We start from the raw sequence: 70,965 nt of genomic DNA, 5'->3' as shown, positions 1-70,965 counted from the left end.
TTACCTGCAGCTGAGCAAGCACACATTTGTCACACAGCAGGGAGGCCTCTCGCAAGGAAAAGCTCCAAATCTGTGCATAATTAAAATAGTCTGTCTTGAAAAGGTCTTGGCAAAAAAAAGAGGTTCCCAGGCTGAACACTGCATTTTGGGTTCTGTATGAAAGTAATTTACAACAGAGTTAGAAACCCAGAAGGAGCTTAGCCAAACTTGCATTTCCTCAGGGAAATAACCTCACCAGCACTGTAAATCCCTGCAGGATTCGGGAGGTGCTTTCAGAGGTCACAGCTGCACACATTGTTCTCATAAACTCTGGTCTGGGAGTCAGGAATGCCTGACGTGGTTTAGAGTCTTGATCCATTTCATTCATCTGATACTGTTAAAATAAAGATGCATTTCCCCATCATTTTCATTCCCCCACTCACTTTCACCAAAGATACTGTGGCCTCAGCTAATACACAAGTTTAAGTGTAAAAGGAAAAAAGGAAAAAAGGAAAAAAAAATAACATCCTGAACACATTAAAACAAAGGCAAGGAGGCTGGATTTTGTATTTAATTTAAAACCCTGAAGTAGTTTTACAGATTAAGTGAAAGAGACAAAATTCCTCAGTAAAGGTAACATCCCTTAACATGGCTTAGCATGTAACTGGCTCAATACAGCAGTGCAAGGTAATTATGAGCATTAATTGTTTCTTTTTGTGACCCATTTCACCAGTTAGATAGAGGCTTTATCTTGGCCAGCACTGCATTGACTCACTTATTTAGGAATTGGACTAAACTGAACACTAGAATTGAACACTGACCTTCTTGCTGGCCTTCAATCCTCCCTCCATTCAGCCTCCCTTGCATGGGGGTAAATGTAAGAATTTAGCTGAGCACTGTTAGGGAAAACTGAAAAGGGGGAAATCATGTGTAAGGAAACTTTGCTCACACAATCTGTGTAACATAAATTTTAGCTTGAGCCTCCATTTCTGCATTTTACTGGGAGATCACTGGCGATGAAGTATAAAGCCACGCGTGCTCAGCAGACACTGGAGGCCCAAAAGAGAGATGGTTTTGGTAGTGAGTGGGCTGCAGGGGTGGCTCCTCTGAGGTGAGACCGGGGGATGCCCCCGTGCCACACAGCTCCAGGATGGAGCAGCTGTGGGGAAAAGCTGAGCTCTGTGACAGCGTGTGAGGGAGAGGGTAAAAAACACTGCAGAGCAGCTGTGAGAGACAGGAGTGGGACAAATGTGAGAAAAACAGAGAGCCAGGGCAGCACAGGAGGAGGGGCAGGAGCTGATGTGGCTGCTGGAACTCAGATTCCCCTGGGGCAGCTCAGCCCCCCAGGCCCCTGCAGCTCCAGGAAGAGCCCGGGCAGGAGCAGGGAAATGTGTCCTGAAGGAAATCACAGCCCCTGGAAGGGTTCTGGCCCCTGGGAACTCACAGTGGAGCTGTGGAAAGGAGTGGCACCTCAGGGAAAGGATTCCCATGGGAGCAGTTCTTGGTGGCATTGGGGAAGGTGTTTTGTCCTCCTCTGCTATTAGCTGGCAATAAATTAAATTAATCTTCCGCATGTTTTGCCCATGATAGTAACTGGTGAGTAATCTCCTTGTCCTTATCTTGACCTGTGAGCTTCTAATCTCATTTTCCCCTGTCTGAAGGAGGAGGGGGAGTGAGAGGGCGGCTTGCTGAGCACCTGGCAGCCGGCCAAGGTCACCTCACCACAGCAGCCCTGGAAAGGCAGCCAGGAATGGAGCAGAGACAGATCCCTCTGAGACATTTGTGTGGCTGCAGCCTTTGGATAAGAAAGTTTGCAGCTGGCTACACATGGGCATTAAGGGCATCAAGGAATGTGTGTTCTGTCTGGCTGGTACTGCATGCTGTCACCTGCCAGCCTCAGTTTCAGGAAATTCTCATTTTACAGGGACATTTTCTTTCTTTCTTTCTCTTTCTTTCTTTCTCTTTCTTTCTTTCTTTCTTTCTTTCTTTCTTTCTTTCTTTCTTTCTTTCTTTCTTTCTTTCTTTCTTTCTTTCTTTCTCCCTCCCTCCCTCCCTCCCTCCCTCCCTCCCTCCCTCCCTCCCTCCCTCCCTCCCTCCCTCCCTCCCTCCCTCCCTCCCTCCCTCCCTCCCTCCCTCCCTCCCTTCCTTCCTTCCTTCCTTCCTTCCTTCCTTCCTTCCTTCCTTCCTTCCTTCCTTCCTTCCTTCCTTCCTTCCTTCCTTCCTTCCTTCCTTCCTTCCTTCCTTCCTTCCTTCCTTCCTTCCTTCCTTCCTTCCTTCCTTCCTTCCTTCCTTCCTTCCTTCCTTCCTTCCTTCCTTCCTTCCTTCCTTCCTTCCTTCCTTCCTTCCTTCCTTCCTTCCTTCCTTCCCTCCTTCCTTCCCTCCTTCCTTCCCTCCTTCCTTCCCTCCTTCCCTCCTTCCCTCCTTCCCTCCCTCCCCAATGATCTCAAGCTCCATGAAGGCCACTCAAGCTCCACAGGGTCTCCTTTGTCTCCACAAATGGACGCTGGTCCCCTCTCTCCAACAGAAGTTTGCAAGACCTGTCCACAGCCAAAGCTTTCTGTGCAGAGGAAAAGGCTCGGGAGAGATGGCAAAGGCTGCTTGGCACACTGTCAGCACGTGGGCTGAGACCAAAGCTTTTCTCTGCATAGGTGAAGGTGCTGGTGGAGTTTATGATGGGAAAATTGGATGATCTTCAGGGAGGAGAAGGGCGGTCTGGAGGAACCACCAGCACCCCCAGGCACATCCACTGATATGAGGAAGGGTGGATGGTTGTCATAGCCATGGAGCTGGGAAATCTCAACATCAAGAAGACAGCTGGGGAGGGGCTTGGGTGAGTTTTACTTTATGAGTTCTTGTATTCCAAGAAGTCACACGGCTCCATATGCTTTTGTCATCTTGACCTGTGTTTGGAAGAGCCAAGTGTGCCTGCAGGCCAAGCAGACAAAGACCAAAAGACAAGAACCTGTCTGGATGCATCCCTCTCTCTGCCAGAAATCCTCAGAGGAGATGGGGGAGACACTGCAGTGGAGTCCAAGGAACAGATGTATGTCAGCCTCACAAACACTGGGACAATGGTGGGGAATTTCTGAGGAGATCAAGCCATTGCTGTGCCTCCTCCTGACAGCCTGTGTCTTGAGCCTTTGGGGCTCCTTCCTCACCCCTCAGTGATGAATCCTGACACAAACCTCACAGGTTGTTTCTCGAATGCTGTAGGCATGTGCTTAATCCAAGTACAAAATACCTACAAATTAAAGGTAGGGAGGAGTGGCTGTCAGCTGGAGAGGGCTTTTGCTCAGATCCTTCTTTGTCACAGCTTCCTCCAGTCTATGTGGGGGGTGTCCTAGCTGATGCAAAGCAACATCTTCTCTGCAGAGCTAAGGTGGCAGCTTGGCAGTCAGCTGCTGCTAGAACCCACGTTCATGGAGGAGAGAGTAACCCAAGTTCTTGTTAATAATCCCTTGGATCGGCTAAGAGTGAGTTGATAATGAATGAATGAATGAATGAATGAATGAATGAATGAATGAATGAATGAATGAATGATTGGTGTTTGTAAAGAAATAGAAATAGAAATAGAAATAGAAATAGAAATAGAAATAGAAATAGAAATAGAAATATACGTAGGATTTACTTCAGAACAGTTTGGTTGCAGTGGAAAGCAGGTGTTTAGCCATTCCAGTTATTATGCTCTATAGTTGTATAGCAATGTGACAATATAATAAAATTACATAATGAAGTGCAAGAAAGAAAGAAAGAAATAAACATTATGAGAAACAGAAAAGATGAAGGCGGAAAAAGGTATCACCTCTCCTAGATCTTGTGATGGGACTTGACTGTTGCAGCTTAGACTTTTGTTGGTCAAAGTGATGGTCATCATCTGTTGGGGATGGGGGAAGAAGCCTGTGAAACACAAAGTGCAATGGGTGTAGAAAGAGGTCAGGCTCAGTGGGAATGCCCAGGTACCTTCCAGGAGAACTGGGAGTTGTGTAAAGGAGGGCACTTAGCAAGATAAGAAGCCTTGCAGGATTTGCCTCTCATCAGCCTGAAAGGTTTGTCCCCAAAGCCACGCAAGGAGTTGATTCTCCTTTGGAGGACCAACTGACCAAGTGGAAATTGGCCAATTCCCAGCTGACAATTCCTTTGGGGATGTCCCCAAGGAGCAACACTTCCAACATTTCTTGGGTTGCCAGAAAAAGGGTTTTTCCCCCTCAAAACCACCCCTGGAGAGCCCTGAAGGTGTACTCATAGCCTATGCACACCAGGCAGGGCAGGGTCAGCTTGAGCACCATGGATCTCTTGAAGGACACAAAATCTGGGACGTTCACCAGCAGGAAGAAGCTCAGATGGTAATAAATGCAGTAACTGTGGGGACAACGGGATGTAAGCATGGCCAGGGGACACCAGATGAGGGTCTCACCCCCCGAAAAAGCCCCACCACACCCACCTGAGGAAGGAGATCACCAGGGAACTCTTGGACTTGAGGCAGGAGCGCGAGCTGAAGCATTTCATGCTGCTGAGGTGCTCACATGGAGGGTCCACCACACAGTATCTCCATGTTGCCTTTTTGGGGCAGTTTCTGGCCCAAGGAGTTGGTTTTCTTGCCAGCCATGACAAGCTTGAGGAGGACGTTGCAGTCCTTGGTGAACATCTTGGTGCCAGGGTTTTTGAGCTGGAATGCCTGTGCCACTGGCTCCCACATCTTGGTGGCCCAGAGCTGTGAACACCCTATGTCTGGAGATGTGAGGTTTAGCTATGTTTTCGGAGGAATGGTTTATTATATTATGATAGATATTATATTAAAATACTACCTTAAAACTATACTAAAATAATAGAGAGAAAAAGATCATCGGGAGGCTAGAAAGAACAAGAATAGAATGAGTAACAAAACCTTGTGACTCTCAGAGTCCAATGCAGCTGCAAAGGTTCTGAGTCACTGATCATGAGTAGATAGTCCAGTCTCTCACAGTTACCACTCCAGGCTGTCTCTTGCCTCCAGAATTTCTGCTTTCAGCACCTTCAGACTTACCTCCAAACACCCATAAGAATCAAAACAACACACATCAAAATCTGTTCTTCCCCTTTTGAGCTGGCTTAGTGTTGAGGACTCCCCATGTGTGGAGACACGAGGCTTGACTCCATTTTCTCAGAAGGCTGATTTATTATCTTATGATATATACTATATTAAAATACTACATAAAAACTATACTAAAGAACAGAGATAAAAGAATGATCAGAAGGCTACAAAGAACAAGAATAGAATAGAATAGAATAGAATAGAATAGAATAGAATAGAATAGAATAGAATAGAATAGAATAGAATAGAATAGAATAGAATACATAACAAAAATCCTGTGACTGCTCACAGCCTTGGCACAGGTGGCTGTGATTGGTCACTGATTGAAAACAATCCACATGGACCAATGGAAGATGCACCTGTGGCATTCCACAGCAGCAGAGAGTTATTGCTTACATTTCTTTCCTGAGGCTCTCAGCTCCTCGGGATGGGAAAAATCCTAGCAGAGGATTTTCCATAAAATATCATGGCTACAAGCCGCTGCTGTGCAGTGAGGGTGCCTCTGCTCTGGGCTTCTTGCAGGCTGACCCCCAGCAAGGTCCTGCCATGGCCCCATCTGACAAGAGAAGACAACCTGGCTGCTCACTTCCCGGGTGAGTTTGGGAAGCAAAGGCAAACCTCCTGCTCTGTCCAGGCTGTGCTCACTTGCACCCCGAGTGTGGCTGTGCAGCTGTGGCACCCTGAGGGGGGACATCCCCTGGATGGGTGAGGGCACCTGCTGGGCAGTGGCCTCTGCAGGGGTAAGGGAGTCTGTGCTGCTGCCCATAGCTTGGAAAAGGGCAGCGCCAGGGCTGGGGAGAATGTCTTAGCACCATGCCAGCTCCCAGGAGCCCGGTCAAGTTGTATAATGAAGATAATTCCACAATGACTTACATTTCAGCTATAAAATTATAACCAGGATTAATTAAAACTGTAAGGCCTCCAGGCCAGCTGTTAGCCACTACAACGCGTGGATAATCCAGAGGTGGAGTAAATAATGACAGTGACAGAGAGGAAAAAAAGAAAGCAGCAGGGAATGATCCGCTTGCTTTTACAGTTAACCTGGTGCAGCCTCCTAAGCACAATAGATTTTTCATGTTCTGTCACGTATACATAGCCAGCCCTTTTAGCCCTTCTCCAGGAACTTGAGTTGAGCCTGGGGACTGAGCTCAAGTCTCCAGGCAGAGCAGGAAGCTGGCTCAGGGCTGTGGTGCTCCACATCTGCAGGACCTTTTCTTCTAATCACAACTTTCCTTTTGCAATGTCTGAGGCAAAACACGCTCCACACTGAGCTACGTGAGCTTTTCCAAAAGTTTCAAAGGTTTGCTCTGTGCCTAAGGTACTTGTGCAAGGCTCTTACTGTCCTCAGGCATGCACAGCAAGTGGAAGCTCAGAATGGGTTTTGAAAGTGGAAAAAATTAAGCATGCAGGTGTCCAGCACAATGTGCCAGTCACCATTCCTGCAGGGAGCTGCTGCAGATAAAGCCCTTCTCCATGCTCACCTTGCTCACAACAGTAGGATTTTGCACCTGAACTTCTCATAAAACAGATCAAATGGACACAGGCCCTTTTTGGTCTGTGCAATGAACACAATACTGGCTTGCAGGACACCTAACATCTGCTGCACACCCCTCAATCTGCTTCACAAGGTGTCGGCTCCAATGTTCCACACCTGAAATGTTTCTACACTTAATGCACACAGCATGGGGAACAAACAAGAGGAGCTCCATGGTTTGGCCCAGTCCCAGAGATCTGGCATTGCTGGTATATGTGAAACCTTTTTGGATGAGCCCTGGTGAAGGCTCTTCAGGAAGGGAGGCAGGGCAGGAGAGGTGGAGGGATGGCACTGTGTGTAATGGAAGATTCAGAATGTATGGGGTTCACAACTGGCAGTGGTACAGCTGAGAGTCTCTGGGTGAGAATTAAGGGGCAAACAGGTAATGTGGATGCCATTGTGGGCGCCTACCCAGAACAATGACACCCATGAATTATCGTGAGATAATAAGTGCAGGAAACCTAAGGGGAATAGGTTGAGAAGCATGAAGGGAAAAAGAGAACTTTGAGGGGAGAAAATAGCAGGAAAAGTGAGGGGGAAAGTGTGAGAAACGTGAGGGGAAAAGGCAGAGCATCATGAGTGAATAAAGGGGAGGAACCACAGAGTAAAAGTAAATATATTCCCCTGTAACATTCTGAAAAAAGGTGGTTTGGAGAGGGGGTTGTCCAAATTTGAACAATTTCTGTCACTTAAGGCAAAGAGTTTGCATTAACAAGAAAGGTCAGAAAACAAGCTTATATTTGTTACAAAAATTTCCATTTCCTGCACTATTTTCTTAAAATAGGCACATCTTGATTGTAGAGGTTCCACCATGGGCTTCCACCATCTACTGATAAAATTAATTCTGTGGACAAACCTAAGCCCTGAAGAAAAGAATAGACCAGAAAAAAAAAAGAAAAGCTTAAATACATGATATATGCAAAATGAGAGAAGCAATTAACAATGAAACTTCTTTATTGCAGAAGTTCAGTACAAACTTTTGTAATCTTAGACTAACTAATCCTGGGTTTTGAATAAATAAGCTACTGTTCAATATTAACATAAATAATAGAGAGACTAATCTTCAGTTTGAAATAAAAAAGTTGGAGTTCACAGATGTTACCTGGCTAAAGCACATGACTGCTAAAGCAGGACTCCACTTGCTGCTTATCAAATTCAGCTACTCATTCCTGAATATGGGACAGCTTTTTGTGGAGATACTGCCACCTACTCTTCACTTCAGAGTAGCTGGAGCTACTCTATCAAGGAGAAATAAAAATTAGGGCATGCAAACCTTTCTGCAGAGTTTAGAATTTCATGTGTTTTCCTTTAAAATAGCCTTGAGCCAGACTCAGCAGTTACCACACCTTGCAGAGGGGTGTCACACATACCTGTTGTAGCTGCTGATAATCCACTAGGAGTCAATGAAGCAACATTTTCATGAAAAAAACCTCCCACGAACACAACATGAAGAACATTTTACTTCCACAAGAAATGTTAACTCATGTAAAACATTAAAAATACACTCAGTTTAACTCCAAAGATTTTCTTGTCTGTGAGCCACCGCTTTTCTGGGAGGTTTGCAAAAATCCCCAACTCCCAGCATCACTCAGGATCTGAAATTAAGCCTCTCAATAGGCAACAGAAGGAGCACATGCTCTAAGACTCTGCTTGGGACATCTCTCACCTTGCTGCATGTTCACAGACAGGGTTTTCATGCAGGGTTTTACAAAAATCAGACCCAGCCCAAGCAGCGTCTCAGCATACATGACAATTCCACAAAGCTTCCCTTTGTCTCACTGAGCAGTACCAGGGAATTTAAAATACTCCTGCTCACAAATACATTTGCAACCTGGCCAAAACAGAAACTAACACCATCCAAAAAGCCTCAGTGTGCACACAGAATTAAAGATGTGGAATGCTCATGTCCAAACTAGAGAAGCCCAGGCTGGACAGGCAGAGTATCAGGTTTTTAACAACCCTCTCTGCTAAAATCATGGTGAGGATCAGCCACCTAGAAGATGAGTAGGTGGTGGCTGTAGGTTGAGTTCTGTGCTTAAAACACTGAGAGGGAGAGTGTCAGGAGACCTTTTGGGGTTACAGCTGCTGGTTTCTGGTACTTCCAGTCTCCTCCTCTCTCTGTGTGTCAGCACTCCTCAGCTCGCCAGGATGCTGAGGCAGTCAGCAAAGCCTGGGCCAGTCTGGCTCTTCTGGGTGTGTGATAGTGACTCCACCTCAGACACTGATCCTAGCCAATCTTTTAACTCCACCTCAATGGAATTTCATAGATTAAGGCACTGAAGATTCTGCATGTGCTGGTAATGTGGGCTTGGGGAAGAGATCAGAGAGAGATGGAACACAACCTTCAAAGTTTTATCTTTCTTTACCTGATAAGCTTTGGAATCTGCAGTGAGAGACTTCTGTTGTTCACTAAACCATCCACAATTCTTTTTGATCTAGTCTACCAGGACAATTAAATTCCAGTATTCTTCATATTCTACACTGAAGTAATCCTTGTAGTGCTGGTGTTGCTCCAAGGAGACTACGGCTGCATATTACAATCTCTATCTATGTAGGGACTACTTAATTAATTACATTTACTTTTGAAAATCCATCTGCAATACACTTTTGGCAGGGGCTGCATTTACGGAGTTCTGAGCTACGTTTATGTCAAACAGCAAAGCAGAGTTAACGACAAAATTTCTTTCTTCTAGTGAACAGCAGTTACATCGCTGGCCATTCCATTGAGGCACTTGCAATACAGCCCTAAAAACAAATTCGAAAGAAGTCTGAAACCACAAGAAAAACCCAAGCCACCACGTCAGCTCTCAAGGAGAGCAAAACTCATTAATGCTTCAAGTCATTGATGTGTAAAGATCTTTTCTCATTCCCTTCAAGAACTACAGGAGATGTTTCCTCATTCCCTTCAAGAACTACATCTGCCCCTTGCTGATGTCACTGTTCTGACAGAAGGTGGGAGCAATTTCCAGTTTTTCACTACACACACACACAGAGAATTCTCCCTCATCTCGTGCACTGCAAATGCAACAAGGGGATGCAGCAGCACTGCTGCAGCTCACCCTGTGCAGCTGCACTGCAGAAAGGGAGGACACATCCAGGCCTTACCCACCTTGTTGTTCATCTCTGCTCTGAGCCTTGGAGGCACAACAAAGCCTTCTCAAACTCATCCTTTCAACACAGGAAAGATGGGAGCTAATGTCTTTACAAACAACTTGATGGGGTGAAGGCCTTGAAGAGAAATGAGTGTTTATGTCTTTGAAATGGGTCTTAAATTGACCGCAGTTTGAACTCCTGAACTTTAGGGTAATAGAACAAATGGGTCCACTCAGAGTGTATTGCAGAGGCCAGACAGCCTGAACTTCTGAACTTTGGAGGAAATTGACAGGATTAAGAGGTGCTGCAGAGGTGAGAGGGTGGTAGGGCACCACGACCTTACTGAAGAGTGTCCTGGGAATGACAGCTCAGGGGCACAGGCACGTCCTTCTCCCAGCCCAGGGTGCAATGTGTGCCTTTGGCTTTCTTCTTCTGGGCAACATGGAGAAAAAGACAATAGCTCCACATGGTGTTCCACAGAGTAGTAGCACAGGACCCTGTTACAAGAGAGCCAGAAATAGAAACTCTCTGAACCAAGGCAAAACAGGGGTTATATAGGGAAGGTAAAGGGGTGGGACAAAACTGGTAACCAACAGGGTAAGGGCTCAAGGGTGGAGCTCAGGGCGGCCCACAAAGGGAAGGACCAATGAGTAATTGGGGATCAACACAAAATTGCAAAGATCTCTTGGCGCGGTATTTGCTCACCGTAACTACAAAGTCGGTGGCTCAGGGGTTGGCCCTCCAGGGGAGCACAGAAAGCTTTTTCCTGGCTGGATCTCAGATCCCCACAAATCCCCCTCCCCTTACCCAAGAAACCTTGTGAGTAACTTCTTAAAACAGCTGAACATACATAAGAAAATAAAAACAATTAAAAGGACCCAAATATCGCCGTCAGGGTGTGGGGGTCGGTGCTGGGGACAGCACTCCTGGGATGCCATGAGAAGATTCCTACGTCTAACAAACTCAGGGTGAGAGAGTGGCCCACTTTCCCATTAGCTCTCACTCCCACAAGCAAATGAGCAGGTGTCAGTCATCCCCACTTTCTGGAAAGTTCTGTGCCCTCAGCTTTGTTATTGGTCTCCCCAGTTCTTGTCACGCCCCTCCTGCTCCTCATTGGTTTGTTCTATATTCCGCCATCCCAACTCCTCCCCTGTCCTACCTTCCATTGGCTGAGTTGTACCCTGACCCCTCCCATCCCTCCCCAGTTTATATACCTCGTATCCACCCGCTACACGCGGGTTTTTGCCACAGCTCTCAGGCTTGCCTGTCAGCTGCTGCGTGATCAGCTCCTAGGGAATCAGTCCCTGATTCCCTCATCAGCAGTTGTTACTGTGATAGTAAAAGGTTTTAAAATCATAGAAAATTTGAGGAGTTAGAAAGAAAGCTACGCTTTGTAGGCCCTGGGAAAAAGTTAAAAGTAGGCCCTGGGAAACATTAGACCTTGTGTTTGCCAGATAGTGTGAAATTGCACCTGCGTAACCAGTATATGGTAAATGATATAATTATTAGATATGATGATTGCTTAGATATAATTATTGTTTAATTGTAAGAAGAATCATGAGAAACTATATTCAAGGGTTTGCGAGGATCATGAGAAACCTATGCTTGGATGAAATCAATGTATACAATAGAACACTGTAAGCTTAATAATTAATATGTAAGTTACATAACAATAGAATATAAAAACACGTTCATCCTGAACCCTTGGTGGAGTCAGATTTGGGTCTGTACCCCTGACACCCAGAGATCTTCAATAAAAGCACTTGCATATAATCATTCTGTGATTATGTGTTCCTGAACGCTAACAACCCTACTTCTTTCCCACCTCCTCCTTCCATCGCCTGATCCTTCCTACCCCTCTCCAGGACGTCTGTATCCTCGGATTCTCCTGCAATAAACTCTGGTGAACTGTCATACAGCCAGCGCTCCTGTTTCTCATTGGTGAGGACAATTTATTACGACATCTGGGCACGGGTGGATGTTGGCTGTGGGAACTGGACGCAGCATCCGGGGAAACCCGTTTGGATTTTTGGAGACCCCATCAGGACTGGCCCGGGTAGCTCGCACCGGGGACTGTGTACAAATCACAAATGGGGCAGGACTGCTAGGAACGTGCCTTGAGCTGTTCATTTTCTAGCATCAGTCTCATTACATGTTTATGACAATGGGAAGATGCCATCAGCTCACATCCCAGGCAGCAGACCAGGAACTTAATGTTACAACTTACCTTAAAAGTTTTTTGACCAATCACACAAAGCAAAAGCATATTGATAGTAGTTCCATCCAATCACTATAAGCACATGTACCTTTGGTTAAAACAACGCTTGCTTATTTGGAATACAACACCTGTTTGTAAGCCTTAAAACACAATGCACAGAGCTCCATTATTAAGCTTAGAACTTCCTAATATGTCACTAGATATACTTTTCTGCAGCTTAGGGAGTTATTGTAGCCGAGTGTTAATACACAGGCCATTGTTCTATTTGTCCTTAGTTTTCCACTTCTTACATAATTTTTCTGCTGACCTATCTTATGGCTGCTGCTTAGCTCTAATCACAGTTCTGCTGTCTCTGAGGCCTGCCTTTTGCACCTTTCCCAAAACCCTCTGATTTTATGGATTCCCACACTCCAGCAGCAAAGAAGCCCACAAGTCCCTCCAAGACAAATCAAAATATGACAGCACCTCCACGGAAAATACAGCTGCTTTCTAGGAACTGCACAAAAAAATGTCTCCAAGTTTACTTCCCTTAAAAGCCTGGGTAAATCCAGGCTCATAATCATGATACGCAAGAATTTACCGCCAGAGTGAACACATCGAGCTCCAACAGACAGGGATGTGAGGACACAAACTGCACACACATCCCTCGCACCTGCACTTGGAACCATCCTCCCGCTGAGCTGAAGGACAAGGAGCCACCAGAACACCCCGGGCACTCCAGCCTCACTGTAAGGCATCCAGCAGCCTTGAAGGTGCAAAGTGAGGAGAGGTCGGAGCTCTTATTGTCTGCAGGGAACCCGGAGGAGCTCCCACATGGCACAGCCCCTCTGCAGGCACAGATCCTTACTTTTTATGAGTAAAAAGTTACCCATTTTTTTTTAAGGTTGCAGAGTTAAAACAAGCTGGACCAGTTGCTGTTGAATTGAAGGTTACCTTCATGTTGCAGTCACCTGTTGTTGAGAGTTCTTCTTCAATTACCTGTTAATGGTTGCAAATCAGTAATTGTCCCCCCTGATGCCTGCCAGGGAGTGACACCAGACCTCACAGGTAGCAGGGGAAGGGGAGTGACATCAGAGCTGGTATGCAGCTGAGAATGCATTTCACCAGATTTTGCAGTTTTCCAGGAAAAAAAACCCTAAAAACAACGAGCCAACATGGAATTAAGAGACTAAGTGATGTCTAAAGTTGAGGAACTTAATCCTGTATCTGCTAAGATCCGTTTTACTTCTCACCCTAATCTGAAGAGATGTTAATTAGAGAGAGGACCTGGAATGTTGGACGGAAAAAGCGGAATCTCCTAATCTCCCTTGAGGATGGAAGCCCCAGCTCTGCCTGCAGACCAGCGGACACAGCTGCATCATCCTCCTCCTCCTCCTCCTGCTCCTGCTCCTGCTCCTGCTCCTCCTCCTCCTCCTCCTCCTCCTCCTCCTCCTCCTGCTCCTCCTCCTCCTCCTCCTGCTCCTCCTCCTACTCCTCCTCTTGGGCGACCTGTCGTTTCTGCCCAACCTGGCCCGGCCCCGGAGCGGCTCGGCCAAGGTGGTGAGGGGCTGGAGGCATGGGGTGGTCCAGGAATGGGCAGACATCCCAGGAGAGGGGAGAGAGACGTGGGAGAGGGAGGAGTGATCGGGAGAAGGGCAGATCCTTGGAGGCGAATAAAAGCACTGGCTACAGCCCGGGAAAGGGGGGAGCCTGGGACAAGGAGTAGCTCGGTGTTATAACTAAAAATAAAAATTGACCCAACTGTAATAAAAATAAAACAAAAAAAAAATATTTGCGACCGTATTACAGTCCTGACAGCCATCAATAAAAAATGACAGCACAGACCCTGGGGATACAGGCTGGGTGGACACAGATCCAGCCTCCATCACACCGAATCCCCCTTTGTCCACACTTTCTGCTCTGCAGGGACAGTTCTTATACTCTTTTTCTTGCCTGTGGCAGAATCTCTTTGTCTCCTTTCAAAGTTCATCATATTCATGTTGGTTTCTTTCTTCACTCAAAGCTGCACGAAACCTCGAAACCTCGTCTGGGAAGAGACAAATGTTCCTCCTCCGATTCCCAGAATCCTGTATTCAGGTGGAATGTGTTGATTGCCCTGGTTATCTCAGATGTGTATCCTCATGGGCCGTCATCACTGGGTGTCCTCGGGCACATGCCACCATGAATGACCATCTCCTGTGCAGCCGAGTTTCCTTTGTATGTTAATGCTGAGTTCCACCCTTGTCAGACAGCCGAGGTGTCACTCTCAGATTAAACCCTGGTCCCCCCTTTAATAGCATGTTTGATACATATATCTGTAATCCATTGGCACAAATTTCTATCATATTCCTAACACCTGGGACCAGAGAGAACCCGAGAGAGGGGGTGGAGCCCAGGAGACAAGGGAGAATTTATAAATGAGAAACTTGATTAGGCCAATATCCAAGCAGCAATCAATTTATTAATTAATATGGTAAAGTATGAGCAATACAGCACTGAGTACAGTGGGGGAAATTTTCCCTCCAACTGCACCTCGATAGTTGGGGCTTACAGGTATTTAGAGGGGTACTCATAAGCTTTCTCAGCAGTTTCTATTCCCAATTTTTACATCCCAATTCTATACACTATTGTGATTTAGTTTTTCTCAGGATGTATCCCAGAAAGGAGTATCCCCAGATGGTGGAGTCCGGCTTCCGAAAGAAGAAAGAAGTCTCCCAGCTGGTGAGGTCCAGATTCCAGATGTGGGTCCACCGTTTAATTGCAAGGACTATAAATCTCATACCAGTGATGTCCAGCTTCCCTTGGTCTAAACTATCAATCCTGGAGTTGATGTTCATCTTCCTTTCTCAAGCTGCTTTTCAATGTTTTGTTAAGGCATCGAGATAAGCATGTTTCCTTTTGATATATTCTAAAGCTATAGTTCCAAAGATCCTTACTACAAGCAATATTCTAAAATTATACTTCAGGAGGTTATTATTGCAAAACTCTTTATAGCTAGAAGCAGCAAGTTCCTGTCAAACACCAACATCCTTAAAGCTTTAGTTCGAAAGCTCCTAAGTCAACTTAAGATTTATAAAGGTTAATTGCGAACAAAGGATAGGTTCAAAGGCCTTCTTCCATGTTTTACTCCCTCAGTTATTTACTAGAATTGTCTTTCTAATTGTCCAGCGGTTAGTTTCCACACATATCACAATCACAGATGCACACGTTGCCTGTATGTACCTGACACGAAACTCAGCTTTGCATTTCACACCTGACAGCGGGGGGAAAATCCCGAGTAGAGTGGAGAGGGCCTGGGAAATGGGGGAAGGACATGGGAGAGGAGAGCCCGGGAGCCCGGGAGCGGCGGCTCCTGCAGGCAGATCAGGAACCAGCAGAGCCTGGTGATGGCACCGCTCGGGTTCGCCGCCGGATCCGCGGCAGCTCGGAGCTTCAGTCCCTCCCTGCACCCAAGGGTCACCCGCCCCAGGGGCACCAGAGCATCGCCTCTGCCTTGACAACCCCCAAGGAGCAGTGCCGGGCAGGGACTGCAGGTGCCCATTTTGTGGCAGAGGAAAAAGAGCAAGGAATCTTCCACGGGGAGAGTCTAGGGAATTAGGAGCAAGGTGTCACCGTCAAGTGTGTTTAGATGCAGTCACAAGGATACTATTGCACTTGGCTCAAAACATGGAAAAGAAGAGGGCAGACACAAATTAGAAGCTGGTTGCAATATGCAGGAATCAGTTATCGGAATGAAATGCTACAGAAGGGCTGGAATGCTTAATGGACAACTAATTACCGCTTGCCAAGTAACCTGGAGTTGTTAAGGGCAGCATAGTTATCTCCCAAAAATGACTCAGGAGCGATGATTAAGAAAATTCTGAAGAAAGGCTTACAGAGCTACATTTTAGTGCAGTTGGTGAGGGTTTGATAAATTAAATCTGCTCTAATATCTTGATATTCCTAAAGGTTTGTGTTGTTTTTTTGCACGCATGCATGCAAAATTTGAGAAGTTAAGGTAAAGTGTTTTTATAAGAGATATGGAAGAGACAGGTCTTCAGTCAGCAAGAGGCAGCTGAGCCATGGTTACTCAGAAGAAGAACAGCCCTGCAATAGAGGAGTGAGCTTGGCTGATATTCAGTAGAACCACCTTAGGCAGGATCAGTAACACGATTTTGAAGAGAGAAAGGTCTAATCCTTTGGTGCAGTACTGTATGGACTTTGGGATCACTACACTGTTCCAAATAGGATCCCTTTTCAGCAGAAGAGGCTTGTCTCTGCCTCTGCCAGAGACACTGGGATGGACAGAGTGAGCAAGGCTTGGTTATTTGCACAGAGGGGCTGCAACAAAACAAGAAGCCAAAAGAAACAAGCTCATAGCCTGATTCCAGAACCGCCTTTGTCGCTGCTGGCAAGACAAGAAGGTGCTTAGGACCTTGAAGGCCTCTTAGCCCTTTGCAGGACCAGCCCAAAATGTCAAGATCTTCAGAAGAAAGATGTGGTGGGTTTGGAGTTTTTTTGCTCACTGGGTGGGAATTGCTTCAGTTGCTGTTTTGAAGGGCTTGCCTGAGTTTTCATAATAAAATACAGGAAAAAAAAAAAAAAAAACAAAAACAAACCAAAAAGCTGTGCTTTTGCTGAATGAAGCCGTGTTGTATCCGTCTTTCAGAAAGGAAGAAAGAAAACACAAATTGCCTACTGAAATTATTCTGCTCTCTTCCAAATCAGTTCACTCCTCAAGCCCTGAATATTTCTGCAGAACACTCTGCATTTCACACCTTTGCTGTGGCTCAGGGCAGAACTGCAGGCCTGCAGGCGCTTCCTGGCAGAGCTGTGGGAGGCACTGGCTCCTGCAGATGTGAGCTGCCAAGCTGTCAGTGCCTCAGGCTGGCCTGGCTTGCCCTGGAAGAAGTGCCGTGCCTGAAGGACGCTGCCCTGTGCTCCAGCCTGCCCAGCAGCCCGGCTCCCTGCGCCGCTGCCCAGAGTGCTGCACACACTGCTGCCCTTTGCCAGGAGTCACAGGGCAGCCGGCAGAAGAGTAGGAATCCTCAGCCAGGCCAGCGGCCCTGGGCTGCCCCTGGCCTTCCTCTGCTCCTGGGCATGAAGTAAAAAAGGCAGGAGATCTTTCTCCTTTTTAATGCCTTTACTAAAAAAATAAAAATCAGCTCAGGTTGGGCAGAAACGACAGATCGCCCGCGCTGCCGCAGCTCCCAGGCGTGGCACAGAGGAGGAGGAGGAGGATGCAGCTGTGTCTGCTGGTCTGCAGGCAGAGCTGGGGCTTCCATCCTAACAGGAGATTCCAGTTTTTCCATCTAACATTCCAGGTCCTCTTTCTAGTTAATATCTCTTCAGGTTAAGGTGAGAAGTAAAAAGGATTTTAGCAGATACTGGATTAAGTTCCTCACCTTTAGACATTACTTAGGACTCTTCATTCCTTGTTGGCTCATTGTTTTTAGGGGTTTTTTTCCTGGAAAACTGCAAAATCTGGTGAAATGCATTCTAATCTGCGTACCAGCTCTGATGTCCCTCCCTTCCCCTGCTACCTGCAGGGTCTGGTGTCATTCCCTGACAAGCATCAAGGGGGACAGTGGCTGATCAGCAACCATTAACAGGCAATCGAACTAAAACTCTCAACAATAGGTGACTGCAACATGAAGCTATTAACAACAAAGAGTCAAACCTTCAACTTAACAGCAACTGGTCCAACTCGTTTTAACTCTGCAACCTTAAAAAAATGGATAATTTTTTACTCATAACAGTCCCCCCTCTTTTTCTTTGATCAGGCTTAAGCTTAAGCTTGCCTCAGCTTGCAATTTTTGGGTCAGTATCGTAGAATTTCTTATATTTTTTGTATTGATTATAAATTTCCTGGGTACTTTGGTGATCATATTTATTCAACTTCATTACTTTTTTTTGGTTTTTTCAGGTTTATTTCTTTAGAGATCCTTAGGTTACTCTATACAGCAGATGTCACTATTTTAATTAAACAGGGAAATAAGAACAAACTAACAAGTGTACACACAGTGAAGCAGGCTATAGTTTTCCAACCTCTTTTGAAAGTCCATAGGTTATCCCATGAACTGGAACCAAGTGCAGGAGTCCTTTCTTGATTTCTTACATATGCTAGTTTTCTTATTTCATTTAAGATGTTTCTAATGACTGCTACAACTAATTTGATTTGAAAAATTACTGGTTTCGTTTGGGTGAGTTGGTCATTAATATAATTAAGAGTTAATGTGGTCTGATTGGATATTATCTCTAATATTGCTTGTAGCTTCGTAATTTTGTTTAATACATACCGCTTCTTCTGTTTGGTTGTTCTTAAATCATCATATACAGGAACTCTTAAACTTGATCTAGATTCCTTGGGTAATATAAGGAAAGCTTGTTCTATAATTCTAATGATGCAACTGCCAGAGCAGTCTCTTGGCAATTTAGTGGATGCTGTAGTACCATGGATCCAAAACAGGTGTTTAGGGGTCTCCCGAAATGTATGATTAGTTTTTGTTGTGCCCTCCCAATATTTAAAAATTTCTTTCATTCTCCAAAAGAGGTTTATCTCTTTTTTATCACACTTATAAAGTCTATATGTTTTATTGTAAATGCACTTGTTTTCTTTTACTTTAACAGACCAAATTCTATTTGGATCTCTTGGGATCTACCGGGTAGCAGAGTCTTTTACTGCTAAATACCTTTTACAAGCCATTCTTCCTACTGGCGTACTGTACCCCTTCCTTTTCTTTAACATACATTCTTCTCTTGATAGATTTTTACTTCGGGGTATTGCTAAATGGTCTTGTTCTCTTCTTGCTTTTACTATTTCTTTTCCTCTGACCAGATTTACCAGGCTTGCTTCAATAGCATCACGTTCAAAGTACCACCAGGCCTCTTCTACAGGGTGCTCTCCCAGGAGTGGCTGCCTGAAGGTGGTGGTGTTCTGGGCCATCCAATATATTTTCTCATTCTCTTGATAAAGGATCAATTGGGAGAGCTTAACACAGTTCAAATTGGTGTGGACTCTCAACAAGGAACTTCTTTCTCATAGAGAGGTTGGTAGCACTCATTGCACAGCTGTCCTGGGCTCTCCAGAGCACCACCAGCAATCAGAGCCATCACTACTACCCTTCCCAAGAGTCTGGTATGGGTCATCTTGCACAGCCTGCCCACCCAGCCTTGCCTCTTGGGAACTTTACTTAAGAAGAAGTTTCCAAGCTCTTTAGAGTCTTTTTTATTTGCTTCCTTGGTTAAACCTCTCGTGATCTGTCCTTACTAATTTGGTCTCTTGTTACCATGATATTTTATGGAAAATCCTCTGCTAGGATTTTTCCCCTCCTGAGGAGCTGGGAGCCCCAGGAAAGAAATGTAAGCAATAACTATCTGCTACTGTGGAATGCCACAGGTGCATCTTCCATTGGTCCATGTGGATTGTTTTCACTTGATGACCAATCACAGCTACCTGTGACGAGGCTGTGAGCAGTCACAGGATTTTTGTTATGTATTCTATTCTATTCTTGTTCTTGGTAGCCTTGTGATTCTTTTCTCTCTGTTCTTTTAGTATAGTTTTAATGTAGTATTTTAGTATAATATATAAGATAGTAAATCAGCCTTCTGAAATGGAGTCAAGCTTCATGTCTCCACACACAGAGTGTTCGCCACAAGAGTCTCTCTTAGGGGAGCACTCTGGAGCAGATCAACCTGGAGTCTTTGGTACTAAGCTGGGAGGACTTAATCAGAATTACTTATTAACAATTTTTAACTTTTACAAATTTCTTAGAACACTTTAAGACATGCTATGATTCCAAACTCCTTTCTTATGCAGTTCATCAGTCTTTTTGTCTCTTCCTTTTGAGTGTCAACTTTAAGTCTTTTGGTCCTTTTATAATGGTATACTCAGCTGAATTAACTCCTGATGTGGTTGAATCCTGTCCTGAGTTAGGGGGTGAGAGTGGTGTGGAATCTGGTCCAATACCAGAGGGAGACACTGACCAATCTTGTCCAATGCTCGGGGGTGAGACTGGTCCTTTAATTCTCGTGATGTGGGTCCAACCCTTTTCTCTGGTCCGCACAGCAGAATTAGCGATGAGGAGTACCTGAAAGGGGCCTTCAGATTTAGGCATTAATGGTCCACTATTCCAGGATTTTATCAAAACCCAATCTCCTGGGTTAATGTTACGTGCTTTTCTGTCAAGGGGGGAGGTTTGGGGGAGGTATCCTCTTTTTCTAATTCTTTCCAGGGTTCTTCCAATGAGTTCTAAATATTTTCTGGTAGCTTCTTCTCCTTCCAAATAGTCTCTTGTGTTATAGGGTTTTAACAAGAATGGCAGTCCAAACATCATTTCATAGGGTGAAATCCCTATATCAGACCGGGGTCTTGTTCTGATGTGCAAAAGCGCTAGGGGCAAACACTTTAGCCAATTCATTTTTGTTTCTTTGATCAATTAAGTCAATACATTTTTGAGAGTTTTGTTCATCTGTTCTACCCTCACAGAACTCTGGGGGTGCCACGGAGTATGTAATCTCCATTTTATTCCTAAAGCTTCAATTATATTGTGCAATGCTTGGGCCACAAAATGTGGACCTTGGTCTGAGTCTATGGTATTCACCATTCTGTATCTGCGGATATGCTTTGGAAAGGTCTTAATTTCCTCCTTCCAGATGTTATTTTTCTCATGACCTTCTGGTTTACTTTTTGGCAAATTAAACACCCTTTTGTGATTGCTTTTACTAGGTCATATACAGCTATGCACAGGTTATTTCTTAGGAAGTGATCACATAGTCCTTGGACTCCCCAGTGGGTTAATTTCTGTAGTTCTGTTAGCACTGTCCGTGCAAGTGCTTTGTTTAAAAACACTTGTCCGTCTGATGTTAACCACTTCCCTTGTTGCCCTTGGTGCAACTTTAAATCTTTTATAGCCTTTAATTCTTTTTCATTAAATATGGGTTCTTCTCTTCTTTCCCCCCTCCTCAGGTGTGGTTTCTGCTTTAAAAACTTTTACTGGATCCCCTAAAGCTGCTTCCTTTGCTCTCTTGATCAGCTAGCAAAGGTTTCACACCTTTAGGTTGAACAGTTGGGGGGGGTCCAGTTTCTCCACAGTAATAGCAGTGCCTTTTGCTCAAAGGGACTCGAGGCCTCTCCATTCCTCCTGTCCCTGACAGTACTGGCGTATCCTTGCCTGCTGCTGGTGGTGGACCTCCCACTCTTTTGTTACCTTGGATTGTGGGATAGAGTTGCTTGCCCCCACACTTTCTCTGGCTATAGCAACTATGATCCTAGCTTTGGCCCTTGCTTTTTCTTCTTCCCTCCTCAAATACACTTCAATGCTTCCCTCAATAACTCATAAATGTCTTTCTCTTGCCAACCTTCAATCTTTTCCAGTTTTCTCTGTATACCAGGCCAGGATTTAGTAACAAATTGGACTTTTAGTAGCACTTCACCATCTTTGGTGTCTGGGTCTATTCTGGAGTACAATTGGAAGTTCTGATTAAGCCAAGTAGCAGGAGTTTCATCCTTCTCTTGTGCACCCTCAAATGCCAATTTTGTATTAGTTCCTTTGGGAACTGATTCTCTGATCCCCCGAATTATCGAAGACCTGTGGCTTTCCTCCCTTCCTCCTGGTTAGGGTTCCAACTGGGATCCACTAGTGGCAATTTGTCTTCACCTGATGGCACTTGGGGCCCTGGACGGTTATCTTTTTCCCAAATTCTTATGCTTGCAGCCCTAATCATTCGGGACTCTTCTGGGGAAAATAATATATTTAGAATGGAATTCATCTCCCCCCAAGTGTAGATATTTGGACCTAAGAATTGATCCACTTGGTTGGCAATGCCCACAGGGTCTTCAACTAGATTCCCTAGCTCCTTCTTGAATCCTCTCACCTCAGAAGAAGAGAGAGGAGCATTCACAAAACCAACACCTCCCACTACTCCTCCCATAGGAACTTCTCTAAGGGGAAAAAGTGTCTCTACTGTGGAGGTCCTGAATTGGGTACCACAGCATGGCCCATCATCAGACACAAGATTATTCATTTGAGGGGTATTAGCATTAGCTTGGACTTGCTGTAGGCTAACTGCTGTACCTGGTGATAAGGGGTTACTAGATAAGGAGGCATTTATATCCCAGTTGGGAGGAGGTGGAGGGACAGCAGTAGGAGGGGGAGAAGAGCTTGGGTGCGTGTTAAGTGGAGCTGGAGAAGGGGTGGAGCGTGCAGCAGCTGAAGTAGGCACTAGTGGTGGTGCAGAAGCAGCTAAAGGACTCTCGAAGTGGGTGGTGAGGGAATGGCCCCCATGGCAGCTGGGAGAAGGGCTGGATCTGCTATTTGAGGTGCTCGAAGGAGAGGGTTATAAGGTGGAGGAGCATCAGGAGGCAAGTAGTCCAAGGGGTCCCACTTTTACTAATCTCTTTAACTCCAGCATCCGCTCTTTCATTCCCCTCTTTCTTCTTCTGCACCTTACAAATCCGCACTCCTTCATCCTCGATAGCACTCTTCAACCAACAAGCTACATATAACAATTGCTCGGGATCAGTATCCACTTGAGCTGTCAGATAGTGACTCAGTTTTTGGCACATCCGCTTGTCTTTTGTCCCACACCACGGCCATCCTCATTGGACATCAAATTCTGGCCACACTTCTGAACAGTAGTGGATCATCTTAACTTTATCTAATCCTTCTGTGGCCTCTATAGAGTCCCATCTCTCTAATAGTTCACCTAGGGGACTATGGGGGAGTATATTCTTCTGTCTCTGGCCACTTTACTTACTATTACACCCTCCCATTCTTTCAGGCTTCAAAAAAAATCACGAAGATGCCTGTACTGTAAAGGAAATATATCCTATTTAAGAAGTCCTGGCCCCCTCCACCAAAACTCCAATTTGCCTGACTCCTTTTTGTCTGGGCTTTGTTGAGACCTCGGCCTCCTTTGCCAAGACTCAACAAAAAAAAAACCCTTGAGACCCTGGCCTCTGAGGCTGAGTTTGCCTGACCACTCTTATCAGGACTTTGTTTGCCTGCAGGATTTTTGGACTTGCCCGAATCCTTCTCAGGACTTGTGAGCTTGCCTAACCTGTCTTGTCAGGACTTAAAAACTAAAGTATGGCCTGATTTTTAGTTTGCCTGACTTTCCCCGTCAGGACTTACATATCAGGGCTTGGAAAAAATCAAGATAGGCTTTTCAGGTTAGGGTGAGAAGTAAAAAGGTTCTCAGCAGATACTGGATTAAGTTCCTCACCTTTAGACATTACTTAGGACTCTTAATTCCATGTTGGCTCATTGTTTTTAGGGTTTTTTTTCCTGGAAAACTGCAAAATCTGGTGAAATGCATTCTCATCTGCATACTAGCTCTGATGTCACTCCCTTCCCCTGCTGCCTGCAGGGTCTGGTGTCACTCCCTGGCAAGCAGCAGGGGGGGACAGTGGCTGATCAGCAACCATTAACAGGCAATTGAAGAAAAACTCTCAAAAATAGGTGACTGCAACATGAAGCTATTAACAACAGTCAAACCTTAAACTTAACAGCAACTGGTCCAACCTGTTTTAACTCTGCAACCTTAAAAAAAAATGGATAACTTTTTGCTCATAACACTCCGGGCTCTGCCAGGCCTCTGCTGGGGCTGCACCCCGGCCAAGGCCGGGCCCGCTCTCACCTCACAGGCGCTGCCAGCTCTGCACCAGAGGAGACCTTTCCGAGCCCCCGCTCTGATCCTTCTGCTTTCTCACTTGAGCAAGGCTCTCCTTCCGCCAAAGAGATTGCACTTAGGGATACAAATCCAAGTGGCAGGAACCCAAATGTTCTCAAGTCACAGCTGCAGGCCTGAATCTGCACAGGATGTCTTGGCTGCCCCACTCCTTTGGTTTTTCCTGCAAATGCCATTGCCCTTTCTACCTGCACTAGAAATACCACAGCTGGGCAAAAACAGGCCAGTGGGTCATATTGCAAAGGCAGTGTGGTCTGGAGAGGATGAATGAAGAAGAACCTTCCCCACTTACAAACCATACCAAAGAAGCCATAAGTGTGTCTTAGCAGCAATTAAAAACAACTGGCAATTCAGAAGGAAATGTTGAGTTTTCTGAAGGGGTCAGAAGGAGGGGAATCTTGCAAATGAGTTAATGTTGCAGAAACTTTATTTAATAAAAATCCTACTCTATAAAGCTATAGTGCAAAACTACTCATCCTACTGTAGAGTCCTGCTCTACAATCCAATAGAGTAGGATTGTTATTAAATAAAGTTGGTTATCGAAATAACATCTTGATTGTTACATTCTTGTCTCTTCCTGCTTCTTCTTCTTCTTCTTCGCCAAGTTGAAGAGTGCTGCCAGGGTGGACACTGGCTTTGCTGATGTTACAAATGGATGCTGTCCACAGGAGAAAAAAACAAAACAACAAAGAACAGTGAATGATGACTCTTTCCAAGCTCAGTGCTTCACAGGCTCAATAAGGATTCTTCTAGTTCCTAGAAAAACCCAGAAAGCAGAGCACGGGACCATCTGCTCTCCAGTTGTCATGTGCAGGACCTTGCCATCCCAGGAAAACGTGGCCCAGAATCCCACTCATCTGTTTATTGTGTTTTCTTCATCTTGTTGAGATTTTTGCCTTGCCAGTGCTCTAGAAATGTCCCTGGGGTTTCTTCCTTTCAGGAAACTCCAAAGCCTCACATAGGTCCCTCTCTTTGAAAGACAGGCACTGTGCTAATTTCAGATCTTCACTGTTCAGTTAGGGAGACAGAGCAGTGTCTACCTTTCTATGCCCTGCCCTGTGCTGGATGGCACCTTCCATCCCATCAGGGACAGCCCAGTGGCACTGGCTGCTGCACTTCCCTCTCTGCCACACAACCTGGCAGTAACCCTGGGGCAGTTCCTGTCTGCTTGAGCGTGCCAGGCAGCAGATGGGGCTGGGACAAGTCCCTCTCAGCTCTCCCTGTTTGCGTGCCAGAAACCACGAAGGGTGGGGTGGGGGCACAAACCAGGGCCCCTCAGAGGCTGACAGTGAGCCCCCCACAGCCCCTTCTGCCCACAGCCAAATCTCTGGCCACTCAGCCAGCCTGGCTTCCTTGGGTTCCTGCACCACCTTTGCATGTCTCTGTACCCTGCATTGCTCTACTTCAATTCTTTTGCCTTTAGATAAAATGGAGCACACCACCAAATTACAAAACAGGGCAACAGAAAACAGTCAGAGGACAGAGCACCTCTCCTCTCAGGAAATGTGGAGAGAGGTGGAGTTATTCAGTTGTGTAAACAACAGGCCCAAGGAGATTTTATAGTAATTTTCCAAAATTCAGTGTGGCTTTGAAGAAAGTGGGGGACACCTTTTTTAACAGGGCCAGTAAAAATAGAATGTGGGCAAATATTTCTAAACACAAAGGGGATGCAATCAGAGCAGGTCTTAGGTAGAACTTGTTCACTTGGAGCATGGTGCAACACTGGCACCGGTTACCCCAAGAGCTTGCAGTTGCCCCGTCCTTACAACCATTCCAGGTCAGGTGGAAAATGGCTCTGAGCAATCTGATCTCTTTAAAGATGTCCCTGCTCATTGCAGGACACTTGCACCAGATGACCTTTACAGGGCCCTGCCAGCCCAGCCCAGTCTAGGACTCCTCACCATTTTCATTTGAAGAGCACCAAGAGTGGAGGTGAGGAGGAAGGGGGCTCATCTGATGCCTTGGACTTCCGTGGAGGAGGAGCCCATCCCTCGCACCCTGTTTCACCTGCAGCCCCTTTGCATTTTACCTGCAGGAGATCCTTGGCAGACCAGCGACACATCACATCTGGCTGCAGGCAGCAGCTCAGGAAGTCACACAGGCAAGGCGAGAATCGGTTTGGCTGCCGCAGTTGTGGTCCCCCTCCTCTGGCTGTCAGGAGTTCAGCCTGCAGAAAAAGGAAACAGGAGGCTCCATCTGCTTCTTTCCCATCTGTAACTGCTCTCCCTGAGCCCATTGTTTAAGCTCCACTCGGCAGTGGCAGTTTCTGCCCAGGCAGAGACCCAGAGATGCCTTTCCGTCACCAACAAAAAACCCAAACCCTGATGCAGCCACAGCTTTTCCAACATTCAGCAGATCTTGCCTTGGCAGCTGATTTCATTGACTGACCTACTCAGTGGGAACTACATCAGCAAAGCATGTTTCCTTCCCTGAGGAGTCACACAAGCTTAACAGGCTTTTTGGAAGATGTACTTTGCTATAGTAACTCTAGTATTTCCAAGGATTAGTATGTGAAAGGCATCACTGCAGTTTTTCTTGGTCTTTTAAGCACAGCTGTCATAAAATAAAACTCATTAAGCTTCTTGTCCTCTTCTAGAAAACAGTGGTAAGTGGAAGGAAAGCAAGGAAGTCGATCAGGTATTCCTCAGGTAAGGAAACAAACATTTGGAATCTCATACTCAACACAGACCCTTTAAGATGCCTGCACAAATATATTGAGATGAAAATGCCTGTTTGGGCACACAGGACCCACCTGCAGCTCTGTCTCTCAGCTGCAAGTTTCATCTTCTTTATGTGGCAAAAGGAAACCTTTTCATGGTCAAATCAGAAGAAAAAGTGCCATCCCTGTGGTCACCCTCTGCTCATTTGGATACTCAAGTCATTACATTAATGGTGTGCCCATCGCAGAAAGTGTTGGGTAAGAAATGGGAGGTTTGGCAGGATCTCCATGACACCAGGCTGCAGACTGGTCTCCATAAGAATGCCCAACAATACTAACAGCTCTGTGCTGATGGCACTGAAGTAGCTGGTGACCAAAGAGACTTTGCTATTATCCCCTTCAACCCAGAGGAAAATTTCCAAGCCTAAACCAGCAAACACACTCCCCTTGAGTACAACTAATTATGGCAACTTTCTTGGCTTTTCCCACACCACCAAAGGTCACAAAGGGGGTTTATCCTGTCTGTGCTCAGCCACTGGACACGGTGGGGAGCTGGAGTCCTCACTGCCATTAGAACTGTGCAACCCAGGGACGGCCCTGCTCCTGTGCTGCAGAAACACAGCACCGGTGCCGACTGCCCACGGTGGATCCCAGCCCAGGCACCTGGCTGCAAGCTCACCAACTTGTTAAAGCACCAAGAAACAGCCAAGGGTTCATACAATTCCAACTGTAGTCAGAGCAAAACACATCCTAAACTTCTCCAGGCCACCCACAATGTACAGACGATTTGAAAGCCTGAAACTTTTGAAGACCCACAGGATTTGGAAAAGATGCTACAGAATGGAGGAAAATTGATGTACTGTGTTTAAAAAATGAAAAAGCAAGCAGAACTGCTTGGGCATTGCTTTGGTGGTTGTTTCTTTTTAGCTTTTTCTTTTTCTTCTTTTTCTTTTTCTATAAATTGAAACTGGGAAGACTCAACCTCCATTTTGAAGGATATTTATCACACATCCAACCGTTCCACTGAAAAATTCTTGTCCTTCAGAGACAGAGCATCAACAGGGTTCAAAAAGCAAATCAGAAATGTCAGGCATGCCTGGAAGCCTAAATGGCAGGTTCCTGAACTGGTTAGGTGTCTGAACTGGATAGGTTTCTGAACTGCCACTTCCCTTCTGATGCAACCAAATCTACAGCAGATGCTGATGTGCTGCAGGGACATTTTTAGGAGGGGATCTTGGTGGAAGTGGTGCCAGCAGATGGCAATGGGATTTTGTCCAATGGCACACAGAACACGGGACAGGTGAGAAAGACAGAGGGATCAGTGAGTATTTGCTCCTTACTGTGCCAGGAGTTTCATTCCAATAAGGAACTTCTCGTTCCACCATTTCAATGCCCACGATTCCGAAAGACCATATGTCCACTTTGGGGCCATATGGTTGACCTGTCACCACTTCAGGCGCCATCCACCCCGAAGTGCAGGCCATGGAGCTTTGTCTATTCTGCTCAGGGGTGAGCTCAGCAAAGAGGCCAAAGTCAGCTGTGGAGAAAACAACAAACCATCAAAGCCAGCTCTAATTAGGAAAGCAAGGAAAAGAATTCCCCACTCTCAGTCTAAGAATGTGCTGTTGAATCTCCCGGAGAACTGTCCACGCTCAGTTTCCTTGGGGCTTTAGCCAAGGAAGTATGGAATTGGCCACTTCCAAAAAACCCCACGTTTTTTAACGCTGCTCACAGCAGTGGCCTTTATTCCCCTGAAGCTTGAGACTGTAGTTCCCTCCCTCTGGAGGGGACACAGACAAACCAATGCCACTGTTTACTTCTTTTGGTTCCTTGTCATGCCTCTGTGCACATTGCAGCTGTGCCGTCAGCTCACACAGGGTCCCTGCACTGCCACCAGCACCATTTTTGGGGAGCTGGCAGTCACTCCAAGCAGCCCCACACCCACATCCCTGGAATGCTGCACCTGACCAAGAATATACTGACCCAGCTTGACAGAGCCATCGGTTCCAAGAAGGATGTTGCGACTCTTCACATCTAGATGGATCACATGGTTCGAGTGAAGAAAATCCAGTCCTCGCAGGCACTGAGAGAGAAAACAGAAACAGGAGGGCAAAACTAAGTGATATGATTTCATCACACAAGAAAAGAAACAGCTCTAAAAGATTCCCTTTCCCCAGGGGAATGGGGAGTAATGGCAGAACACAGTGCCACTGAGAGGAAGGGCTTGCTGCTGCAACACTTGCAGAGCAGGACCTTTCTAAGGTCCTTTCATGTCAGCTTTTGAAAGAGCAACAGCACCTGTCCCCTGCAAACCAGCCAGGATGATTGCTGATGCAGTGGATGTGCTATCTCCATGCAGAAGGCAAATGAGGCTTTTTGCCAAGAAATAAAAAGTCCCTGGGGTGTGAAGTGGATCACTTTTGGGTGGGAGGCTGCATGACAAAGGTTTTATTGCTAGCCTCAGCACAGGCTTGGAAGTATCACATCAGTCACCTTCCTGAAGCAAACACTGTTTTGTGTGACTACTATCCTTTTCAGTTGAGGACTGTGAGAAATGAACTTTTTTTCTTTGCTGTTATTTTCAAATCCTGCCACCAGCACCTTTGCTTTTAGAGGCAAGGAATGCAGTGAAGACAGGCTTGAGATAAATGTTTAGAGAGGCAAGGTGGAGAACAGCAAATACAAACACAAGAGGCAGAGCTAGAACACAAAAGCAGAAGATAAGAGCAGAGGAACTGAATACAGTGAGTGCAGGGGCACTGGCAGGCATTTCACTTGAGATGCTTCTACTTGCCCACAGCACAGCAGCAACACGCAAACAAAGCTTGGCACATAAAACCTCTCCTGTTCTGAGCCCCTGTTTCCCAGACAATCCTGCCCAAGCCCTCGGCAGCACAGATGGGATTGCTGACCTCCCGACTGATGGCTGCTGTCTCATCTTCAGACAGGTAGCACTTGCTGATGACATCTCTCAGAGTGCCTCCATCCATGTATTCCATAACCAGGCAGAGGTGTTCACCCAGAAGGTAGCTGAAAGAAGGAAACAAGAGCATGGAGATAAACATGCACGGGTAGGTTATTTTCTTGATTAATTCTTGTTTCCAGGTCCCTTTGTGACTAAGCAATAGACATTCCCTCTCGGCTCTGCATTGTTTCCAATCTGTGCAGTCTCAAGAAGAAAAGCATAGCTATGAAAAAGGAGATGTCTTAAATGGCCAGCAAGTAAAAAATGCAGTTTAGGCTTCATGGCATGCAAAGCAATGGAAAAGAGAGAACTGATTCCAAGGGAAATCCATGTTAGTTTTTCTGGACATAGAAACACACTTGAAAAAAATCAAGCCCCAAAACACAGTGGTGGCTGTGAACTTACAGGCTATTGATTTAGTAAGACATAACTGATCCAGGTTTCTGAATAATTTTCAAACTACGTGTGCCAGGCAAGAATCATGCAGACAAGATGCACTCTCTTCCCATCCACTGGAGATGAGCAGAGCAATAATAATTAACCAATAATTTCAGTTCTATTTTCTGCCAGTGACCAAAGAAGGATTTTACCTTGCATGTTTGCTATATGAAAACCAACATTCACAAAAACTCACCTGTCTAAATAGTTGATCAGGTTGGGATTCCTATTCATCTTCATGATCCTGAGTTCATTGACTTTTAATTCCTTCTTTCTCAGTCCCTGAAGATTTATTTTCTTTATGGCCACCTAAAATGAAAGTCAATAACTTGAGAAGTTGGTGGCATGAGACCACAACACACATGGAGCCAGTGATTTGCAATTACACAGCCGAGCTGTGCCAAACTGCCTTGTGATTAGGCACTGCAGTAATTAGGAACTGACATTCCAACAGCCCCTTTCTCTGCTCCCTTGGGGGCCAGTTACAGGACATGTGGGGCCACTGACGTTTTGTCTTGTCAACTTGATAACAGGGGTGTCTCAATTATAAGCCACAAACCTCTGACCACACCCTCTGCTGCTTTGTATGGGATTCAGAAGAAGTAATCCAGGCCTTAATACTTTGTGGATACATCTTGGGCTATGGGCAGGGCTTAGGGCTTTTAGGGACGCCTTGCAGATCTCTCCCTACGTGCAGTTCCCAAGTGCAGCACTGCAGGTGGCTAAGGAACTACCAGGAACTTTCAGATCTATTTGCTGGCAGCCAGAAATGAGAATTCAGGACTCTGAAGCTGTAGCCCCAAAGGGCAGTGAGGTGCTCTAAGGCACCACCTTTGTTTTAGCCATGGAGGGCGAGTGAGCGCGTCCTTCTCTGAAAGGAACCGCTGCCCTCCGTGCCTTCCTTCTGGCAGCTGAGAAAGACAAAGCCCCAAATGTATTTTGCAGGCTGGCACCGGTCTGTGCTTCTTGTGCCTTTTCAGCACAGCTCTACCCAAAGCTCCAGCCACAGCTCACAGCAGAGGGGAAAGGCCTTGAGTGCAGCAGAGTCTACAGGGGCTGTTGACATTTACCTCTCCCCCTGTGGCATTGTTGAGTGCTCTGCAAACATCTCCAAAAGTCCTAGAAACAAAACAGCAAGAAAGAAAGGAGAAGCCATTTAGATCTTGGAGTGAAAGGCAGCTCACGCAGATCTCAGCTGTAAGTGCCTGAGACCTGCAGGATGCAGGAGGCCTCTGCCAGAAGGCAGATGATGCATTTTCCTCTCAAGTGCACGGGCACTGCGCCTGTTCCTGAAGCTCTGGACTTTACTGCCTCAGCTCAAAACAAGAGCTTTTTCTTTCATCTCAGGTTTCAGTTTCTAAACTGTTCAGTCTTTATCCTGACCACAGAGTATTTCCTTCAGCAAACTCTTGAAAAGAAATGTTCCTGACAACTGTTATCTGACAGCTGTCAGGGAGGAGGTTGCTCTTTCAGGCAAGCAAGTTTCTTCCTCTTTTATTAGTGTGGCTGTATGATTTAGAGATAGAAAAAAATGCTTAGGAAATTAACACAGAACTGTCCCATACTTGAGAGATGAGATCTTCCAGGTCCTGTTCCTTAATGCAGGCAAGACCTCAGCAACATGGAGGCATCTCTGACAAAGCCTTCTGAGCACACTCACAAATTCTGAGCAGCACTGAGAGATGGGACAATCTATCCCCAGTGTCTGAACATGGCTTGTTCAGCTGGTCTGACTTCAAACTGGATAGATATTCCACCAGAAAAACACCTGGCCCGTGGCTGTGTAGAAGTAACTGTTGTTGGACTCACCCCCTGCCAATATTTCCCAGTTCTGTGTATTTCGTTGTGGGATTTTCCATGGTCACCATTTTCCCTGAGGGAAACAAAATGCAAGATGCTCACTTTAAAGCAGAGATCACAGCTTTCAGGAGATACAAAAGGCAGCCCCACTGTCTGGAGCTCTGAGCCCTTTGTGGTCGGCTGGGTAATAACAACAACAACCAGGCAGACAGCTCTGCAGCACAGGTGGCCAGCACAGAGACTGATTTCTTAGAGCCGTTCCTGTGGGGAAATGTCCCTAAATGTCCCTGTGACACCAAAATCAGGAGAAACGTTTGGTAGGGCTATGCTAACACCTGCACACAATACACTGGCCCTCAGACAAGAAAGACACCAGACGTACTCAGTAGCTTCAGGGAGTCATCCTCACTCTCCTGTTGCTGAGCAGCAGCTCGGTCAACACGGGAGATGAGCAAACTCCCCCGCCTCCTCTTCTCAGGTCGGGGAGCAAAGGCTCCTTTAGGCAATGATGCTGATGCAGCAGGTTTGGTGACAGAGCCTTTGTAGATCTGGGACAAGAAATGAGTTTATGTCAGAAAGGTGGCTGGCAGAGATTGCCCTGAGATCCCTTTTTGAAATGCAAGCCCTTAGGAAGGTGCTGTCAGCCACATGCAGGGCTCTTAAAATGAATTACTTGGATGTCCACTTTTCAAATTGGGTGGGTCAAAACCAAAGGCCAGTTCTACTTGAGTTCGTGGCCAGATTCATGTTTGGTTTTCATGGATTTTCTGAAGGATGACTGCCACAATGACCATTCTACTTCCTCTCAAGGATTTCTTTCCCCCTCCAAGGGCTGCAGACACACTTGCAGCTCCTTGTTCAAGTATTCTGCCTCCTCCCACTGTGTCCTCTTTTCCTGCACTATCTTCAGGTCATGCTCAACCTGTAGCATTTCTGATGGGGATAGTACCTGTGCCTTACGCCAACGTTGGGGCTCCTCATTGCCAGACATTTGCTGGAAATCTTCAGAGGCTGCCAGGTGAGATGTCAACACTTGCACCTCAAGTCAAAGAGAACAAAGCAGTCAGAGACTACAGCTTGTCCCTGTCAGCCAGAAGTCACCGACTGCGAGCAAAGGGAAAGAACAGAGTTACAAGGGATACAGCCAGCTTGTTTTAGTCCTCCATCTGGCTCACCATGTTCCACTCTAAAAACACCTCAAGAAAAAAGGAGAGCAGGAACATGCCAGCAGGAATCAATTTGGATGACTGCTGGCCAGAAGGCCAAAGGACAAGTCCCACTGCCCAGGGCAGCAGCTGAGATTCAGCACAGCAGGAAATGTCCTTCAGAGTGACTGTGATCCACACTAGAGCAGGATGGCACTCAGAGGCACGGCCCCACTCCCTGCTGCTCTGCAGTGGAAAGGCAAGAAGGGCAGAAAGCACCAGTTTGGTGACTGCAGTGGCTGTCCCTCCTTCACTCACTTGCTTTTGTAGAGCCTGAGGGAGGGGATTAAGTTTCTCTCGGATGATCTTCATTTCTTCCTTCTGATTCATCTCCCTTGCCTTCCACTTAGCCTGAGCTTTCTGCAAGTCTGCATCCATCTGCTCCTTCATTTTTTCTAAAAAGCAAGAGAGAGGAAGTTTTGTAAGTGGAGTGGCTGCCACTCTTTCACCCACCTGATTTTGTTGATCGCCTCTGTGCTGAGGGAGAGTCATCTCCTCTTCAATTCTTGTTATGTCTTCCTCGTTCTTTCTCTTCACTTCCATAGTGTCACTCTGAGCTTCAGGCAGCACTGCTTGCTGTTCTGCTTTGATGTCCTGTACACACAAATGGAGAGCAAGTGACTGGGAGCTGCCATCAGGCTCAGCTTTTTCCTCTTGCAGCCTCAAAATCACATCTATTCAGCCACTTCTTTCTGCTTCCCTACCCACATCTGCATCCAATATAACCCTCCGGTCCAGGTGCTGATCTCTGCAGATTCCAAGACACTGCTTTTACTGTCTGTGGGACTCCTGCCCACACTTTTGGAGAATGTGGAGCGTGTAGGTCCTTATGGAATGTGATCGGACCCAGAGAATTGCACTGGGAACTACACTCTTTGTGCATCTGTGCTTGGGCAAGTTCTTCCCTTGGACTGGACCACAGTGAATGTGCTAATGTGGCTGTAACCAGAAATGCAGCCCAGCCCCTCCCAGCTCCTCTGATCTCTGAGGACCAGCTGGAATGCAAGGGCATTGATTTCCTGTTCAGTTCCCAAACACAACAAAACTGGATTGCCTGGGTTGCAAAAAGACAGAGGTAATGTTAACGTGAACGTGAAGTACAAGGCCCTATTGACTGGTCAGGCACAGGAAAATTTACTTCTACAGCAAGGCTTGTGACCCAAACTAAGTATTCGCATGCAAAAATACAGCATCTTCAAGAACTATAAATTTCCAAAGAAAAATTAGAGCAGGATATTTACGACAGATAGAAAATGGCAGGAAAGATGGAAGAAAATTAACAAAATGATCTCCTTACAGCTTATCAAAAGCCAAAAGACAGCTGGCACAGAAGACTCTGTAGAACTGAAGAATTATGAAGAAAATTGCAGTTGAGTTTCAAAGGCCAAAGACACGCATCCAAAAAGGGAGCAAACAAAGAAAAAAAAAGCCCTGGGTCCTCCAGCACTGCCACGTGTGCCCTTGGCCATAGCACTGCAGAAGCCAAGAGATGGAGCCTGACTGAGCCAAGCAGCCAGATGCTGAAGTGGAGGAGGCACCAGTCCTTTGGTGCCAACGCATGACAGGTCAAAGGCCAAGTTCTAGCTGTCACTACCTGCAGGAAATGGCTCGGTCCTGGCAGGACTCCAGCACTCAGCCAGCAACAGCAAGTGCTGGCTGTCCCAAATCTTGCAGCTCTGCCTTGCACTAAAGACAGCAGCACCCAAAACTGGAACTTACAGACTCGGCATATTCAGGCTCTGGTGTGACCAGAGATGGACTCTTGCGGTCTAATCCCTCAGTTTTCTCCTCTTCAGCTTCTTCTCCAGGAGCAGAGGGTGCCAGAGGAGAGATGGCTGTTGGTTCAGTCTCCTGTGGCAAGAGAGAAGCATGAGGGACAGGCCATTACCTATAATTTAGACCCTCATTTCTTTTCAGATGTACCACCACATCTTCTATGGAGAAACGATAAAATTTCATAGAGATGGAGTTCTAAGTCACACCGAGCAAATGATAATGGGCCTATTCAACAGAACTCTCTATGGATATGTAGTTGTTATTCCTCCCTGGCTGCTATCAGCAAGCAGCGTTGTCTCTGCAAAACTGAGCTTTTTGTTCTTGAAAGCTCTGACATGGAAAAGTAGGAAAGTGACAGCAATGCCTTTGCTATTGCTGCTGCAGAGCTGGAAAAATAAACCTGGATCACGGTCTGATCACTGCCAGAAAAGGACAGGGAATGTTGTGCAGGAAGGGCTTAGCTTGCTGGAGAAGGAGAAAATGAAGAGGGCTTCCTCTCCTAGCAAACCAACAAAGCACAAGATGGAAGTGTCACCCACTTTGGACACTCCAGAGTCCAAAGCTCTTGCAGGCAATGAGGGCATGTTTGACAGGGAAACAGCCCTTGTGCTGAGCACTGTAATGTTGGCATTGATGGAAGTCTGCCAGAAGGTCCCTCATGAGGGAGGAAACAAACAAACAAAGCCCTGGGTCCTCCAGCACTGCCACATGTGCCCTTGGCCATACCACTGCAGAAGCCAGGAGACAGAGCTTGCCTGAGCCAAGCAGCCAGATGCTGAAGTGGAGGAGGCACCAGTCCTTTGGTGCCAACAGATGACAGGTCAAAGGCCAAGTTCTAGCTGTCACTACCTGCAGGAAATGGCTAGGTCCTGGCAGGACTCCAGCACTCAGCATCCTCAGCCAGCAACAGCAAGTGCTGGCTGGCCTGAAACTTGCAACTCTGCCTTGCACTAAAGACAGCAGCACCCAAAACTGGAACTTACAGACTCGGCATATTCAGGCTCTGGTGTGACCAGAGATGGACTCTTGCGGTCTAATCCCTCAATTTGCTCCTCTTCAGCTTCTTCTCCAGGAGCAGAGGGGGCCAGAGGAGAGATGGCTGTTGGTTCAGTCTCCTGTGGCAAGAGAGAAGCATGAGGGACACACGGTTACCTATCATTAAACCCTCATTTCTTTTCAGATGTACCACCACATCTTCTGTGAAGAAACGATAAAATTTTGTAGAGATGGAATTCTAAGTCACACTGACCAAATGATAATGGGCCAACTCAACAGAACTCTGTATGGATATGTAGTTGATATTCCTCCCTGGCTGCTATCAGCAAGCAACGTTGTCTCTGCAAAAAAGAGCTTTTCGTTCTTGAAAGCTCTGACATGGGAACGTAGGAAAGCAACAGCAATGCCTTTGTTATTGCTGCTGCAGTGGTGGAAAACCAAACCTGGATCCCAGTGATACCAGTGCCAGAAAAGGGCAGGGAGTGTTGTGCAGAAGGAGCTTTGCTTACTGGAGAAGGAGAAAATGAAGAGGGCTTCCTCTCCTAGGAAACCAACAAGGCAACAAACCAACAAAGCACAAGATGGAAGTGTCAGCCACTTTGGACACTCCAGAGTTCAAAGCTCTTGGATGCAGTGAGGGCATGTTTGACAGGGAAACAGCCCTTGTGCTGAGCACTGTCATGTCGGCATTGATGGAAGTCTGACAAAAGGTCCCTCATGAGGGAGGAAACAAACAAACAGAGCCCTGGGTCCTCCAGCACTGCCATGTGTGGCCTTGGCCATACCACTGCAGAAGCCAAGAGATGGAGCTTGCCTGAGCCAAGCAGCCAGATGCTGAAGTGGAGGAGGCACCAGTCCTTTGGTGCCAACACATGACAGGTCAAAGGCCAAGTTCTAGCTGTCACTACCTGCAGGAAATGGCTAGGTCCTGGCAGGACTCCTGCACTCAGCATCCTCAGCCAGCAAAAGCAAGTGCTGGCTGGCCTGAAACTTGCAGCTCTGCCTTGCACTAAAGACAACAGCAACCAAAACTGGAACTTACAGACTTGGCATATTCAGGCTCTGGTGTGACCAGAGATGGACTCTTGCGGTCTAATCCCTCAATTTGCTCCTCTTCAGCTTCTTCTCCAGGAGCAGAGGGTGCCAGGGGAGAGATGGCTGTTGGTTCAGTCTCCTGTGGCAAGAGAGAAGCATGAGGGACAGGCCATTACCCATCATTTAGAACCTTATTTATTTTCAGATGTACCACCACATCTTCTATGGAGAAATGATAAGATCTCGTAGAGATGGAATTCTAAGTCACACCGAGCAAATGATAATGGGCCAACTCAACAGAACTCTCTATGCATAGGTAGTTGTTATTCCTCCCTGGCTGCTATCAGCAAGCAAACTTTTCTCTGCAAAACAGAGCTTTTAGTTTGTGAAAGCTCTGACATGGAAAAGTAGGAAAGCGACAGCAATGCCTTTGGTATTTGTTATGGCTTGACTCTGGCACAGTGCCATTGCCTTTATGAAAATACACTTTTTCTAGTGGTTTCTGTGAGATGTGATCAGAAATAGAGTAAAGCAGGCTCTAACTGAGGAATAAGGGAAACAAATTTTATTAATTACATCATCTAAAAATAAACAGACACAAGCTAAGAATGAAAACTCTCTAAATATATTCCTCCTCCTCTCCTCCATGTTTTCCACAGAATGAGATAACACCATAGATTCTTACCTTGTCACCATCTCTCAGATAATTAACTTTCAGTATCATCATTTCTCAAATAAACAACCCTCAAGTCTGTCAGGGAGAGAGGAGTCCCCCCCTTGCACCATAGGCTTCTCCTGGAAGCACAATTGAAACCTCTTCTGTTTCTGTGTCACTTGTGGCACTGCCCAGAAAACATCTGCCCTTGTGACTTCTTCCCCCCCATGTCCAGTGCTCTCACCACTGCACATGGGCCAGGACTGCTTTTAGGGTTCCTTGTTTAAGGATGCTCCACCCAGTTCCAAAAGCAGCAGTCTCTCAACTTTGGGACACCAGTCCCCCCCAAATTTCAGCCCCTGGGGCAGAAGGGTCTCGTGAACAGAGATCTTCCTCTCCACGGAGACAGAGGTCATCCCACACCCTCCTCAGCTGTCTCTGTTCATGCCACTGCTTCACTCTTGACTCCAAGGCATTGCCTCCCCCTAAATACAGTCTCTGGGTCACAGGAAAACACGGGTCTGTCCATGGCTATACAAGAAAGAGTCCAGCCCAAGGCCGCTCCATCATCTTTTCCTACCTAGGATTCTTCTCACCGTTTTTGACATCTCTCACATGCACCAACTTTCCTCACACTTGCCCATTTCATCATGCTTCATCTCTCTCTCTCCTCATTCTGTTTCAGGAGGATCAGTATTTGTAAGGTTTCCATTATTCTACAAAGGGGTTAAAATCTTTGCCTCTGTCTGCCCAGAACTCCCACAGCTGCCGGGCACCTTCTCTCGCCGCATGCCCCACTTCTGGCTGGCCGTGCTGCCAGTCCATGATATCAAATTCCAAGGCAGCACAGGCACTGGCTCTCTCTCTATCTCTCTCATGGGGGTAGGAGTGGGGGCTGATGCTTCTCAGGGCTCTTCTACCCTTCCATCTTGCAAGGCCTTCACCCTCCTCCTCTGCCCAAGGCTCCGGCCTACCTCACCCAGCCGCAGGGCTCCCCCTCCCCAGCCAGCCCCGGCTGGGCAGGGGAGCTCTGAGCTCCTTCACAGATGGGGACCAAGAGACAGTTCACCTGGGAGTAATTGCTTTTAACCCCCTGTGTTCCCAGAGGTGGTCAATACCTTCAGTAGCCAAACCAGGAGCTAATATTCAAATCCAAGCACTGAGTGGTTTAACCACAACCTCTTAAAAAACTTACTTCCTCCTTAATCTACAACACTATTGCTGCAGCAGAGGTGGAAAACTAAACCTGGATCATGGTCCCACCAGTGCAAGAAAAGGGCAGGGGATGTTGTGTAGAAGAAGCTTTGCTTGCTGGAAAAGGAGAAAATGAACAGCGGTTCCTCTCCTAGAAAACCACCAAGGCAACAAACCAACAAAGCACAAGATGGAAGTGTCACCCACTTTGGACACTCCAGAGTCCAAAGCTCTTGCATGCAGTGAGGGCATGTTTGACAGGGAAACAGCCCTTGTGCTGAGCACTGTCACGTCGGGATTGATGGAAATCTGTCGGAAGGACCCTCATGAGGGAGCAAAGAAAGAAAGAAAGCCCTGGGTCTTCTAGCACTGCCATGTGTGCCCTTGGCCATACCACTGCAGAAGCCAAGAGACAGAGCTTGCCAGAGCCAAGCAGCCAGATGCTGAAGTGGAGGAGGCACCAGTCCTTTGGTGCCAACAGATGACAGGTCAAAGGCCAAGTTCTAGCTGTCACTACCTGCTGGAAATGGCTAGGTCCTGGCAGGACTCCAGCACTCAGCATCCTCAGCCAGCAACAGCAAGGGCTGGCTGGCCTGAAACTTGCCACTCTGCCTTGCACTAAATACAGCAGCACCCAAAACTGGAACTTACAGACTCGGCATATTCAGGCTCTGGTGTGACCAGAGATGGACTCTTGCGATCATATCCCTCAATTTTCTCCTCTTCAGCTTCTTCTCCAGGAGCAGAGGGTGCCAGGGGAGAGATGGCTGTTGGTTCAGTCACCTGTGGCAAGAGAGAAGCATGAGAGACAGGCCATTACCCATCATTTAGAACCTCATTTATTTTCAGAAGTACCACCACATCTTCTATGGAGAAACGATAAGATTTCATAGAGATGTAATTCTAAGTCACAGTGACCAAATGATAATGGGCGAACTCAACAGAACTCTCTATGGATATGAAGTTGATGTTTCTCCCTGGCTGCTATCAGTAAGAAACGTTGTCCCTGCAAAATAGAGCTTTTTGTTCTTGAAAGCTCTGATGTGGAAATTACGAAAGTGACAGCATTGCTTTTGCTATTGCTGCTGCAGAGGTGAAAAACTAAACCTGGATCACAGTATCACCAGTGCCAGAAAAGAGGAGGGATTGTTGTGCAGAAGGAGCTTTGCTTGCTGGAGAAGGAGAAAATGACCATGGCTTCCTCTCCTAGGAAACCAACAAGGCAACAAACCAACAAAGCACAAGATGGAAGTGTCAGCCACTTTGGACACTCCAGAGTCGAAAGCTCTTGCATGCAGTGAGTTCCTGTTTGACAGAGAAACAGCCCTTGTGCTGAGCACTGTCATGTTGGCATTGATGGAAGTCTGCTGGACGGCCCCTCATGAGGAAACAAAAGACAAAGCTCTGGGTCCTACAGCAGTGCCACATGTGCCCTTGGCCATTGCACTGCAGAGGGGAAGAGACAGAGCTTGACTGAGCCAAGCAGCCAGATGCTCATGTGGAGGAGGCACCAGTCCTTTTGTGCCAACACATGACAGGTCAAAGGCCAAGTTGTAGCTGTCACTACCTGCTGGAAATGGCTAGGTCCTGGCAGGACTCCTGCAATGAGCATCCTCAGCCAGCAACAGCAAGTGCTGGCTGTCCCAAATATTACAGCTCTGCTTTGCACTAAATACAGCAGCACCCAAAACTGGAACTTACAGACTCGGCATATTCAGGCTCTGGTGTGACCAGAGATGGACTCTTGTGGTCTAATCCCTCAATTTGCTCCTCTTCAGCTTCTTCTCCAGGAGCAGAGGGGGCCAGGGGAGAGATGGCTGTTGGTTCAGTCTCCTGTGACAAGAGAGAAGCATGAGGGACACGCGGTTACCTATCATTCAGAAACTCATGTCTTTTCAGATGTACCACCACATCTGCTATGGAGAAACAATAAGGTTTCGTAGAGATGGAATTCTAAGTCACACTGACCAATGGGTCAATTCAACAGAACTCTCAACAAAGCACAAGATGGAAGTGTCACCCATTTTGGACACTCCACAGTCCAAAGATCTTGGAGGCAGTGAGGGCATGTTTGACAGGGAAACTGCCCTTGTGCTGAGCTCTGTCATGTCGGGATTGATGGAAGTCTGACAAAAGGTCCATCATGAGGGAGGAAACAAACAAACAAAGCGCAGGATCCTCCAGCACTGCCACATGTGCCCTTGGCCATAGCACTGCAGAAGCCAAGAGACAGAGCTTGACTGAGCCAAGCAGCCAGATGCTCAAGTGGGGGAGGCACCAGTCCTTTGGTGCCAGCACATGAGAGACCAAGTTCTAGCTGTCACTACGTGCAGGAAATGGCTACGTCCTGGCAGGACACCAGCACTCAGCATCCTCAGCCAGCAAAAGCAAGTGCTGGCTGTCCCAAATCTTGCAGCTCTGCCTTTCACTAAAGACAGCAACACCAAAAACTGGAACTTACAGACTCGGCATATTCAGGCTCTGGTGTGACCAGAGATGGACTCTTGAGATCATATCCCTCAATTTGCTCCTCTTCAGCTTCTTCTCCAGGAGCAGAGGGTGCCAGAGGAGAGATGGCTGTTGGTTCAGTCTCCTGTGGCAAGAGAGAAGCATGAGGGACACGCGGTTACCTATCATTCAGAAACTCATTTCTTTTCACATGTACCACCACATCTGCTATGGAGAAACGATAAGGTTTCGTAGAGATGGAATTCTAAGTCACACTGACCAAATGATAATGGGCCAATTCAACAGAACGCTCTATGGATATGAAGTTGATATTCCTCCCTGGCTGCGATCAGCAAGCAATGTTGTCTCTGCAAAACAGAGCTTTTCGTCCTTGAAAGCTCTGACATGGAAAACTAGGAAAGTGTCAGCAATGCCTTTGCTATTGCTGCAGCAGAGGTGGAAAACTAAACCTGGATCATGTTCTCACCAGTGCAAGAAAAGGGCAGGGAATTTTTTGCAGAAGGAGCTTTGCTTACTGGAGAAGGAGAAAATGACCAGGTCGTCCTCTTCTCGCAAACCGCCAAGGCAACAAACCAAGAAAGCACAAGATGGAAGTGTCAGCCACTTTGGACACTCCATAGTCCAAAGCTCTTGGAGGCAGTGAGGGCATGTTTGACAGGGAAACTGCCCTTGTGCTCAGCACTGTCATGTTGGCATTGATGAAAGTCTGCCGGAAGGTCCCTCATGAGTGAGGAAACACAGGAAGAAAGCGCTGGATCCTCCAGCACTGCCACGTGTGCCCTTGGCCATAGCACTGCAGCTGCCAGGAGACAGAGCTTGCCAGAGCCAAGCAGCCAGATGCTGAAGTGGAGGAGGCACCAGTCCTTTGGTGCAAGCACATGAGAGGCCAAGTTCTAGCTGTCACTACCTGCAGGAAATGGCTAGGTCCTGGGAGGACTCCTGCAATGAGCATCCTCAGCTAGCAAAAGCAAGTGCTGGATGTTCCAAATCTTACAGCTCTGCCTTGCACTAAAGACAGCAACCAAAACTGGAACTTACAGACTCTGCATATTCAGATTCTGGTGTGACCAGAGATGGACGCTTGCTTCCCTCAATATGCTCCTCTTCAGCTTCTTCTCCAGGAGCAGAGGGGGCCAGAGGAGAGATGGCTGTTGGTTCAGTCTCCTGTGGCAAGAGAGAAGCATGAGAGACAGGGCACAACCTAATCATTAAAACCTCACTTGGTTTCAGATGTACCACCACATCTGCTATGGAGAAATGATGAGATTTCGTAGAGATGGAATTCTAAGTCACACTGACCAAATGATAATGGGCCAATTCAACAGCACTCTCTGTGGATATGAAGTTGATATTCCTCCCTGGCTGCTATCAGCAAGCAATGTTGTCTCTGCAAAAGAGAGCTTTTCGTCCTTGAAAGCTCTGACATGGAAAACTAGGAAAGTGTCAGCAATGCCTTTGCTATTGCTGCAGCAGAGGTGGAAAACTAAACCTGGATCATGTTCTCACCAGTGCAAGAAAAGGGCAGGGGATGTTGTGCAGAAGGAGCTTTGCTTTCTGGAGAAGGAGAAAATGACCAGGGTTTCCTCTCCTAGGAAACCAACAAGGCAACAAACCAACAAAGCACAAGATGGAAGTGTCAGCCACTTTCGACACTCCAGAGTTCAAAGCTCTTGGATGCAGTGAGGGCATGTTTGACAGGGAAACAGCCCTTGTGCTGAGCACTGTAATGTTGGCATTGATGGAAGTCTGCCGGAAGGTCCCTCATGAGGGAGGAAACAAACAAACAAAGCCCTGGGTCCTCCAGCACTGCCACATGTGCCCTTGGCCATACCACTGCAGAAGCCAGGAGACAGAGCTTGCCTGAGCCAAGCAGCCAGATGCTGAAGTGGAGGAGGCACCAGTCCTTTTGTGCCAACAGATGACAGGTCAAAGGCCAAGTTCTAGCTGTCACTACCTGCAGGAAATGGCTAGGTCCTGGCAGGACTCCAGCACTCAGCATCCTCAGCCGCAAAAGCAAGTGCTGGCTGGCCTTCAACTTGCAGCTCTGCCTTGCACTAAAGACAGCAACGAAAAATGGAACTTACAGACTCGGCATATTCAGGCTCTGGTGTGACCAGAGATGGACTCTTGCGATCATATCCCTCAATTTGCTCCTCTTCAGCTTCTTCTCCAGGAGCAGAGGGAGCCAGGGGAGAGATGACTGTTGGTTCAGTCTCCTGTGGCAAGAGAGAAGCATGAGAGAAAGGCTGTTACCTATCATTTAGAACCTCATTTCTTTTCAGAAGTACCACCACATCTTCTATGGAGAAACAATAATGTTTCGTGGAGATGTAATTCTAAGTCACGCCGACCAAAGGATAATGGGCCAACTCAACAGAACGCTCTATGGATATGAAGTTGATATTCCTCCCTGGCTGCTATCAGCAAGCACTGTTGTCTCTGCAAAAAAGAGCTTTTCGTCCTTGAAAGCTCTGACATGGAAAAGTAGGAAAGTGTCAGCAATGCCTTTGCTATTGCTGCTGCAGAGGTGGAAAACTAAACCTAGATCCCAGTGTCACCAGTGCCAGAAAAGGGCAGGGAATATTGTGCAGAAGGAGCTTTGCTTGCTGGAGAAGGAGAAAATGACCAAGGCTTCCTCTCCTAGGAAACCGACAAGCCAACAAACCAAGAAAGCACAAGATGGAAGTGTCAGCCACTATCGACACTCCAGAGTTCAAAGCTCTTGGATGCAGTGAGGACATGTTTGACAGGGAAACCGACCTTGTGCTGAGCACTGTCATGTCGGCATTGATGGAAGTCTGCTGGAAGGACCCTCATGAGGGAGAAAACAAACAAGCAAAGCCCTGGGTCCTCCAACACTGCCATGTGTGCCCTTGGCCATAACACTGCAGAAGCCAAGAGACAGAGCTTGCCAGAGCCAAGCAGCCAGATGCTGAAGTGGAGGAGGCACCAGTCCTTTGGTGCCAACACATGACAGGTCAAAGGCCATGTTCTAGCTGTCACTACCTGCAGGAAATGGCTCGGCCCTGGCAGGACTCCAGCACTCAGCATCCTCAGCCAGCAACGGCAAGTGCTGGCTGGCCTGAAACTTGCAACTCTGCCTTGCACTAAATACAGCAGCACCCAAAACTGGAACTTACAGACTCGGCATATTCAGGCTCTGGTGTGACCAGAGATGGACTCTTGTGGTCTAATCCCTCAATTTGCTCCTCTTCGACTTCTTCTCCAGAAGCAGAGGGTGCCAGGGGAGAGATGGCTGTTGGTTCAGTCACCTGTGGCAAGAGAGAAACATGAGAGACACGGTACAACCTAATCATTAAACCCTCATTTCTTTTCAGATGTACCACCACATCTTCTATGGAGAAACGATAAGATTTCATAGAAATGGAATTCTAAGTCACACTGACCAAATGATAATGGGTGAACTCAACAGAACTCTCTATGTATATGAAGTTGATGTTTCTCCCTGGCTGCTATCAGCAAGCAATGTTTTCTATACAAAGCAGAGCTTTTCGTTATTGAAAGCACTGAATAGGAAATCAGAAAAGTTACAGCATTGACTTTGCTATTGCTGCTGCAGAGGTGGAAAACTAAACCTGGATCCCAGTGTCACCAGTGCCAGAAAAGGGTAGAGAATTTTGTGCAGAAGGAGCTTTGCTTACTGGGGAAGAAGAATATGACCAGGCCTTCCTCTCCTAGCAAACCAACAAGGCAACAAACCAACAAAGCACAAGATGGAATTGTCACCCACTTTGGACACTGCAGACTCCAAAGCTCTTGGAGGCAGTGAGGGCATGTTTGACAGGGAAACCGCCCTTGTGCTGAGCACTGTCATGTCAGGATTGATGGAAGTCTGCTGGAAGGACCCTCATGTGGGAGCAAACAGACAAACAAAGACCTGGGTCCTCCAACACTGCCATGTGTGGCCCTTGGCCATAGCACTGCAGAAGCCAAGAGACAGAGCTTGCCTGAGCCAAGCAGCCAGATGCTGAAGTGGAGGAGGCACCAGTCCTTTTGTGCCAACAGATGACAGGTCAAAGGCCAAGTTCTAGCTGTCACTACCTGCAGGAAATGGCTAGGTCCTGGCAGGACTCCTGCAATGAGCATCCTCAGCCAGCAACAGCAAGTGCTGGCCATAGCACTGCAGAAGCCAAGAGACAGAGCTTGCCTGAGCCAAGCAGCCAGATGCTGAAGTGGAGGAGGCACCAGTCCTTTTGTGCCAACAGATGACAGGTCAAAGGCCAAGTTCTAGCTGTCACTACCTGCAGGAAATGGCTAGGTCCTGGCAGGACTCCTGCAATGAGCATCCTCAGCCAGCAACAGCAAGTGCTGGCTGTCCCAAATCTTACAGCTCTGCCTTGCACTAAAGACAGCACCAACCAAAACTGGAACTTACAGACTCTGCATATTCAGATTCTGGTGTGACCAGAGATGGACGCTTGCTTCCCTCAATTTGCTCCTCTTCAGCTTCTTCTCCAGGAGCAGAGGGTGCCAGGGGAGAGATGGCTGTTGGTTCAGTCTCCTGTGGCAAGAGAGAAGCATGAGGGACACACGGTTACCTATCATTCGGAACCTCATTTCTTTTCAGAAGTACCACCACATCTCCTATGGAGAAACGATAAGGTTTCGTAGAGATGGAATTCTATGTCACACCGACTAAATGATAATGGGCCAACTCAACAGCACTCTCTATGGATATGAAGTTGATATTCCTCCCTGGTTGCTATCAGCAAGTACAGTTGTCTCTGCAAAACTGAGCTTTTAGTTCTTGAAAGCTCTGACATGGAAAAGTAGGAAAGCGACAGCAATGCCTTTGTTACTGCTGCTGCAGAGGTGAAAAAATAAACCTGGATCCCAGTGTCACCAGTGCCAGAAAAGGGCAGGGAATTTTGTACAGAAGGGGCATTGCTTTCTGGAGAAGAAGAAAATGACCAGGGCTTCCTCTCCTAGCAAACCAACAAGGCAACAAACCAACAAAGCACAAGATGGAAGTGTCACCCATTTTTGGACACTCCAGACTCCAAAGCTCTTGGAGGCAGTGAGTTCATGTTTGACAGGGAAACAGCCCTTGTGCTGAGCACTGTCATGTTGGGATTGAGGCAAATCTGCCAGAAGGTCCCTCATACGGAAATAAAGAGACAAAGCACTGGGTCCTCCAGCACTGCCATGTGTGGCCCTGGCCATAGCACTGTAGAGGGCAAGACACAGAGCTTGCCTGAGCCAAGCAGCCAGATGCTGAAGTGGAGGAGGCACCAGTCCTTTGGTGCAAGCACATGAGAGGCCAATTTCTAGTTGGCACTACCTGCAAGAAATGGCTAGGTCCTGGCTGGACTCCAGCACATCCTCAGCCAGCAACGGCAAGTGCTGGCTGGCCTGAAACTTGCAGCTCTGCCTTGCACTAAAGACAACAGCAACCAAAACTGGAACTTACAGACTCGGCATATTCAGGCTCAGGTGTGACCAGAGATGGACTCTTGCGGTCTAATCCCTCAATTTGCTCCTCTTCAGCTTCTTCTCCAGGAGCAGAGGGTGCCAGGGGAGAGATGGCTGTTGGTTCAGTCTCCTGTGGCAAGAGAGAAGCATGAGAGAAAGACTGTTACCTATCATTTAGAACCTCATTTCTTTTCAGATGTACCACCACATCTTCTGTAGAGAAACGATAAAATTTTGTAGAGATGGAATTCTAAGTCACGCTGACGAAAGGATAATGGGCCAACTCAACAGAACTCTCTATGGATATGTAGTTGATATTCCTCCCTGGCTGCTATCAGCAAGCACTGTTGTCTCTGCAAAAGAGAGCTTTTCATCCTTGAAAGCTCTGACATGGAAAAGTAGGATAGTGACAGCATTGCCTATGCTATTGCTGCTGCAGAGGTGGAAAACTAAACCTGGATCATGTTCTCACCAGTGCAAGAAAAGGGCAGGGAATATTGTGCAGAAGGAGCTTTGCTTACTGGAGAAGGAGAAAATGACCAGGGCTTCCTCTCCTAGCAAACCAAGAAAGCACAAGATGGAAGTGTCAGCCACTTTGGACGCTCCAGAGTCCAAAGTTCTTGGAGGCAGTGAGGGCATGTTTGACAGGGAAACAGCCCTTGTGCTGAGCACTGTCATGTCAGGATTGATGGAAATCTGTTGGAAGGTCCCTCACGAGGGAGGAAACAAAAAGACAAATCCCTGGGTCCTCCAGCAATGCCACATGTGCCCTTGGCCATAGCTCTGCAGAAGCTAACAGACAATGCTAGACTGAGCCAAGCAGCCAGATGCTGAAGTGGGGGAAGCACCAGTCCTTTGGTGCCAACACATGACAGGTCAAAGGCCAAGTTCTAGCTGTCACTACCTGCAGGAAATGGCTAGGTCCTGGCAGGACTCCAGCACTCAGCATCCTCAGCCCGCAAAAGCAAGTGCTGGCTGGCCTGAAACTTGCCACTCTGCCGTGCAATAAAGACAACAGGAACCAAAAATGGAACTTACAGACTCGGCATATTCAGGCTCTGGTGTGACCAGAGATGGACTCTTGCGATCATATCCCTCAATTTGCTCCTCTTCAGCTTCTTCTCCAGGAGCAGAGGGGGCCAGGGGAGAGACGGCTGTTGGTTCAGTCTCCTGTGGCAAGAGAGAAGCATGAGGGACACACCGTTACCTATCATTAAACCCTCATTTCTTTTCAGATGCAACACCACCTCTTCCATGCAGAAACGATAAAATTTTGTAGAGATGGAATTCTATGTCACGCCGACCAAAGGATAATGGGCCAACTCAACAGAACGCTCTATGGATATGTAGTTGATATTCCTCCCTGGCTGCTATCAGTAAGCACTGTTGTCTCTGCAAAAGAGAGCTTTTCGTTCTTGAGAGGTCTGACATGGAAAAGTAGGAAAGCAACAGCAATGCCTCTGTTATTGCTGCTGCAGTGGTGGAAAACTAAACCTGGATCCCAGTGTCACCAGTGCCAGAAAAGGGCAGGGGATGTTGTGCAGAAGGAGCTTTGCTTGCTGGAGAAGAAGAAAATGAAGAGGGCTTCCTCTCCTAGCAAACCAACAAGGCAACAAACCAACAAAGCACAAGATGGAAGTGTCACCCACTTTGGACACTCCAGAGTCGAAAGCTCTTGCATGCAGTGAGGGCATGTTTGACAGGGAAACAGCCCTTGTGCTGAGCACTGTCATGTTGGCATTGATGGAAATCTGTCGGAAGGGCCCTCATGAGGGAGGAAACAAACAAACAAAGCCCTGGATCCTCCAACAATGCCACATGTGCCCTTGGCCATAGCTCTGCAGAAGCCAAGAGACAGAGCTTGCCTGAGCCAAGCAGCCAGATGCTGAAGTGGAGGAGACACCAGTCCTTTTGTGCCAACACATGACAGGTCAAAGGCCAAGTTCTAGCTGTCACTACCTGCTGGAAATGGCTAGGTCCTGGCAGGACTCCTGCAATGAGCATCCTTAGCCAGCAACAGCAAGTGCTGGCTGTCCCAAATCTTGCAGCTCTGCCTTGCACTAAAGTGAGCACCACTCACAACTGGAACTTACAGGCTCGGCATATTCAGGCTCTGGTGTGACAAGAGATGGACTCTTGCGGTCCAATCCCTCTATTTGCTCCTCTTCCGCTTCTTCTCCAGGAGCAGAGGGTGCCAGAGGAGAGATGGCTGTTGGTTCAGTCTCCTGTGGCAAGAGAGAAGCATTGGGGACACAGCACTCAGCATCCTCAGCCAGCCACAGCAAGTGCTGGCTGGCCCAAAACTTGCAGCTCTGACAGCACTAAAGACAGCAGCACTAAAGACAGCAGTAACCAAAACTGGAACTTACAGACTCGGCATATTCAGGCTCAGGTGTGACAAGAGATGGACTCTTGCGGTCATATCCCTCAATTTGTTCCTCTTCGGTTTCTTCTCCAGGAGTAGAGGGGGCCAGGGGAGAGAAGGCTGTTCGTTCTGTCCTCTGTGGCAAGAGAGAAGCATGAGGGACAGGCTGCTATTCATCTTTGAGAATGTTATTTCTTTTGAGATGTATGATCACCTATTTTCAGGTGAAATTAGAAAGTTTGATAAGTAGTTGATTCTTTGTCATATTGACTGAATTAGATTTTGCTAATTCAACTTGAATTGAAATTTCTCTGATTTAAATATCACACCATTTCTATTATCAGGTAGCACTATTCTATTTTTGAAATGGAAATTTTAGTTCTTGAAAGCTGTGAAATGGAATAGCAGGAATTAGCTACTGATGGGTTTGTTTTCACTACTGGACTTGTCAAAATGCATTTTTTTTTGTCCTACGTAGCTGGCCCTCCTCACTCTACTGCCACTGCCTTAACTCACTACTTTCTCTGAAATTGCCAAATACCAAGAACATGACAAATTTATTTCTCACTCACCTCATGATCAGCATTTCTGAGTGCACGGATCAGATGACCTGTAGTGGGTAAGGAAAAATGAACCAGATGCCTTGAGAAAACTGCCTGGGCTGGTGAATCCCACAGAACACATCAACCCAAACACAGAGTATTTTTCATTTCACAGCATCCCCCCAGGAAACACATTTCATTCACACAGCCACCAAGAGATCAGGACAATGTTCTTGCTTGTGCCTACACTTTGGCGTGTTTTGCCAGTAAATGCATATAAACATGACCAAGAGAATGCCAAGTAGTATTTAACACTTGGTGCTGCTGTGCTACCAAACACATAAAGCTGCTTTTTAAATCCTCTCCCTCAGGTACTGTTTTTAAAATATAAGTTACATGCTTTAATTAAGCTTCTGAAAACAGCTGCCCAGAAAAGGTTCCTCAAAATCCCCCTGAGCTGTAGCAGTTCTGTTGTGAAACAGCAGGGCAGCACCCCCAGGTTTCTGGAGCAGACACTCACTGCTTTGGAGTTTGCTCTTCATTGCAAAGGGAATCACTATTTTAGCACTCAGTAAAGGGTCAAGTTAGACAATCAAATCCTTTCATGACAAAATTTAGAAAGAAAGAAGCTTTCCATGAATCCGGGGAACAACTGCAGAGTTTTTAGAAGGCCCTCCATGAAAGTCTCCCAGTCTACATTTTCAAAGTTGTCTTGCTGTCCCAGCAAACTGAGGAAATGACAGACCCTGCTGCCACATACTCTTCTGTGGAGGGAAGGGAATCCCTGCAGGTTCCCTTGCAAATGCTGCCCCTGTGGCTACAGACACCCCCTTTTTAGCTGAACATCTTGACTGGAGCTTTACCAAACCAGCGGCATCCTAATGCTCTTTCAGTTTCTAAATCAACTCAGTCACTAAAAAGGAACAGGAAGACATACAAAAGCCATTGGTTAGGTTATACCCAGGGAAAACCTCTACTTACGTGCCAGGTGACTCAGGTAATAGCCGGAATAATAAACGGTGTAAGCAGCAAAAACTGCGGCAGAAATTTCCTTACTCATGGTAGCACTGTCATGCAAGTTTGTACTCTGTGCTCTAAAGGTATTTGTCAGTGTAGAAAAAAAGAAGGCATTTGTCAGTGTAGAGCTGCCCACTGACAAATGCCTCAACCAGGAGGATGCTCCTGCTCGGAGCAAGCCCTAGGGCTGCTCTGACACTGAGGCCTTCTGTGCACCAAGGCAACCTTCTCATGTCACCACTGTGACGTGGCAACCATGCCCTGACATCACAAAGCAAACGCTCCATGCTGGTCTGTGACTTTATGCAAAGCAATAACCAACCTTCCCCACAGAAAACACAAATTAGCCTGGGAAGTTCTCCTCTGCCACAAAGCAGCACAAATTTCCCTCCTGGGCCAAACCCTGTTGTTCAAGGGATCCAAGAGTAACTCCAAGAGTGTCCCAAGCACCAACAGCCTGTATCCCAAGCGAGCACTCAGGTGGGACCCAAGCAAAGGAAACCAGACCAAGAAAATGGCCCACAGCATTGCACAGAACCAGGAGAGAAGGCACTATTGGCGTAACAGCTGAAATAATTCCTAAAAAATCTCCCCATATATTTGCTCATTTATCGGTCATGGGCAGGGCTCCTGTGCATGTACATCTCTGCCTTTAGTCCCCTTTGGAAGCAGTCACACCGGCAGCATCTGCCCAGCAGCAGCAGCTGCTCCAAGCTGGGAATGTGACTGGAGGTGCTGATTTCCAGAGGCTTCTGTGTGCCAGGGGAAGGCAAGGCAGGAGCGGGTTGAATGGCGCTGGCGCTGCTGCTGCTCTGTGCCAGGGAGCCCCGACTGGGCAGGGCATGGTGGAAAAGGTTTCATTTGGACCTTTCTTACCTGCTAAGAGAATTTGCCAAAATGAAAGTTACCAAGCAGGGCCTGATCCCTGCTGCCAGCTCAGGGTTAGAAAGGAGGCATGACTTTATTTTTGTCCACAGTGCATAGGGAATCACTTCTGTAACACATGCACACCCAGCAATCTCACTTCCTAGTTTGTATCCATGGAACTAAGACATATTCAATACTTTGCTGAAACTCACAGGCTAAGCATTATCCCAAATTATCTGACATATTTAAATTCTCAGAATTTACTGACACCAGAGTAGGAGTGTCCTGTAGGTCCCTGGTGGTCATTGTCACAGGTTCAGGAGGAGACCCATGCACCAAATAACCTAAGACACAACTGGGCCCACAGAGCAAATAATACACACCAACCCCTGGATTCCCAAAAATCCGCTGAGCAGGAGAAGGAGCTGGAGCGTGGTGCTCGGTAGGAGGCACAGGTAGGCAGTGCACTTCCAGGACATCCCCTGGATCAAAACTGTGTGCATCTCATCCTTCTCACCCCTCCACCCCAGACCAGGCCTTCTATCTCCTGCTCAGGAGTGGGATTTTCCCCGTTACAGCATCAGCTCACACACGGCCAGCGTGTGAGATGAGGCCACCATGGCTCACGACACTAACTCCATGCCAGCAGTGGCTCCATTATGCATTGTTCCCCTTTCAAAGCTTGACTGCCCACCAATGGTCAATACATAGTTTCTTTTTCAAGGGTGTCCTGGGTTGACTACATGATGCTTGTACCCCCAGTCATCTGTTCTGTTTATGCTGAATAATAAGTTTAGCACCTTTAAGAGTGTTCCAAGAGTGAAGGGGAGAGAAGAAGCACGCAGCTTATTTTCAGAAACTGCACTCATTGCACATTCCTACTCCTGGACTGTGCTGTCTGTGGATGGACAGATGGCACGACAGAGCTCTCCTTTGCTTTTAGTTACTTTTAGCTAGGTGAGGCAAAGTTCCCTGGACTGTGGGCTTTTTTTTTTTTTTTCCTTTTCTTTGGATCTGTTTAAAACTGCTGCAGATGGAACACCAGAAGAGCAGTGGCAGCTGGCACATGTCACCCACCAGGCCGGGCCTGGGCCGTGGCATTTCCAGTGACAGAGTCTTGTTTCGACAAGAACCCCTTGTGTGAGGACATGAGGCTTGACTCCATTTTCATCAGAAGGCTGATTTATTATGTTATATATTATACTAAAATACTACATTACAACTATACTAAAAAGAACAGAGAGAGAGAAGATCAGAAGGCTACAAAGACAAGAATAGAATAGGAATGAATAACAAAAATCCTGTGACTGCTCACAGCCTCAACACAGGTGGCTGTGATTGGTCACTGATTGAAAACAATCCACATGGACCAATGGAAGATGCACCTGTGGCATCCCACAGCAGCAGATAGTTATTGTTTACATTTCTTTCCTGAGGCTCTCAGCTCCTCAGGACAGGAAAAATCCTAGCAGAGGCTTTTTCACTAAAATATCATGGCAACAACAGAGGGACTGATAAGAGACTGAGTGAGCTGAACTACGGCCATGGAATAGACTTTCTGACTTTGTCTCTCTTTTGGAGCAGCAAGAAGTTTTATTATTTTATATTGTTTAGGTTTTATTGTTTAGTAAACAGTTTTTCCATGTTTATCCAAGGAGATATTTTTCCCAAACCAGCTGGGAGAGAGGCCGATTGTATCTGCTTTCTAGAGGAACCCCTTCAGGGGTTCTCTCCCAAATTTGCCCTGAACTGGGACAAAAGATCAAGTTCCCACCTGTTAAACAACATACTTTTCTGCATTGCCTTGTCAACCTGCTCAAACATGGATCAAATATGGCAGGGCCTTCGACACAGTTGTTTAAGAAATACTCCCATTCCTCATAAAAGTCTCCTTTAATAGTCACGAGCATCCTAAAAACACTTTCTTCCCTTGAATGCATTCCAGCTACCTTCTTAGAAGGACCATTCTCTTCATTCTCAAGGTTAACATGGCCACTTGCACACAATAAGCACTGCAGTGGGGGAATACAGTATTCAGCACTGCCTGTTAAAGCTAAAATAATTCACAAGATGAAGCCCCATTTGTTACGCTTTAACATTTTCCCAACGCCTCTCCTTCCTATTCTGGGAATCAAACACAAGCATTTCATCAATAAATCCTGCAAGTGCTGTTGCTGAGTGAAGCCACATCACATCTTTCCTTCCAAAACTAATAAAGAAAACACAAATTGCCTACTGAAATTGAAATCAGTTCACTCCTCAAGCACAACCCTCAGGCACATCCCCGATTCCCTCTCTCCCAGCAGCTCAGAGCAGCATTGCACAGCGCTTGCTGTGCTCCAGAGAGCACAAAGCAGGCTGGCCTGGTGGGCCTGGATATTTCTGCAGAACACTCTGCATTTCACACCTTTGCTGTGGCTCAGGGCAGAACTGCAGGCCTGCAGGCGCTTCCTGGCAGAGCTGTGGGAGGCACTGGCTCCTGCAGATGGGAGCTGCCAAGCTGTCAGTGCCTCAGGCTGGCCTGGGTTGCCCTGGCAGAAGTGCCGTGCCTGAAGGATGCTGCCCTGTGCTCCAGCCTGCCCAGCAGCCCGGCTCCCTGCGCCGCTGCCCAGAGTGCTGCACACACTGCTGCCCTTTGCCAGGAGTCACAGGGCAGCCGGCAGAAGAGCAGGAATCCTCAGCCAGGCCACCGGCCCTGGGCTGCCCCTGGCCTTTCTCTGCTCCTCGGCAGACTCCAGACGGCCAATGCCTCCAGTCTGGGCTGTGCCCAGCACGGCTACGCTTCCCCTCGGGAGCAGCCAGCTGCCACCTGGGCTCTGAGAGCGGAGGATTCGCCCGCTGCCAGGAAGAGGCACCCAGGGCCCGGCTGCTGCCTCCTGCAGCTCCAAGGGCCTCCTTCCAGCCTGCCTCTGCCCAGGCTCAGGCTGCTCCGGGCTCTGCCAGGCCTCTGCTGGGGCTGCACCCCGGCCAAGGCCGGGCCCGCTCTCACCTCACAGGCGCTGCCAGCTCTGCACCAGAGGAGACCTTTCAGAGCCCCCGCTCTGATCCTTCTGCTTTCTCACTTGAGCAAGGCTCTCCTTCTGCCAAAGAGATTGCACTTAGGCATACAAATCCAAGTGGCAGGAACTCGAATGCTTGAAGTCATGATTGAAGGCCTGAATCCACAAGGACTTTGGGCTGCCCCATTCTTTCTTTGGTTTTGCCTGCAAATGCCATCCATTGCCCTTTCTGCCTCAACTGGAAGTGCCACAGATGTACCAAAACGGGCCAGTGGGTAATATTCCAAAGGCAGAGTGGTCTGGAGACGGTGAATAAAAAAGAGTCTCCCCCACTATCAAAAGAAGCCATAAATGACACTTTGCACCTTTAAGAGAACTGACATCTCAGAAGGAAATGCTGAGCTTGCTCACAGGGTGATAAAAAATAGAATCTTCCAGATGAGTTAAAGTTTCAAAAACTTTATTTATTTACAATCCGCTTATATAATCCTAAATCCTAAATAGGGTCATATTTATGGAAAAATGGGCAGGTACTGAACAAAGCAGCCTAACCTTCTGGAAATGAAGAACTGGGTCATTTTTGTAATAGAGCTACATTCGTTTTTGTGGATGAAAAGTTGATTGCTGATTGTAAGCAGAAAGAAGCAGAAAAATTCCTGACAGACAAAGGGGTATCAACCCAAATGGAATGACCCCTACTGCATCTACCAATTAGATTAAGAAAAAGATGCATGCTTGTCTCATGGACAAAATAGAGATACCAATCAAGAGATGCATGGACAAAGTGAAGCAACCTATCAAACAATGGAGAACAAACAAGGACTCCATATAAACAATGTTTAGAAACACAATTAACTGCTTTTCCTTGATTCACATTGAATTCTACAAAGTCTTGTGTCTTTTCTCCACATAATCCTACTCTAAATCCTACTCTACAGTCCTACTCTGAAACCATACTCTAAGATGGTTATGGAGTAAATTGTCCTGACGTGATTATAGCACTGTTAGCTTCTCCACCCTCCTCTTCATTGAGATGATGAGTGGTGCCAGGGTGTACACAGGCTCAGCTAATGTTACAAATGGATGCTGCTCAAAAAAAAAAATTAAAAATAAAAGAACAGTGAACCAAGATTTTCCAAGCTCACTGCTTCATAGACTCAATCAGGATTCCTCTAGTTTTCAGATACACCCAGAAAGGGGAGCAATGGGACCATCCGCTCCTCAGTCATCATGTGCAGAACTTTGCCATCACAGGCAAACCTGGCCCAGAATCACACTCATCCATTTATTCTGATTGCTTCATCTTGCTGGGATTCTTGCCCTGCCACTGCTCTAGAAATGCTGCTTTCTGTCTCTGGGGTTCCTTCTTTTCAGGAAACTGCAATGAATCACATAGGTCCCTGTCTTTGAAGGACAAGCACTGTGCTGATTTCCAAAGGGAGACAGAGCAGTTTCTACCTTTCCATGCCCTGCCCCTCCTGTGCTGGATGGCACCTTCCTTCCCAGCAGGGACAGCCCAGTGGCACTGGCTGCTGCACTTCCCTCTCTGCCACACAACCTGGCAGTAACCCTGGGGCAGTTCCTGTCTGCTTGAGCGTGCCAGGCAGCAGATATTCAGGAATATTCAGCAGACCAGGAATTGTCCTTCAGAGCAGCTGTGAAAGAGGCTTCAGCAGGGTGGCACTCAGAGGCATCACCCCACCCCTCTCCTGCTCAGCAGAGGAAAGGCAAGAATGGCAGAAAGCACCAGTTTGGTGACTGCAGAGGTTATTGCTATTTCACTCACTTGCTTATCTAGAGCCTGAAGCAGGGGATTAATTTTCTCTTTGATTATTGTCTTTTCTTCCTCCATCCTCTTCTCCCTTGCCTTGATCCTAGCCTCAGTTTCCTGCAGCTCTGCCTGAGCTGTTTCTCAATGTTCTGTAAGGAACGAGAAAGTTTATTTTCTGTAAAGAACAAGAAAGTGGCTGCCACTCTTCCTTTCACCTGGTTTTGCTGATTGCACCCCTGCATAGGCAGATTCTTCTCCTCTTTGGTGCTTCCCATTTCTTCCTTGTTCTTCCTTTTCACTGCCATAATGTCACTCTGAGCTTCGGGCAGCTCTGCCTGGGGCTCTGACTTGATGTTCTGTGCACACAAATGCACAGCAAGTGACTGGCAGCTGCCATCAGGCTCAGCTTTTTCCTCTTGCAGCCTCAAAAGCACATCTATTCAGCCACTTCTTTCTGCTTCCCTACCCACCTCTGCTTCCACTGCAAACCTCCTGTCCCAGTGCTGATCTCAGGCTTTGTGCTTTCAGTGCCTGGTGGGACTCCTGGCATCCTCAGGCCCAAGAGCTCTGTTTTATGCCCCTCTTCCTGCCCTTCCCTCTGTCACCTGGCCAGTCAGGCTTACCTGGCCATTCTGCTGTGGCTCTTCCACCTGCTGCCTGAGCTGCTCTTCCTGCTCTTGGGCTGGGAACAGCTCTCCCTGAGCCTGGCATGGCATCTCTGATAAAGCTATCTGCTCCTGCTCTTTCTCTAGCAGGACCTGCAGAGAAAGCAAGAGAAGATGGGTTTCAACTTGCCATACGGTATTTCTGAGCCAAGACTCAAAGACTGATGGGCTCACACATTCCCAAAGCTCTGTGCTGCTGCTCTCCTGGGTCACTCTCTTCCCAGGGGGAGGCACAGATTCCAAAGTGAGCCTGGCACTACAATCAGGGGCAATCTGGCACTGAAGCTCCAACAGCCTGTCAGGCAGCTGACAGGGAAGGTGTGGCATTCCTCAAGGCTCTGGTGAGGGCCTCCCTCTGCTCCTGCCATGTCCTCTTTGTCTTTCAGTCGTGACTGACACCCAGCCCTGTCCCACAGCTCCATCCTGGCTCTGCAGGTGGATTCCTGGCTGAGCTCAGCCCTTGGGAGAGACACTTCTGCAGTTCACGTTCTCCTCAGGCCTGCACCAGCATTCCTGCATTTCTGACATCTACACTCTTGTTAGAAATCCTGTCATTCAGGAGACAAGGATGCGTGCAAAGATCCTCTGATGGAGCTCACAGAGCCTCTATGGCCACCTCAGTATATGGAAGAGGACCAAGGTGTTTCTTCTCCCTCTTTTGTCAGCTGAGAATTCTGACCAGCAGTAACAGAGACTCTCATAAGGCCCCATTAACGAATGCACTTACACACCCCTGGGGATGCCAGTGAAGGAAACCGTGTGTCATGTAATGCATGTATGAGCAAAGTCATCAAATATCGTCTACAGCATGGGATAGTTCCACCCCCAAAAATTTAAAGGATAAAAAGGAGGCTTCAGGTGAGAAAAGGCTGAAGGAGGAAAATATGAGGAGAAAAAACAACCATCTCTGGAGGGGGTAATGAATCTGCCTGCTCAAGATCAGTCAATGGAACTTGTCTCTACTCCTCTCCTGAAGGGATGCCTTTAGGTGAACTTTGCACCTCCAACTGCTTTGGAGCAGAGCAGAGCCAAGATTCAGACAAACAGATTGATAAATAGATAGAGAGACAGATCTCACTTTTATAATCTCTCTCTTACTATACTTTCTGTTGCTACACACATCAAAACTCAGTAGCCAGTGCCCTGATCAGCAGCAATCCTGAACTTGCTCTCCTGTTGCTTCAATAAACCACACTCTTGGCAATCTGGAGCGTGTAGGTCCTTATGGAATGTGATCAGACCCAGAGCATTGCACTGGGAACTGCACTCTTTGTGCATCTGTGCTTGGGCAAGTTCTTCCCTTGGACTGGACCACAGTGAATGTGCTAATGTGGCTGTAACCAGAAATGCAGCCCAGCCCCTCCCAGCTCCTCTGATCTCTGAGGACCAGCTGGAATGTAAGGGCATTGATTTCCTGCTCACTTCCTAAACACAACAAAACCTGATTCCATGGGCTGCCAAAAGACACAGGAGCTGTTAACCTGAAAGCGATGTACAAGCTCTACTGGCTGGCCTGGCACCAGAACTACTCCTTTGTCGCCCTGATTTTTTAAGATTTTCTAAGCCTTCTGATGTTTGCATTCTTGAATCAAACTTTCTCACACACTTTCTGTAAACAACGTATTGTTTTGCATTCTTTTATGGAGGAGGAGAAACTTGATGGACTGTTGGTTTGTCCAGTGTCCCTGGAGAGGTGGCACTTTCACCCTCCAATCCTCTGTCACCTTTGGAAATCTATAAATGTAGGAGTCAGAAAATAAACGCTCCTTTTTCCTGCCCTGAGAGCAGCAGGGTGTCTGCGTCGTGTTGTCTTGCGTCCTGTAGCCACATCTGGTGACCGCCGAAGTGTACTGCAGCCTAGGCTGGAGGCAGAGAGTTCGGGCTGTCGGGTGAGATCGTGCTGTTTGCCCCCTTCCCTGCTGGGCGCTCGGTCTGCTGTCCTGTGATAGCGGCACCCCTGTGGGTCTCATGAGTGAGTTTGAGGTTTTGGGCATCTGGAGGTGGTTCCTGGAGTGGAACGAGCTCTCCGTGTCCTGGAGTGATTTCAAAAGATTGTATTACTGGGCCAAACAGCAGGGGTTCTTTTCCGACCCTGGGGAGACGTTCTCTAGGGAGACGTGGTCTCTCGTGGGTCGCCGCATCATGGCTGATGTGTTTGGTGATCGTTCTACCAGCGTGAGATTGATGCTGGTACAGTGGCGGAGGTTTTATGTGGCTGTGTGGGGGTCTGGATGTTGCAGCTCTCAGGGTTCCCAGAGGGACCTGCCCGTCTCGGATGGGGACCAAGGGGAATCTGAGCCTCCGAGCGACGCAGAGGCTCCCCCCGCCTCCCAGGAAGGGGAGCTGGAGGACGGCTCCGCCTCCGAGGGTGATGGTTGGTCCTCGGGGGTGGATTGGGCTCCCAGCCCTCCGTTCCAGGGTGATCAGCCGGAGGGCGGAGGCCCGCGGGCTCCTGGGGGTCCCGGGGACTCGGCTCGGCTCGGCGGCGGAGCGGAGGGGCAGCCGCCGTCCCCTTGTGCCTTCTCGGCGCTCAGGGGCGATGGGGGGCCCCTGGATCAGCGTCCGCTTGTGTTCGGGTCTGATTCGGTGACAATGCTCTGTTCGCATTGTGGTAAATCCACAACACATCCCCGAGAGGCGGCGGGAGCGGGCACCCCCGCTCCAGATTGGGGTCCGTCTCCCGGGGGGGCACTTCCTCCTGTCCCTGTGGAAGCTGCCGGAGGCGGGGCATTGCTCGGTGTTCCATCACGTTCCATCATGGTGGGCGGGCTGCCCGCCTCGCTTTGTTCAGCGGAGGCGGCTGCGGCGTCCCGTGATCTGGGGCGGGTGCTGCTAGGGGCTGTGCCAACCTCCCTTGTGCCGCCCCTCGGTGGCGTGGCTCCGCCAGCCGCATCTCTCCCTGCGCCCCGTCCCTCCCCCGCGCAGGGAGGGGGCGGCTCCGTGTCGGGTTTGCGGTCTGTGCTGGCGCCTGCGTCCACCTCGTCGTCTTCTGCCGGTGCCGAGGCGGACGGCGCTGCCGGGGGAGCAGCAGGCTCGGCCCCGCAGTCCGCGCCCTCCGCGGAGGCTGCGGCGCGGCAGGGCGCTGGGGTGTTCACCTTTAGCGCGACTGCTGACGCGGCCAGCGGGAAACCGGTGTTCTCCCGGGGCCGCAGATCCTCCCTGCCGCGTGTGTGGACCCTTCCCCCGTGCCAGGTGACCGTGCGTCCGAAGGACCCCAGGCGATTCTGGGGGGAAGCCGGAGCCAGGGCCGATGAGGTGCGCGAGCCTGTCTCCTCGCAGCGTCTGCAGGATCACGGAGGAGGCTCCTCTGGCCCTGCTGGTGCTGTGGAGGATGCAGGGTCGAGTGCTGTCGCAGTGCCTCGCAGTCAGGCAGCTGCTGTTGTTCCCGTGGGGCCCACGGAACGGGACACGGCAGGTGCTGCAGCCTTGCCAGGAGGCCCCCAGGCTTTCCCTGAGATCAGGGGTCTTGCTCATAACACTTACAAGCCTCTGTCCTTCAAGACAAAGACAAAACTCTATGAAATGGTTGCTCGACATGGTCTGGGCTCTACTGAAGTCATGCACATGCTCCGCATGATTTCTCCTGAGGTGCGCACACCTGCCGATGTCCGTGATGTGGCTCTTGCTCTTTTTGATCCTGTGCAGTTTGGCGTTTTTGAGACCAAGTGGGCTCGCTTGGCAGCCACCGCAGCGCAGCACAATGCTGTGCTGGGGCCGCAGGATCCCAGGAGGGTGGCTGGCGTTGACATGCTGATGGGCACAGGCAATTACACCGATCCTCAGGGACAAGCTGGCTTCCCTCCCTCCGTGCTTGAGCAGTGTCAAGCACTAGGCATGTCAGCAGTGGTTCAGACCATGGAAATGGCTGCTCCAAGCCAGCCATTTGCAACCATTGTCCAGAAGGCTGATGAGCCTTTCATGACATTTGTGGGGAGGCTGACTGCCTCAGTGGAGAGGCAACTGACAAATCCTCTGACAAGGGAGGCTGTGATTGTGGACCTAGCGAGGAGCAATTGTAATGCAGACTGTAAGAGAATCATAGAGGCTCTTCCTGGTGAGCCTACTGTCTCGCAAATGGCAGAGGCCTGTTCGGTCATAGGCCCCCCTGTTCAGAAGATGGCTGACTGGGCTACTGCTGTACAGCCGGCCTGGGCGGCACCACAGGGCTGGCAGAAACAGCAGGGGAATGCTCAGGGCAGCAAGAAACGGGGGAAGAAAGCACAGAAGGCAAAGATTCCTATGTTTCTGTCTGGTCGGTGTGGAAGACCAAACCATATGACGAATGTCTGCACAGCAGCAACAGTTGTTTTAGAATCTTGTCAGGTACACAAGGTTCCCCTGGATGCCTTTGGTCCCTTGGGTGGGGGCATGAGTGCTCTCCTGATGGGGAGGTCTAGTGCCACCCTTCGGGGCATCGTTGTGCATCTGGGGCTCATTGATGCAGACTTCACAGGGCAGATTTGTGCCATGGTTTCCACATCCACCCCCCCTGTCACGATCCCAAAAGGGACACGACTTGCTCAACTTGTGCCCTTTAAGTCCTCTGTTCGCAGGGCAGCGGACCGGTCGCGTGGAGCTGGTGGTTTCGGATCCACTGGGCCACCTCAAGTGCACTGGACTGCTGTCCTGACCAAGGAACGTCCAGAGATGATGTGTGCCCTGTCCATCCCTGGTGTGACGCCGTCGGAGATTCGCCTTCGCGGGCTTCTTGACAGCGGTGCTGACATCACCCTTCTCTCCCTTGCCGCTTGGCCTCCGGACTGGCCCCTGAATCCGGTGGAGACGCCTGTCAGGGGACTGGGGGGAACGGCGCAGTGTTACGTGAGCCAGCAGTCCGTGCTGGTCACAAACCCAGAGGGACAGACGGCCTGGATCAGGCCTCATGTTACTTCTACTCCTGTTAACCTCTGGGGGAGGGATGTTCTGTCAGCGTGGGGGGTGCGCATCGGGACGGGTTTTTGATGGGGGCCACTGCGATGAAGGGCGCGGACTGTCCTCCTACGCCTCCTATACGGTGGTTGGTGGACAAACCTGTTTGGGAAAACCAGTGGCCTCTCCCTCAAGATAAATTGGTCGCCCTTCGAAATCTGGTGCAGGAGCAGGTTGGACCAGGGTCATCTGGAGCCTTCTACCAGTCCCTGGAACACTCCTGTCTTTTGCATCAAGAAAAAAATCTGGGAAATGGAGGTTGTTGCAAGACCTCCGAAAGGTCAATGCCGTGATGGAAGGCATGGGAACATTGCAGGTGGGCATGCCATTGCCTACCACGCTCCCTGCGGACTGGCCGGTCCTCATTGTGGATCTGAAGGATTGTTTCTTCACAATTCCTTTGCATCCCAATGACAGACCAAAATTTGCCTTCTCAGTGCCAGCAATTAACAACGCTGAGCCCGCACAGAGGTATCAATGGAGGACCCTTCCTCAGGCCATGCGCAATTCTCCGGCCATATGCCAATGGTGTGTGGCCCGTGCCTTGTCTGGAGTTCGTGAGCAGTTTCCTGGTGCACGTCTGTATCATTATATGGATGACATTTTGGTGGCTGCGCCCACACCCAGGATGAGCTGCTGAGAATTCAGCCTCAGTTGCTTGATGCTTTGAATGCACATGGACTGCAGGTGGCTCCAGAAAAGGTCCAGCAACAACTGCCTTGGAAGTATTTGGGGGTCAAAATTCTGGAACAGACAATCTGTCACCAGGAGGTGCAATTTGTGCATTCTGTGAAGACACTGAATGATGCCCAAAAGTTGGTAGGTGTCATCACTTGGTTACGTCCATACCTGGGGCTAACCGATGCACAACTGTCTCCATTGTATGATTTACTGAAAGGAGACTCTGATCTAAAGTCGCCTCGCTCGTTGACCCCTGAGGCACGTCAGGTGCTGGAGGTGGTTCAGCAGGCCGTTTCGGCTTGCCAAGTTTATCTCATTGATCCCTCCATTGATGTCACTGTGTTCATCACCGCTCCAGATTCGCATCCCACAGGCATCATTGGCCAATGGAGTGACAAATGGTCTGATTCCTTGCACATCTTGGAATGGGTTTTCCTGCCCCATCAGCCGCAAAAGACGGCGACTCCATTGTCTGAGCTTTTTGCTCGCTTGATAATCAAATGCCGGCAACGGTGTTTGCAATTGATGGGTGCGGATCCCGCAAAGATCATACTCCCGGTACAGCGGGAGGATTTTGACTGGAGCTTTGCAAACAGTGTGTCCCTGCAGAGTGCTCTGGAAAACTTTTCAGGGCAGATCATTTATCATCTGCCCAGCCATAGGCTACTTCATATGGTGAAGTCCACACAAATCTCTTTGCGGCCCAAAAATAGTCAGGAACCTGTGCAAGGACCCACCGTCTTTACTGACGGTTCAGGGAGGACAGGAAAGGCCATTGTTACCTGGAGGGACGGATCTGAGTGGCAGGTTCTGGAAGGTCATGAGGATGGGTCAGCCCAATTGGTTGAATTGAAGGCTGCTGTCATGGCATTTAAGAAATTTTCCCAGCAACCTTTCAATTTGGTCACGGATTCTGCCTATATGGCCGACATTGCACAGCGGTTGGGTCACTCAGTCTTGAAGGAGGTCAGTAACCCTGCCTTGTTTCATTTACTGAAGACCTTGTGGTGTGCCATTCAGGCTCAGGTTCATCCTTTCTACGTTCTGCATGTGAGGAGTCACACCAATTTGCCAGGCTTTATAGTGGAAGGTAACGCGAGGGCTGATAAGTTGGCTAACCCAGCATAGGTAGCACCTCAGCCTGATACACTCGCGCAGGCCAAGGCATTGCATGGGTTTTTCCACCAGAACGCACATACTCTGCAGAAGCAGTTTCAGCTGACGCCAACTGAGGCTCGTGACATTCTTGAGTCATGTGATGACTGCCATGCGCTGGCTCTGCCTTTACCGGCAGGGGTAAACCCCAGAGGCCTTAGGGCCTTGGAGCTTTGGCAGACCGATGTCACCCAGATTGCCGAGTTTGGCCGGCTCAAGTATGTGCATGTCACGGTGGACACGTTCTCCTCTGTGATGTGGGCTTCTGCTCACACCGGAGAGAAGGCCCGTGATGTCCTTGCCCACTGGAGGCAGGCCTTTGTCGTTCTGGGCATACCTTCTGCTGTGAAGACCGACAATGGTCCTGCTTACGCATCGCAAAGGTGCGGCAGTTCCTGCAGCTGTGGGGTGTGTCACACAAGTTTGGTATCCCTCATTCTCCGACTGGCCAAGCTATTGTAGAACGCGCTCATGGTACTCTGAAGCGGGTTCTTCAAAAACAAAAACGGGGAATGCAGGGTGAAACCCCGCACAGTCGGTTGGCAAAAGCATTGCACACCATCAGTCATCTTACGGCGCCGCAGAACTCAAATAACCCTGTTGTTTTGAATCACCATCTCTTGTTGCAGGCTGCGGACGAGGCACATCAGCCTCGGGCGAAGGTTCGGGTGCGGAATTTAGTCACCAAACTGTGGGAAGGTCCCTATGACCTTATCGCTTCGGGGTGTGGGTATGCTTGTGTATCCACAGATACAGGGGTGCGCTGGGTACCTTCAAAGTGTGTTCGCCCTGACCTGCAACCGCAGAGACAGAATCTGGCTGACGGGCAAAATAGAAGCCGTGACCAACCTGAAAGGTGTCAAGTGGGTGAATCATGGAGTGATGATTCGGATGCAGATGACGCGAGTGATCACTCCGATGATTCCTCCATGGATGGGCGCTGAATCTTGTTCATGGTTCTTTTTCACATTGTTCATTTTTTCTTTCTTTTTAAACTGAGAAGGGTGAGATGTCGCCCTGATTTTTTAAGATTTTCTAAGCCTTCTGTTGTTTGCATTCTTGAATCAAACTTTCTCACACACTTTCTGTAAACAACTTATTGTTTTGCATTCTTTTATGGAGGAGGAGAAACTTGATGGACTGTTGGTTTGTCCAGTGTCCCTGGAGAGGTGGCACTTTCACCCTCCAATCCTCTGTCACCTTTGGAAATCTATAAATGTAGGAGTCAGAAAATAAACACTCTTTTTTCCTGCCCTGAGAGCAGCAGTGTGTCTGTGTCGTGTTGTCTTGTGTCCTATAGCGACAAATAGGCACATGCAGCCTCTGGTTTTTGCCTGCAAAGAATAGTTCAGAACTTTGCAGTTTGTTTCTTTTGCCACACAAGACAAGAGTGGCTCCCCACAGCTTCATGGACAACACAATGATCTCCTTGCATCTTATTAAAAGTCAAAAATCAGGCGGACTCAGAGCACCTGTCTGCTCTGCTACTGACTGCTCTGCCTGAAGAGGCAAAAAAGCAACTAAACAACAAGGGCACCAAAATCCCTGACTTCAAGCAGGAGCTTGCTTCTTCCCTTCTTAATCGCCACCTTTATTTCTTTTTCTTTAGTTAAATCTGGTTCATAAGCCTCATGTTTCACTTTTTTTTCCATAGGTTTTCTTTCAGAACAGATCTATTTCTCCTTTATAGGGGATTCCCCCAACAATTTCTGTTAAAATTCCCTATATTTTCGAGTAGCCAATATGTTTTGTTGTCCTCCATGCAGGTTGTTCTGACAAAAAGTTGATACAAGTTGGACTTGGGTTAGTGTGTGTTCTGAGGATGGCAGTCTGAGATTCTCCTGCATGTAAAGGGTAATAGCATTTTGAACACGGTATCGTCCCTCCTTTATCAACAATCATAAGCAGGAGGATATATATGAATGGGAGTCCGGTACAGGCCACTCTCCCAATCGTGTTTCCCCTCAGCGGAGGATCAGCAACTCTTTGTGGCAAGAATGTAACCTGATCCAGTCTTGCCCCCTCCCCCTTTTTTCTCCTCTCCCTCATTTATGAAGTTGATATTCTTACCAGTTACTGTTGCAGGAGTTTACTTTCCCTTTTGTATCAACTTTTTTCTTCTGTCTTTTTAGGGCCAGATTGCTAGGTGCGTGGGAGAATGCTCTATCTTTTTCGTGGATCGTTGAATCTGCAACTAGAGATACCAGAGATTAACATATATTTTTACAGTTTACATTTTCCTCTCCTCTAGATATTAATTTCATTAAGAGAATGTAAACAACTTTCAAATAAACTTTTACATAACAATTCTATAATTTATAACTTATGTATCTTCCTGTGGTGTGTCTAATGTGTTCTTTGGTTTAGGTGAAGTTGGAGATACTTCCTTAGGTGCAGAAACTGGCCCTTTCACTCAGGTTGCATGTGTCCATCCTCATTCTTGTGTTTGTATGACAGTCTCTGTGGTTAATAAAACTTGAAATGAACCTTCCCATTTTGGGATTAATGGTTGTTCTTTCCAGGCCTTGATTAATACCCAGTCACCATGTTGAAATTTATGGATTTTGAAATCAATAGGAGTAGTTTGAGAAAGGTATCCCTTAATTCTTAATTATTCTAAGGTGCTGGTTATGGTCTTTATATATTTTCTCACTATCAATTCTCCTTCTTCATATGTTCCTGCATTTCCCAAAGTTGTTAAAAATGGTAAGGCAAACATCATCTCATATAGTGAAACTCATGTCTGCTCTTGATCTAGTTCTTATTTTCATTAGTGCCAGAGGGAGACATTTCAGCCAATTCATTTTTGTTTCTCCTGTTAATTTTGTAAGAGTAATCTTAAGGGTTTGATTAATTCTTTCCACCCTTCCAGGGCTTTGGGGCCTCCAGGGCATATGAAATTTCCAGGTGATGTTTAAGGCATTTACTAGTTGTTGTATTATTTTAGCTGTAAAATGGGGACACCTCTATCTGAATCAATGGTATTTATTATTCTGTATGGGGGTATGATTTGTTCTAATAGAATCTTGCTTACAGTCTCTCCAGTTTCTCTCATTGTTGGGTACTCCTCTACCCAGTGGGTCAAATGATCTATTATTACCAATAAATACTTACACCTCTGTATTTGTGGTAGTTCCATAAAATCTATTTGTATACATTAGAATGGTCTTTTGGATAACTCTCTTTCCCCTTGAGGCAGTCTTCTCATTACTTTTCTACTTATTCTTTGACATATCATGCAATCTCTTGTTATTATTTTTGCAATTTCCCATACCCCAATACATACATAAGTTCTCATAAAATGGTCATGCAAGGCTTGGGTCCCCCAATGATTTGAGGCATGTAGGTCCTCTAATATTTTTCTAGTTAATGCCTTATTTAGTACTTGCCTACTGTCTGGCATCTCCCATTTTCCTTTCTCATTTCAGGTTGTACCATGTCTTTGTAGCTTCTCTTGCTCTTTTTCATCAAATATAGGGATCGTCTCCTTTTCTTTACCTTCCTCATTCCCATCTCCTATTTCATTTAACTTAAAGATCTTTTCTGAGTCCTCCAAAGTGGCTCTTTTTGCAGTAATGTGGGCCACATTATTCCCTTTTATTTCTTTAGTATCACCTTTTTGATGTCCTTTTAGATGTACGATGGCAATTTCCTTGGGTCCTTTTAAAGCTTCTAGCACTGCTCTTGTAAGGCCTTCATGAATCAAAGCTTTTCCTTTTGAATTAATGAATCCTCTTTCTGCCCAGATTTTCCCGAAAGTGTGTACTACCCCATAAGCATATTTAGAGTCTGTATAGATAGTACCACTCTTTTTATCGAGCCACTTCAATCCTTTTAATAATGCATAGATCTCACAGCACTGTGCAGACCAATTTATGGGAAGCTTTTCTTTTTCTACAACTGTGATTGTACGACCATCTACTATAGCATATCCTGATGCTTGTTTCCCATCAGTCACTTGAGATGAACTGTCTCTAAAAAACACATCACCTTCTGGCAAAGGTTGTTCTAGTAAGTCTTCTCTGACTTTTATTTGCAAATCTATAGCTTCAAGGCAGTGATGTTCTAGTTCCTCTTTTGGTTCCCCATATAAACACGGTGCAGGGTTTTGTATTCTTGTTGTAGACAGTTCTATATTTTCGCTGCTGTTTAAAATTAGTTCATGCTTTAAAAGTCCCCTATCTGAGATCCACTGGCATGCTCTTTTACTTAATATACTTTTCAAATCATGGGGTGTATACACTTTGATCTTGTTACCTAGGGTTAACTTGTAGCCTTCTTCAATAAGAACTACACTTGCAGGTACCGCTTGTAGAAAGGTAGGCCAACCTCTGACAAGTAGATCAAGTAGTTTTGAAATATAGGCAATGGGTTTTGGCACTCCACACCAGTCTTGTACTATAACTCCATAAGCTATCCTGTCCTCAACATTCACAAACAATTCAAACAGTCTGTTTAAGTCTGGTAAACTTAGCACTGGAGCGTTTGCTAATTTCTCTTTTAATTCTTCTAGTTTTCTATCTTCATCTTTATTCCAATTGATAGGCTCATCCTCGACCAATTTATTATACAGGAATTTGACCAGTTTTGTGTGACCGTCTATCCATAATTTGCAATATCCAATCAATCCAAGTAATTTTCTCACATCCGTTTTTGTTTTACGTGCTGGTAATGATAGTACCCCTTGAATTCAATCAGCGTCTAATTTCTTATATCCTTTTCCAATTACGTGTCCTAAATGTTTTACTTCAGATTCAACAAACTGTAATTTTCTTTTCAATACTTTTAACCCCTTTTTCACCAGGAAGTTTAATAAGTTAACTGTTGTTTTCTGTATCTCTTTTTGTCCTCCAGAGATTAACAAATTATCTATATATTGTAGAACTTGGGAACTACCTTTGGGTTTAAATTGTCTCATTATCTCTTCTCGGGTTTGCCCAAATAAATTTGGTGACTCTGTAAATCCTTGTGGCAACCTTGTCCATTGTAGTTGTTGTTTTCTCCCAGTCTCGTCATCTTCCCACTCAAACACAAACCATTTTCTACTTTCTTTCTCCAATGGGGACGACCAAAAAGCATCCTTTAGATCTATAATGCTAAACCATGCATGTCAATGGTACCTTACTCAATAAATTGTATGGGTTAGCAACTGCTGGATATCGTGTAACTGTCTGCTTATTTATTTCCCGTAGATCTTGAACTAAACAATATGTACCATCTGGTTTCTTAATGGGTAAAATAGGGGTGTTGTTTGGAGACATGCATGGCTCTAATATCCCTTCCTTTATCAGATTTTCAATTACTGGTGTTAGTCCCTATTTTCCTTCTACTGAAATTGGATATTGTTTTACTCTTATTGGAGGAAGGTCTGGTTTCATTTTAATTTCTGTGGGTGTAATGTCCAACAATCCATGTCCTCCTTCCTCTGCCCACACCTTCGGATTGATTCCTTTTTCATCTTCCTCTCTCAAAACCACCATTTTTGCCACCATATGTCTTCCTTCGAGTACCACTCCTATTTTTAGTTGCACTTGTAACTCTCGGCCTAGAAGATTAGAATCTAGTTCTGGCATATATAATAAGTCGGTACAGCCTTCCCTGAAACTTCTTTTTGTTGTTACACCCTCAATAATAGGTACTTCAAAGGGGTTGTTTTCAGCACCACTCACTTTGTATGTCTGATTACTCAGTTTACATCCCTTAGGAATTCTTACAACACTTGATTGGTCTGCTCCAGTATTTACTAAAAATTCAGCTTCTTCGCTCTGAGGGCCAATTTCCAAATTTACCAGGGGCTCTTTTGATGACCAAGGTCTCTCAGAGCATAGAGCCCCCGACACCCCTAATCATCCCCTTTTAATCTCCTTTCTAGGGTGTCCTGTTCTTGTGATATAGCTTCATCTAGCTTTCTCTTTTTACAGAAATTCCTTGTGTGTCCCTTCTCTCCGCAGTAAAAACATATAACCTCTGCCCAAGGTGGTCTCTCTTCTGTCCACAGTGTTCTACTGTCTTTATTATGTTTGCTTTTTCCAATTAATGGTCCTCTAAAGTCACATCCTCTAGACCCAATATACCTGTCTTTACCTTCTCCAGTTGGTTCATTATTTCCAAGTCCTTCACTTTCTCTTGCTACCACCACCATGACTTTTGCCTTTGTTGTTTTTTCTCATCCCTCCTCAAATATACTTTTTGTTCCTCCCTGAATAATTCATTCATTCCTTTTTCCTGCCAATCGCCCAACTTTTCTAACTTCCTCCTGATGTCAACCCATGCTTTCGTTACAAATTGTATTTTAACTAGCACCTGTCCTTCTGGACTGTCCGGATCCACACTTGAATATAATTGAAAGTTCCTTCTTAACCTTTCCAGCCAATTACTAGGTGACTCCTCTCGTTCTTGTTGGCTATCAAAAGCTAATTTTGCATTGTTTGTTCTGGGTACTGCCTCTCATTTCCGTCTTAAAGTTCAGCACTGCCTCATACTTGCCCTTCCTTCCTCCTGATTCGGGTTCCAGTTAGGTGTGTTAAGCGGCATTTTGTCTTTTCCCCTAGGACCACCTCGATTTTCCCTTTCCCAAATCTTCATCCCTGCTGCTCTAATAATTTGTATCTCCTCTAAGGAAAATAATATTTCTAGGATTGTGTTTAATTCTTCCCACATATAGATATTGGGTCCAAAGAATTGATCCAACTGCTGTGAGATGCCTATTGGATCTTCTAATAGGGGTTTAATATTATTTTAAAAATTCCTAACTTCAGATGCTGTTAATGGTGCATTTACAAATCCAATACCCCCTCTGGCTCCCCCCATAGGCCCCTCCCTCAGAGGGAATAACCTTCCAGCCTTTTCAAGATCTTCTTATATTTTCTTTGCCAGGAACCTGGTGTTATAAGTGTGACCTTTTACATGTTCATTTAATTTATTTTCCTCTTTATTTTTGCAGCAGCAAACTGTCTTTTCTCCTTGGCCCCTTGTTGTTAAATGTTCCTCTTGTATCTGATTTTTAGGATATTGGGGTATATGGAATACATAAAAGGGAATATTTTCTATTGTTCCAAGACCAAAAGCAGAGGAAGAGGTATTTTGAGGTATGGGTTGAAATATGGGGGAAAAAATAAAGAGGGGGATTTTGAAAAGTTTTAGGAGCTATAATTGGGGTAGGGATACTTTGGACAGTGCTGGTGGCTGGTGTTAGGGTATTCATAGGACTAGAGGCACTTTGTAAAACTGAAGGAGAACTTGAGTGCAGAGATATTATTGGGAGGGGAGATGACACAGAGGAAGGGATATCAGTAATATGATAACTTGCATCCAAGGGTTGAGGTGATCTTGTCATCCTTACCGGACTGGATGTTGTAATTTGTCTTACACCCTCCTCCAGTGTTGGTATTGTGGGGTGCAATTCTGGAGGAGGAGGAGGAGGCAGATTGTTTGTGGGAGGAGTCAGAGGAGGAGGCAATGGAAGATAGTCTATAGGATCAGGAGGGGGAGGAAGGTGTTCTAATGGATCCCACCTCCTCTCTGGTAGCTCATTTACTTTCTCTCTTTCTTTAGAAAATTTATATACTTTTATTTCCTCTTCCTATTTTTTTCTTTCTCTAACAAACATCTAGCATATTTAATTTCTTGTTCACAAGGTTCTACTCTGGCATTAACACATCTGTTTAAGGCTACACATAACCATCTTTCTTCTGCTCCGTACGAAGGCCAATAGACAGGTCCCTCTGCTATACTGTCTTTGGGCCATATCTCAGTGCAATATCTTATCATCTTTATTCTGTCCACTTTCCTTATTTCCTCATTAG

At 47.1% G+C, this 70,965-nt stretch overlaps 1 protein-coding gene across 21 annotated transcripts; it reads right to left on the bottom strand.

Moving 5' to 3' along the window:
* Positions 1 to 23,953: 23,953 nt before the first annotated feature.
* On the bottom strand, positions 23,954 to 50,310 carry LOC135289581 (uncharacterized). Of its 21 annotated transcripts, XM_064403281.1 has the most exons (27): positions 50,058 to 50,310; positions 49,107 to 49,144; positions 48,539 to 48,670; positions 48,263 to 48,394; positions 47,208 to 47,339; positions 46,168 to 46,299; positions 45,133 to 45,258; positions 43,877 to 44,008; positions 42,821 to 42,952; positions 41,775 to 41,900; positions 40,729 to 40,860; positions 39,969 to 40,100; positions 38,919 to 39,050; positions 36,426 to 36,557; positions 35,371 to 35,502; positions 34,331 to 34,462; positions 32,870 to 33,205; positions 32,356 to 32,445; positions 31,789 to 31,954; positions 31,416 to 31,479; positions 30,677 to 30,725; positions 29,803 to 29,915; positions 29,116 to 29,233; positions 28,187 to 28,286; positions 27,544 to 27,740; positions 25,574 to 25,711; positions 23,954 to 24,202 (listed from the first exon to the last, which is right to left on the bottom strand). In XM_064403281.1, the coding sequence occupies exons 1-27, from the start codon at positions 50,134 to 50,136 to the stop codon at positions 24,104 to 24,106; spliced, it is 3,423 nt and encodes a 1,140-aa protein (XP_064259351.1). In that variant the 5' UTR covers positions 50,137 to 50,310; the 3' UTR covers positions 23,954 to 24,103. The 21 variants fall into 21 exon arrangements, with proteins under 21 accessions (XP_064259351.1, XP_064259354.1, XP_064259355.1 ...); XM_064403284.1 differs by lacking the exon at positions 35,371 to 35,502; XM_064403285.1 differs by lacking the exon at positions 38,919 to 39,050.
* Positions 50,311 to 70,965: the final 20,655 nt, after the last annotated feature.

Source organism: Passer domesticus, chromosome Z, assembly GCF_036417665.1.
Source record: "Passer domesticus isolate bPasDom1 chromosome Z, bPasDom1.hap1, whole genome shotgun sequence".
NCBI lineage: Eukaryota > Metazoa > Chordata > Aves > Passeriformes > Passeridae > Passer > Passer domesticus.
The sequence above is the reverse complement of the archived record's forward strand: the minus strand, read 5'-3'. Positions and strand labels throughout refer to the sequence as shown.

Bases quoted from the DNA above. Each gene is read 5' to 3' on its own strand.
- LOC135289581 (XM_064403281.1), bottom strand. From the start codon at position 50,136: ATGAGTAAGGAAATTTCTGCCGCAGTTTTTGCTGCTTACACCGTTTAT. The intron at 49,145-50,057 runs GTAAGTAGAGGT...TACCCACTACAG, and splicing joins TTACCTGAGTCACCTGGCAC to GTCATCTGATCCGTGCACTC. The intron at 30,726-31,415 runs GTGAGTCCAACA...TTTTGTTTCTAG, and splicing joins CTGGGAAATATTGGCAGGGG to GACTTTTGGAGATGTTTGCA.